Genomic DNA, 71,439 nt, shown 5'->3' with positions numbered 1-71,439 from the left:
AGTGGGCTGCAGAGGAGCCTGGCTCTCCACAGAGACACCAAATTAGGTGATTTCTCCCTCGCTCTGGCACCAGGAGAGGGGCCGCCTGTCCCAGGAGGAAGGAGCACAAACCAGATGAGCTCTCCTCTCTGCACCCATCCCCTGCTCTCAGACCCCCAGACCTGCTCCTTTGTTCTTGCCATTATAATTTATCCCAGCAAAACCCAGCGAGAAAGAGCAGCATCCCCCTGGGCCCCCTTGGCTCGCCCCCAGCATGGGAGATGGGGGCCGCTCGGTCTCCAAATCTGCCTTTTTGACCATAAAAGGGCAGGCACGCCGCAGCCCCGGCAGGAGGATGGGAAAGGGAAGGCAGAGCTATTTATAGCTGAGCATCAGGACCTCAGCCTGAACTCGGGGTTAATCAGCCTGCGACCAGATTAGGATCTCCCTTGGCCCCTCCATTTTCTCATAAACCTTTGATTTAATACCAGCACTGGTGAGGGAGGGGCGGGAGGAAGGGAGAGAGGAGGCACCTCTCCTCCACAGAGGCCACCGTGGTCTCCACTGGGGACAGGATGGAGATGCTGGGAGAGCTGGAAGGCCCTGGTGGGAAAGAGCATTGGATCTGTCCTGCCACCAGCTTGTGTGGCAAAGTGACAGCGAGCAGCATCCTTGTGCGATCACTGCCTGCGAGGGACACCCAACAGGCAGCAGAAGCTGCTCTGGGGTCAGTTCTTTAAATTTCGATGGAGTTGAATGAGTCCTTCCTGCAAAAGCACAGTTCCCCTCCATTGTCCCAGCCCTCACCACCCTGGAGGGTGCCTGGGGGGTCCCTGGGCAGGAATTACCTTGCCTGGTGTGACCCAGCAATGAGTCCCTCAGCCACTGGGAGGTGGCATCAGGGCTGCTTGGGTAGATGATGACCAGAATGGGACCAAAGCAATGGGAAGGAGTCCCCGTGGATGGTGGAGATCCGGCTTTTGAGGGCCAGGAGGAGGGGAAGGGATGCCCGCATGGGGCTGAGCATCACCCAGCAGCTTCTGTCCTTCTCCAGAAAGCAGAGCAGCCCAGAGCCGCTCATGGCAGAGCCCTCCTGGCTGGGGGGTTCGAGCTTCCCTCAAAAGCTCAGGTCCGGCCTCACGGCTGGCCTCGCGGGGCTGGGGAATTTCAAGCAGGAAACAAATCTCAACCGCTATTAAAAAAGGACATTTCCTGCAGCGGCGGCCGGGCTGGAGAGGGGAAAGGGCGCTGTGTTGTAACCACGGGGAGGGCCGAGCTCTGACTCAGCCCAGCGCCGCCGGGGAGGCAGCTCACGGCCACCGAGAGCTCGCCCGCGGGCTCCTGTCCCCCCGGCACCCACAGCGGCGGCGCAGGGCGGGCGAGCGGGGGAAGCGGCTCGGCAGAGGCGAAGGCTGGAGGTGAGCAGCGGGTGGGAGCAAGGGCAGTGCTGGGCAGTGCTGGTGTGAGTGAGGAAGGAGCCCGGGGACTGATCTGGGCATGCACACTGTGCCCTGGGCATCCTCCGGAGACCCTCAGCCAGGGGGTGGTGGTGGCTGGTGGTCCCTCCAGAATCAGCAGGACCTTAAGTCCAGCCTTTGACTATTCTGGTTTCTTCTTCTGAAGCTGCGTGGTGTGTTCACGCTCATGTGAGTGAGGGTGAGTGAGGGGACGAGCAACCTGGGGCTGGAGCTCACCTCCTGGCAGGCACTGTGCAGGGGACACTGGTGTCCCCCATGGCAGAGGTCCCCCAGAAGCAATGCGAGTGGTGGGGAGCAGAGGGTGGTGGCTGCATGGAATGCTGGTGACAGCCTCCCTTCCTTGTTTTGTGACAAAACCGAGTGGAGAGAAGGAGGAAAAGGCAGGCCCTGCAGCGCCAGCTTTTTTGCCCCGTCCTGGGGACATATGATGGGGACATTGGAGGGAGGATGGGGATGCCTCCCCCCCGAGACCTCCTCTCAGGCAGGGGTGGGCGAGCCCCAGCAGATGTTTTGCCTCCAGCCCAGCGGGATGCGCAGCCCAGCGCATTCCTCCAGCCTTTCTCGGCGTTTCTTCCCCCGCCACCACCTCCCCGGGGACGGCAGCTGAGGTCTCCCAGCCCTCCGCTGTGGGGGCAGAAAAGACTCCATCCCGACTTTTCCCACCAAGGCCGGGATGGAGGCAGGGAGAGGAGAGGGGCCATCCCCAGGCCCCACCGCAGGGCTCCCCACGCGACTGGGGACCTGCCAGTCACTACTGGGAGAGGGAAACCTGCCCCAAACCCTTGGGTTTTGGGCACACATGGCTTTGAGTAATCAATGGGAGGCTTTTGTGTGGCTATAGCAGCGTTTCTTGTACGCACAGTGCCGTTGGCATTGCTGTCCTCAGTCCCACAGGGGGCTGGGCACCCAAGGGTGCCCTATAGCAGCTGCCCGGGAAGGGACCCAAGAGCTTGTGGCTCCACAACAGTCCACACTCAGCTCTGCACCACCACACTGACTGCCATCCTCTGTGTCTTACAGGATCAGCCGCGGGAGTCCCCGGGGACATCGAAGCTGCTGAAGGCACATGGTGACTGTACAGCCCCAGGAACTTGGCCAGCGAGGAGAGATGGGCAGAGCTGGCATGTCCCCATGCTGCCAGCGTGGGCACCACCGCGGGCCCTTTCCCTGGGCACAGGCAGCCGCACGCTGTGGGCAAACCCACCCCTGTTCCCCACTGCCCAGCAAAGCAGGGGGCTGCCCCCAGGGGCTGGGTTCCAGGGCACTCTGCAGTGCCACATATCGCTCCTGGCTGCAAGCACGGCGTCCCCTTCCTGGGGGTATGCGTGGGGCCGGGGCACTGCCCAGCAGGGCCAGCAGTGGGGCAGAGGCTCTGCAAAGGCATAGAGGGTCCCTGCGGCACCTCCCCTGGCTCTGAGTCCCCATGGCTGTTCCCACACTTGGCCGGAGCTCAGGGCTGGTACGGAGACAACCCCGCGCTGGCCAAGGCTGCTCCCAAACCTCCTTCCCAACTAATGGATTCCGCAAGCCTGGGGCACCACGGGGCTCTTTTCCCCACTCTTTCTCACTGAGAACTGGGGGGCAGTGGAAGAGGGAGCCCGGCACATGGCACGGGGTGGGTTCTGCCCCAGTTCCCAGCTGGGCGCACCCGGCCGGGGGGGCCGGTGCCGGATGCAGGGGCTCATGCCGGAGACGCGCCATCTGCTTCTCGTCAGGCTGCTGGGAGCGCCGCGGCTGCCGGGGCCCGGCAGCGGGACACGCTTGTGATAGATCGTCTGTTTATCACGTTTCGGCTCTGCTCAGGATGTTAGTGTTCGCCTGCGAAAGACATTCTAGGGCTTGGCTGCTCCCTCCATCCTCCCTCTCCTCCTGTTTCTCCTCGGATCCTCGCCCTCCCATCTGGATGGGCTGAAGCCTGTCCAGACCCCAGGATGAAGGTCCAGGGGTCATCCCTCCTGCAGCCCCCGGTCCTCGCCCATGGGAAGGGGTGGGCTCAGTCCTGCCACCCTGGGAACAGATCAGGCCAAAGTCTGAGCTTCAGAAGCTGAGGCTGAAGCCTTTCCAAGGGTACTGGCTGACTGCAGGCTCTCCTCTGATGGAGACCGGGACAGGGACAAGCGTAGGGAGGGACAGCAGGACCTTTCACACGTTCCTCATCCCCCTGGGGCAGGGAAGGGGTAGAGGGCAGGGATGGATGATACCCACAGCCCCACACTGTCCTAGAGTGCCCTGGCCCCACTGAGTGACAACCCGGGGGGGGACTCTCCTCTTGGGACGCTGGGGCTACACAGATTTGGAGATAAAACTTCCCCCACCTGTCCCTACTGCTGTCTGTCCCTGCAGAGCTGGGGCCAGGTGGAGCTACCAAACACAGGTCTATCTGCCATTGGGTTGGGGCTGGGGACAAGGGACACGGGCACACGGCTCTGGAGGCGGGGAGACCTCTTTGCTGGCACCCAGGCGGGCAGGCAGACACACGGACACACATCAGCTGCAGTGAGGGTGGCTGCGAGCTCCTCCATGTCTCCCAGCCCAAGGTGCAGTGCTGCATCTCTGGTCAATTGGGAGTCTGAGATGAAGCACTGTAGCTCGGGAAGGGAGGAACTGCGCACCCTGGGGACCTCTGGGACCCCCATCCACCAGGACGAGTGACGCAAGGAGAGCTGAGCCCTGGCTATGGGAAAGGGCTCAGCCCAAAGCTCCAGCTCCCTGCAGAGAGCAAGGGTCAGAGGAGGGTGGGGAGGTTTCTCCTTGCAGCAGACGGACCCCTGAGTCTGCTGGGGACCCCTGGCCTGCTGCTGGGCACCAGAGGGAAGGGTCACACAGAAATGTGGGAGCCCAGTGCGGTAGGAGGGGACAGCAGGGACTCCCATCAGCCACATGCGGAGTCCATCCGGCAGCAAGGACACCCGGGGCTGGCGGAGAGCCTGGGTCGCCGTGCCCTCAGGGTCCAGTTTTCCCAGGAATCCCTTAGGCGCTACGTTGGGGATTCCTGGAAATACTGTTCTTGGGGCCACGGCTCGGCGGCTGGAGACGGCCCATCCCATGAGGAGCCACAGCTTGAGGAAGAGCCAGCGACCGAGGTATGGGGCCACCTGGGGGTGTGTGGGAGGCTGAGTGGGAGGGGGAGCCCTGTGGCTACTCTAAACATGGGGAGGTGGGTAACCCAGCCCAGGCAGCTACCCCATGCTGGGGGGTGAGGGATGTCCCTGTGGGTCACCGTTCACCGCAAGAGGATGCTGCTGGTGGGCAGATGGCCTCACACAGCGCTCCCGTCCTTGCATGTGCCACCTAACCACCCTGGGGTCAATAAAGGTCTCAATTCCTGAGTGACTCTCCTGGCTGGTCTTTTGGGGCTGGGAGCAGGGTGGGACCCTACAGTCTGGTGCCAGCACAGTTTGGGGCACAAAGGAAGGAGAAGAGCCGCCTGTGGAGCATGGCGCCAGGGGGCTGCTCTGTCCCTCATGTGCTGCGTCCCCCCTGCAGCTCTTCCAGCTCCAGGCCCTGCTGTTCTGCAAAGGGAACGGATGGACCGTCCCTGTCCCTGCTGCTGCTGAGCAGTGTGAGCATCCTGGGCAGAGGCTCCTCGGCTGGGAGCTGGGATCACTCCCTGCAGCCTCCCAGACACTCAGGTCCACTCCACATCCATCACATCCCCACCAGCACTGCAGTCCCCGGCTTCCTGACCCGACCCGACCCCCAGCCCGGCAGCAGCGAGTACCGTGGGGCTGCTCCGTGGGGCTGCTCCCAGCGCTGCGGGGTTGGGAATGGGAACCGCAGGCTCCGTACGCCTGCTCTGCCCCGCGGCCCATCGCCTGCCTGCACAGGGCAGGGGCAGGGTGGAGGCGGAGAAGGCAGACCGGTGGGGCAGGCAGGAGCAGGCAGGAGCAGGCAGTGAGGCCCGTGCAGACAGCAGGTGGCAGTGCTGCCTCGGCCGGAGCAGGCAGATGGGCTGCCCACCCTGCCCATTCCTGCCTGCTCTGCCAGCCCTGCCTCTACCCCTGCCCACCCTGCCCATTCCTGCCTGCTCTGCCAGCCCTGCCTCTACCCCTGCCCACCCTGCCAGCCCTGGAGGAGAGGAGCACCCAGCAGGCCCTGGAGGGGCTGCTTGGCTTCCCCCCAGGAACCCTTGCCCCATGCAACAGCAGAACCATCCCCACGTCTCCTTCCCCACACACCACTGTCCCCATGAGCTCTCCAGCTCATGCCCTGCCTGCCCTGATGCCAGCTCTGGTTGCAGGGGGTTCAAAGCCTGTCCCTGGTGGGTGCCATGGGGACAGGGACCACACTTCCGCCCCACCCCAGTTGCTGCTCATGGCTGACCAACGGATGAGCCCCCCCAACCCCAGGTGTAAGAACAGTGAGTGCAGAGGCAGCGCTGGGTGCCAGGGGACACCGTGGGGTGGCTGAGCTGGTCCCCATCTCCCAGCCAGGACAGGTGAGAGGCCCCCCACCATCCAGCCACCCCCAAACACAGCCAGACCCACCCACTCACAAGCCAGACAGGCACCCGGGGGTGGTGGTGAGGGGGGTGTCACCACATCAGGGCCCAGGTCCCCAGGGCCAGCCCTGTGATGCTGACACTGTGACGCTGACACCCTGCCGCTGGCATGGCGCACCCCGCAGCCCCGTTCCCACCCGGCCCATTCCCGGCCCCTCGGCCTGTGCCCAAACGCCACGGGGCTCGCCGCCCCCGCACCCATCCCGCTGACTCAGTGGGGCGCAGCCGGCGGCACCCGGCCCTCCCCAGTGGGGCTGGCTGCTGACGCAGGGCCGCCCATCGCCCACGCTCCCCGTGCCCACCACCTCCCCGCGGGCACCCTCCCACGCCTGCCCACGTCCCCCCGGCCATGGCAGGCAGGGAAGAGCCGGGCAAACCATGGCTGCTCTGGGCTGGTGCTGCCCGCTCTGCCAGGGGAGCTGGAAGGGGCACAGGGCTGTCGCCATTTGGTTTCCCAAGGCTCCCAGTGGGGTTTGGGGTGCTGGGGATGGGTAGGCAGACGGGACGGGGCTGGGAGGGCAAGATCCCACCCGGAGAGGTCACCCCAAAACCCAGGTGGCAGAGGGCAGGGATGGGAAAAGTCCTTCCTGTCCCACACGAGGAGGAAAAGTGGAAATCACGGAACCTCCCTGGGAATGACAAGCCAAAACTCAAACCCAGCCTCCCCCCTCCATTGGTTTGCCATGGCTCCAACTGCTCCGTTTCAACCCTTTCCAAGCAGTTTGTTTTGATTTGGGTTGTTGCGGGGGGTGACGTGACATGCTGGTGCAGGATGGAAAGCCATGTCTCTCTCACACACACCCAAATTAAAAAAATACGGCACTTAGTTCAGGAAATGCCAGCTCAGAGAGCTTTGATTGATTCCTTCTTTTCTTTTTCGCCCATATTTTAACAGCCACAAAATTTATCAAGGCTGACCCTGGCCCAGAGAGATTTAGGTTTGGACAACATTGGCAATTTCTGGCCAAAAAAAGCCCTTTAATTGAAGAATTCCTGACCTGCCTCCAGCCTGCCCATGAACCAGCTGCCCCAGACACTGCGGGGAAGCACCAGTCTCCTCCTGGGCACTGAGGCAGGACTGGGGTTCAGCTCCCCACCTCTCACCTCCAGCTTCCAGCCAGGCGGTTGCAGAGCCCCCCAGCAGCTGCGGGGGGAGAGCAGACACCCCACGCTGGGAAAATGTCCCTCTTGGGACCCTCTGGGTGCCTCCCTCAGCACCTTGCACACAGATTGCCAGTGGCTCCAGCAGCTCTGGGCATAAAGCCTGGACCACTGATCCATCTGCCTGCTGGGGAAACTGAGGCACGCATCTCCTGCCTGTCCCTTGCCTCAAGAAGGTGGCAGCCAGGGCTTTGCTACCCACCCCAGGATGGCCGGGGTGAGGATGGCCAGGCCACGTGGGGTGGGGGAACAAAGCCTCACCCCTCCACGGGGCTCATGGGCAGCCTGGGGTCTGCAGAGCAGCTGCATGGGGGGGCAGCCATCCCGCTCCGTGCCAAGGACAGCAAGGGCAGTCACACTGCCCCGGGCAAGATGCCACCTTGGCATCAGTCACAGGCGTTGCACGCTCCCTGCCTCGGTTTCCCCACTGGTGAGACGGCGCTGGCACAGAGTCACCGGGGAACACTCAGACACTCGTCATGGCTCAGCCACCACCAGCTCCGGGCTACCGGACCAGCCCGCCCCGTGCCGCTGGCTGCCACGGCCAGTCCTGCTGTGCCAGGGAGGGTGATGCCCTGAGTCAGCCGGCACCAGTGGGGAGCAGCACCCGCTGGCACAGCCTCGCGCCCCAGCATGGAGGAGGGAGCTGGGATGTGGCAGCAGGGACAGGGCAGGGCTGCTTGTCCCAGCCTCACAGGCAGACACGCTCATTCTTCCCTCATTCCTGGCAGGATGAGCCCCTCCATGTTCCCTGCTCTCTGGAAAGCACTCGGGAGGGGAGGTCGAGCTGCCACACTCCCTTTTTTGGGCAGCTTTTCCCCTTCCACGAGTCCTGCACAGTAATTATCTCTGCAGAAACTCAGCAGCCATAAATCCTCCTCCGCCCACAGGGGCTGCCCACTTGCTCTTCCCTGCCTCCCCCCATCTCCTCCCAGGGCCGTGCATGGTGTGCCACAACCCTCCACAGAAATATCGGGGGGCTCTTAGTGCCTAACAAGAGAGACAGAAGAGGCACCGTGCTGAAAGCCAAACCCCAGCCTTCCCCAGCACAGGGAGGCTCACCCCTGAGGATGCCCAAGGTGGAGGTGGGCACGGGGGGTCCCTCCATTGTCCCACCAAGCCGGGACAGCACAGGGGCCAGTCACCCTTTTTCCTAGAGGCCACCGGGGAGATGAGCCCTTGAAAGCTGTGCTGGCAAAACCAAATGGATTGGGAAAGGGGCAAAAGATCACCCTGCCCTGCTGGGGTGCGGTGCCAGCCCCAGGGTGGCTGCACTCCCCCCATGACCTACCAGCTGCCAGGGGACCCGCAGCCGCGTATCTCAATGCTTCCCAAACGGGCAGCAGCAATCGGCTTAAAACTAATCCCCATGTCCTGCTCTGGCCTTGGGCATAGGGCCCCCGTGGGGGCTGGGCAATGCCACCCGCTGCCAGGGCATGAAGGGAAAGAGGGGAATTTTAAGCAAGTGGTGGGTGCTGGAGCAGCATCCGCATGGCAGTGCCCCATCGGCTCTGGCCAGACCCCGCAGAGGGCATCCCACTGCCCTTCTCCATGCTCCTGTGGGTCAGCACGGCACAAACATGACCCAGTGCCAGCCCAGGGTGCCTGGCCCACTCAGCGCCCCACCGCCGTGCCTCAGTGCTCATCCCTAAGGTGGTTTAGGGCACCCCGGCTTATCTCCCGCCAAGGGCAAGACACCCCTGAGCCAGGGAAAGGCTCTGGGGATTAGGGCTTTTTGCATATGCAGATTTCCAAAGAGCTCAAGCAAGGGCTGGGCTGGAGGCGAGGGTGCGTGTTCACACTCACACGTGCACACACACACGTGCACACACACCCAGCGAGAGGCAGAGGCACAGATGAGCCCCTCTACATCCTCAGGGGCCTTCCCACACACCCCTCCTTGGAGCTGCACTGGGGACACCAGGATGGGGGCTGCTGGGGCCACTCCACCCAGGAAGGATTGTGTCCTTTGACACTCGGGAGGGGGGGAAACCCCCAAAAAAGGCACCCCAGCACCCCCGGACCAGGGGCTGTGCCTGCAAACCCAGCCCTGCCGGGGCTGAGCCGCTCTTGCTGCCGCAGCGGGATGGGATTAGCGTGTGCGTGGGAAGCTGGAGGGGGAGAGGGAGGGAAATGGCAGGGGGGAGAGAAGGAGAGGGCAGGCGAGGCCCCCCCGAGCAGTCCATGTGTGCAGGAGTGACGGAAGAGGGTGCAAGCGTGGGGGAGGGTGCAAGCGTGGGGGTGGCTGCCAGCCCGTGAGCAGGGCTGGGGGCTGCGGGCACCTCTACCCACCGAAGGGCACCCGCAGCCGCCAGCCCAGGCTCGCAGCCTCCCACCCTGCTGAGTCAGCTCCCAGGGAAGCCATGGCAGCAGCCGGCGCTCACCAGGCCTGCCCGGCGTGCCCGAACCTCTGCCGTGCCAAACCTGGCAGGGCAGGAGCTTGGCAGCCCTATCCTGGCTGAGCAAAGCGTTGGCAGCAGGTACTGCCAGAACCCACACTGACAGAACCCCCCAAACCCATAGCGGAGGAGGGGGCTCGGTGGGACCCCCATGGCACAGCCCCATGGCACAGGCCTACCGGAGCCCACAGCCGTGCCCAGCCCGTGCCCAGGGGCAGCAGGCAGGGCCCAGCACGCTCGCCCGCCAGACTGAGCGAGGCACCATCGCCCGAAAGCCCCTCCGTCAGCAGCTGGGGCCCTCCCCACCCCGGCGAGCTGGCCCAGCAGCTCCGCAGGCGCTCGGGGCGGCCCAGCACCCAGGTGGGGCCGGCTCGCCCTGCCCCGCTCCCACCCCACCGCCTGGGAAAGCAGAACGCACCCAGGGAGGGACGAGCCCGTCGCCGACAGGGCAGGTTCCCACCGCTCTTCCCTCCTCCCCGAGTCCCCCTCGGGGCCCTGGGACGAGGACTGGCTTTGATCCTCCTCCGGCTGGGCCCTGCCCCGAGTGCAGAGACCGCGCACAACTTGCCGCACAGGCTCGGCCCCAGAGGGCAGGCGGGCAGCAGCTGCCTGCCCTGCTCCCCTCGGTGCCATCGCTGCTGTGAACCAATATTGATTCAAGGCACAGCTCCACCTGGGTGCCACGGTGTGGCTCTGGCTTTATCTCACCTCCTCCTCAGGGGGAAGCAGCTCAAACCCTTGTTCCAGGTCCCCAGGGTTGTTAAACCCTACCCCGGGGCTGGGGATCAGCTCCCACACGGGATAACAGACCTTAGGGGGTCCTTCAGCCACCCTAGACCATCCAGGAACAGGGTAATGAACCCTGAGCCACCCAGACCCCTCCCTGGGCAGCAAAAGGTCCCACAGCCACAAGCCGGCTGTGGCTCCGCTCCCAGTTGGACTTTGGTCCATGGAGCTGGGAATGAAGAGCCACAGGTGGTTTCCCCCACCCCCATCCACCCTCGTTTGCATGGAGACGAGCGGGGAAAAACTAAACACATACACACAGAGGGGCTGGGAGAGAGAGACTGCGCTGGGCAGGGGCTGCGGGGGCTGCCCCGGGATCCCCTTACAGCTGGGGCACTGGGGGGTCCGCACAGCACAGTGATAACATGCCAGGAGGGAGGCGAAGGGCACAGCTCACACTGTCCCCTTGCTGGGGTTTGCACCCCCACTGTTGCGTCCCCCAGTACCCCCCTCCATGGGTAGGAACAGACCTAGCACTTGCTTTCCCCCTGCCATGGAGGTGACACGGCCCCATCCCACCAGAGCACAATTCCTCCCTCTTTCCCTCGTAACAGCCACAACCCAGACTCCTGCTTTTACTGCTTTCTTCCTGCTAACGAGCAAGGGTTGGGCTTTCACCGGGCTGTTAAGAAAGAGTGAGCCCAGCCCTGCCCTGCCCAGCTTCACACACCAGCAACCAAAGTCCTGAAAGCCGGAGAATCCAGCCAGAGCTGAGGCAGCCAACACGGATTTCATCATTCAGCCTTGCCCCAGGTCTCACAGCTCCTGAAGTGGGTCTGTCCAGCCGAGGAGGACTAGGAGAAACAGAGCAACTTTGTACTTGCCCTCAATTAACGAGTGACCTATTTAGAAGAAAATCTGGGCTAAGTGGGATGAAGGAACCAGAGCCAGGTGCTTAGGGGTGGCATGGCACAAAACAGGCTCAGCCCAGGAGCTCCAGATTTGTAGGGGACACAGAAGCCAGTTCAGGGTGTTTTAAGAAATGCCCTAAAATTTTTTTATAACTGGGGAAGAGAAACGCCATGCTGCACCCTCCTTCCCAAGACCACCAGCAAGGGGACATCCCCTGCCCCCAGCCAGGTCTCAGCCAGCCCCAGTGCCTTGAAGGCAGGTAGAGGGACCAGGGGAGAGGCACAGGGCGGACCATGGTGATGCTCTCAGCGGGGAAGTGGGAGCCAGGTTCCCAAGGCTCCTCGCTGTGCAGGAGCGGGCGTTCCTGGGCAGGAGGAGAAGCCAGAATATGTGTTTGCCTGATGAAATCCTGCCGCCAGCGAGAGCGGTGTTCCAACTCGATGGCAGTTTGAAAGGTAGGCGTTGATCCTACCCAGCAAGCGCGTTAGAAGGAGAAGTGCTTATCTAACAGGACGTGCGAGTCAGATGCGTATCTCTGCTCCTGGAGAAGGCACTGGCCCGAGCTGGCAGCCTCCCCTCCTGCTCCGGAGCCTGGGAAAACCAACTGCCCCCGACCAACCCCGGCAGGAGCAGACACGGCACCCGGGGGCCTCTCTGCAGCGAGGAGACGGGGTGGCAGCTCACACGTTTTAAGTCAAAGCACGTCCCACGCCACGCTCAGCTTTCCATCAGCAACACCTCCGTACTCAGCAATCAGGCAACGCCAGACTAGACACTAGGGATTTACCACCCTCCTCCTGATGCAAGCTGGAGCAACGAGCAGCTTATTCTCCCCCCGTCTAAAAGAAAAGCAGTGTTACGTCTCGAGCTGGACTGTGAGGAGCTGGGAACTGAGGGGACAGTTAACCAGTGAGGAGAAAAAGGTCCCATTTAATACTTCATTTTGAACCTACAGGCACCACACGGCAGACATTTGCCTACGCCCCAAAGGCAGCAGGTCAGCCAAGCTGGCAGAGACAGGGCTGAGAGGAGGCAAGCCCTGACCTGGCTCCACCATGCTCTGCCCCTTCCTCTGGACCTCCTCTCTTCTTCTCCTTCATGAGCTCAGGGGGGGAGAAAGATATGGCAGATTCCTCAGCAACTGTCCCACTTGGGGCACAGCTCCCTGGATGGTCACAGCCCTGTCAGCAGGGCACAAGGATGATCTTAAGGCTTCAACTGCTTTGCGTTCACCTCAGATCATCCACAGAGGGCTTAGCAGAATTGGGGCTTTCCCATCAAGGCTGCCGTGGCTCAGCTGTAAGCAGCAGGGCCAAGGACAGCAAGGCAAGTCACACAGAGCTGGCCCTGCCGAGGACATCCCTCAGCCTTCCCATGCCCCCGGACACGCTGACACACAAGCAGGGAGCAGACAGAGCTGCCAGGATGCTCACGCCTGTTCCCCAGCACTAGGGCAAGGACCTGGAGGGGGTGGAGGGCAGCAGGGTGCAGATGGGACCCTGCTCTGGGCCAGGCCAATGCTTTTGAACACACTCCAGAGCAGACATGCAGGTCTCTAAACCAGGGCAACACCCTGAAGACGCCATCAGTCAGCTCCAGGGCAGCTGGAGAGCTGTCAAGAGCGCTGACATGGGGCTGGTTCAGCCTTCAGCTCCCAAGATGTTGGCAGAGGCTGCAATCAGGACTTCAGCCCCTGCTCTCGATTATCACGGCAAGAACAACAGCAGCCATAGATCCACAGAGGCTGCCCTGCCCTTCTAGAAATGGGATTTGAGCACAAGCACTTCTTTCCTGGAAAGCATTCCCAGGGGTTTGGGATTCCTTCCCATCCCACAAAGCTCCCCTCCCAACCCCGCTGCCGAGTACCCCCCGTTCCCCCAGGACCAGGGCTCAGCCACGTTAACGAGCACCAGCAGCTGGCAAGCTATTTACAGGAGCAGGATTGCTCCCTCTCCCATTCCCAGCCGGAGGCACAGCCTGCCAGCACCCCGGGGGACAGCCCCCCTGCAGCCCACCACGTGCTAGGACCTCACAGGCTCCCACCGTGCTCCACACAAGCCCCCACATCACACTGAGGAAGAACCAAACTTGCAATGGGCTCCTCTGTGCCCTGCTCGCTCCAGTATCTTTGTATTTAAATTTCTTTTTAGAGGTTACAGAGAAGCTGCTGCAGATTTGGGGCTGATGGGCATCTGAAGGGATACTGCAGCCCCGGGACCCTCTGTGCTGGGCTGCCCAGCCCCAGGGAGGCTCAGCAGATGGCTGCTCCGGCCACGGAGCTCCTTTGGGCAGTAGTGCTGTGGGGTAAGAAAGGACCCACCTCCCACAGCCAACAGCCCCCCTGCTCCCCGGGCTGGGGCCAGCAGCCCCGCAGAGGGCCACCAGCCTGTGCCACACGCCTGGCCAGGACAAGGTGGGCTGCTCTCACCCCCCAGCTGGGGCTCAGCCTGTCCCAAGCACGGGGTTGTTTGCCCTTCAAGCCAGGACCCTGGCCACCCAGCTCCATCAGGGACAGCTGTGCCCCAGTTCCAGGAAGGGGGGGTGAAGGGCAGCCCCCCCCCGCTGCTGGCTTTGCTGTGTTTACCAGTCACCCAGCAACCCTGCCCAGGAACGGCACCGCTCCGCTGTCACCGACTGCCCGGCCACTGAACCCCCAGGAACGGCAGGGCAGCAGCCAGCAGGCAGGCGGTGCTGGGCTCTCCCATCGCCAGTGGACCAGGAAGCTACCCCGGGACTGCCCGAGGCAGGGGACACACCAGAGTCCTCTTGGGAAGGGGAGCAGGCAGCTGCTGCAGGATCCTGGCACCGGGACCTGGCTTGCATTAGAGCAACTGCTGCCTCCCCATTTCCTCTCACAAAGGGCCATAAATTCAGTTAAACACACCCCACGCCATGTGTCCTGTGGACGCCCAGGTGTCCCTTGTCACCCACATTCAACTCCTTCCTCAGAAAAGCCAACCCAGGAAGAGCTGCCCGGCCACACTGAGCCAGTCTGCCCAGCGCCACGATTCCACCTCTCCCTGGGCACCGCGGGGACCCTCTGCCCATGCAGCCCCCAACCCCTGCCTGCAGCTGGGGGTTTGGGGGGGACACAGGACCGGGGGGTGACAAACAGCCATGGCCTTTCACTAGGAAAGGCCGAGCGCAGCACGGATCAGACCCCACGAGCTGTTTGCATGCCGGGAAGCGAAAAAACAAGCCACTTCCAATCAGCATCAAGTTCCCAAGCCCGTGCCTCTCGGGAACACGCTGCCAGAGCCCGCTGGTTGCTGGCACACCAGCCAGCCCGGCTACGGGCACAGAGCGGCTCCGTGCCCAGCTCCCATCCCACCTGCGCTGCCGGGAGCCCCCCGCCAGCAGGGACTGGGAAGGTCAAGAGGCACAATGTAAAGAGCTGTCAGTGAGAAGGAGAAAGGCCACCGAGCAGTGACTTACGCCCATAATCAGTTTATGGGATTTATTACCAGCTGGGAAGGTGCTTCCACTGCCCCAGCTCAGGTTTAGCAGAGCAGCACCATCCCAGGCTGGGGCGCAGCACAAACAGGGTTTATGGGTGCTCCCTGGTTACCCAGGCACAAGCAGCACAGCCAGGCTACAAAACCCATCAATTAATGCTTCCTGGGCAGGCCGGGGGAAGAATGTCCACAGCCGGGTTCCTCGCCTTTCCTCCCCCCAGAAGAAAGGGGTCTGGGGAAGGCAGGCGAGCACGCACTTCCAGGATGTGAGTCAGCAGGAATTTCTGGCCGTACCTGCTGTTGGGTGCCATGGAGCAGGAGATGCCCGAGGTCCGACTCGCACAATGCAAGTGCCAGCCCCCAGGGAACGTGAACACAGGCTGCAAACGCTCCCCATGGGTGACCTGGACCCAGACACACCTGCCACAAACAGTCCCGGCCCCACACCAGCCGCTGCCACGCCAGCAGCCACCCGGGAGGAGGAAACACGCTCAGCACAAGTCAGAGCCCTGCCGGGGGAAGCCTTTGGCACACAAGAATGAACCCATTTGCTGCCTAAGTGGTTTTTCTCAGCTCAAAGGACTTGCACCAGTTTCCAGCCTCACCCCTCCGCTCTCCTCCCCCACTGCCTGACTGTACCTGCCCATATGAGGCAGGCAGGCGCGTCCCCGCTCCTCTCTGCTGACCTGGGCAAAGCCCTACCTACAAGGTGGCACCAGATGAAGATCTGGCAAATGCTGATCAGCAGAAGCCAGGCAGCTTGGTCCAGTTGCAGGCTGGCAATGACAAACTGCTTTTGAACACCAGAGCCAGCTGCGAGCCCCAAGCTGGCCCTTCAGCCCACAGCACCTACTTGGGGACAGCAGGATTTGTGAAACAAGGACTAACCTCCTTGTAATCGTATAGAGATGGGCTCAAGGATGTTTAAAATTATGCACGCTGCCAAGAAGCTGAGTTACCAGTTGGTGCACAAAAGCCACGAAAGAAGTCTGTCTGCCTCACCCTTGCTGCTGCATATACATCAGGGGAAGCTGTGCTGAGACCAGCCTGAGCCCTGTGGGTTCTCAGTCAAACATCCAATGGACTCATTTGGAAGCTGAGGAGACCAGCCTTAGCCCGGTGGGTTCCAGTCAAACACATCCAAAGGTCTCATGTGGAAGAGTCCCACTGTGCTTCCTTGGCATCGGCCACTGCAACACAGGGGGGACTCACCCAGGTATGAGGAAGGGAAAAGGCAAGATTTGCTCCTTGTGCCCCTGCTCTGGTGGACCACGAGGTGCCACAAAGCAGAGCTGAGTCACGCAAGGCCCAGCGCCCCACCTCTGGTTATCTGCAGGGTGCTGAGTCAAGCCCCTGCCCCAGGTACTCACAGAGCTGTTAAGCACAAGACCCAGATTTATCATCGCACACAGGGGCTTTGCCTGCAACAAGGAAAGCTCAAAAGCCAGTCTACCCTGTACGACAGCATCTACACTCCTTCAAAGCCTTCTCGTGATCTCTAATTGCTTTAATTCAAAAACAAACAAAAAAAAAGTTCAAAGTCCATCATCTGCAAATCAGCTCAAGGCTCACTATTATTTCAAGGGTGATGGAGAAGAGGGAGCAGCTCAGGAGGCTGCTCTTCGGGGCACATCAGTGCACAGAACAGCTCTTAAAGAGCTTTCTGCCAGCTACATGTATTGATGCTATCCTTCAAACTCCAAGAGCAAAAGAAATGAAATTAAGAGCAGCTGTGTTTACAAAAAAAACAACCCACATTACTAACAGGAACAAAAGGCTCCTGGGGAAGGGAGGGAAAACAGAGCAGTTTAGACTGAGGATGCTCAGGTAGTTCCAAGAAGCAGCCCCTGATACCAAAATGCCAAGCTGTTCTCTGAAAAGAAGGAGCTACATCACCTTTACAGTCATTTTATGGACAAAAATTGTTGAAAACCTCATCACTCGAGCCCAGTGTGAGAACACTCCCCAGCTCCTCCCGATTTCCAGCTGTCTGAACTCAGCACTACCAACAGTCAGATCTAAGAACATCTCACATGATGCAAAGTCAAGTTAGCATCTTAATTTAAAAGATTTAACACTTTTAGTACTGAGCTTTGCAAAACAGCTGAGCCATCTGGGGTTCCTTTAAGAACAAGGACATGGCCTTCCTTTAACACACCTTTCCTCCCCAGCCTCGGACAGCCCAGTCTCCTGGTTCTATTTTGAAAAAACTTCCTTAATGCAGCTGAGAACGATGAACGTCCCTGTGTCCCAGCACAACAGTCCATCTCAATTCTTCGCATGCAGCCCTGGTACCACCCTCCCCCCTTCCTGTTTAGCCCTGGATAACAAGGATTACATTAAAGAGCCATTTCCCCATTAGAACACGCCATGAACGCAGTCCTTCCACTCAGGGCCAATTAGGAGGGTGGGCACTTCCTATGCGCCCTCCCTCCCCTGGTGTTTCCAGAGGCATTAGTGCTCGGAGCAGATAGCTCTTCCTCCCAGCCCACCGGTCCTCTTTGTCTGGAGCCTGCCAGGCTCATAAACTTGCGTTATGACATCAAGCTGATATGAAATCACGATGATTTCACCGCAATTATGTAAGGAGCAGATGGGCTGACGGAGCCGGCTAAGCAACAAATCTTCCAAATTGGAGAACGCTGTCAAGAGAAATTAAAGCCTTATGCAAAAAAAAGCCAACTTGGGATCACAGAAAAATCCCGGCTGGAAGGGACGGCAGGGAGGCACGGAGCCCAAGCTGCTGCTGAAGGAGCACAGGCGGCTTCAGGGAAAGCACCAACACAAAGCACACACAGGCTCCCACAAGCTGGAAACAACACACCTGAAAACACCAACCGAAAAAACAGGCGGAACAATGCAACAGCAGAACAAGTCAGCACACAAGCTTGAAAAATAACCCCCATACAGACAGAATTCAATAGAAATCAGCAAAAAAAAAATTAAAATATTAGGATGGCACACACTGAACAGGCCTGACACACCTACCAGAAATATACCTAGTTTTGAGAGACTGACAGCGTTTTCAACACAACCAGGGCTTGAATTCATCACTTGTTACCAATACCAACACCAGGCAGAACAGCAGGCCAGCGAGAGCAGTGTTACTGATTTAACTAATAACCAAAACCTAGAGCCATCTGTCCTTTCAGAGCCTTTTCTAGGAGAAAAAGACTCTAAATTGCTTGTAACAAGAAATGGCTTAAATAGGTTAAAAATAATGAACCAGTATGCTGCACACGAGCACTCCATGCTCCAAATTAAGCAAGCCTTTAAATGGGGGCCTTCGAAGCCCTCTCAGTTGCTGTAAGGAGGTTAATAAATTGCTTTGAAATGCTGTAATGCAGCTTAGTAAGATGACTAAGAACCTGTTGTCACAGTCTAATGTCATTACCTGAATTCTAGCACTTTCCAGGGAACTTGAGGTTGTAGTTCTTGCACTTCATGGCCCCTGCTATAATGGGAACTACTTGTAAAGGGCTGGGATTGCTCGCAGAAGTTTTTGACTTCTCATCAGGACAGTAGATAAACCTCCCAACACAACACCTATGCAGAGCTGCAACCAGAAGTCAAGATCCACACAGTTTTTAATGCTTTCGGTTTTAAGTCTTTGTTACAAACCAATAGATGATACAGCAAATGAGTGTTCAGTATCACAGCATCTCTTTAAGGAAGGTTGCCGCCTCGTTCACTGTCGAGCGTGCCCAGTGCAGGCTGGTTTTCTGCAAAGCAGGACACAGCTGACAGTTCCAGCTCAGGCTTCTGTGCAGAAGCAAACTCAATATTAACAGACCGTGTCCGAAGGACCCCACGCTCCTCCACAGGACGAGGCTTGCGGTTTTAAGAACTGCAAACCAATGCATTTTGACACTCCAAGCTATGAGCTATTCTCGCTTACAGTGCTCAGCAAGGGCAGTTTTGTTTCTAAAATTTGACAACCCTCCTCAAAGTCATGAGTAAATTTAACGGACAGAGGAAATAATTTCTTCTCCCGAAACCAAATTACTTCCTCCGACTTTCAAACACCTCATGTCAAAGCAAGAAAAGTGGTACCAAAACAATTCCAAGCAGCCGCTCTGAGAACAGCTGCCAAGAAGGCATTTCACTGATGCTTCTTCCCCTTCTGCCAATACGTGTTGTCAGATGCATTACCTAGACAGTAGAAATCATATGTAAGGTCATAACATCGTATTTTAGATACCAGTTCTTAGAAACATACCAGTTTTCATAGGAGGCATTGCTTGTAAAGCATCCTTATTCAGATAGGGCCATCCTCGGGGCCCAGGAAAACATCCTAGCCAGAAGAATGAGCTATGTTTTTTCTTCCACCTTCCAGGTAACAGAGGGAGACCGCTCTGACTCAGAAGAGAAGTTTCCAAACGTGCACCGGTATCTCTGAAGCCCGGCAGACTTTTGCCTCCCTGTACTCCCAGATTATCTATAGAAATGTTTATTAGCACACAATGTTCTCCAGCTAAAGTCTAACATCTTCTCAGGACAGATCCTTCTGGCAAAGGGAGTATGCATAGTGACCGCAGAGCGCGGCCTTGATCCAGCTCACCGCTCCGTGGGGACAGAGAGCGCACAGTGCAAGTATTAAGATCTTGAAGAAACGGTTTTCAAAATGAAAGACCTTTTCAAACAGTAAAAATATGAATTGTGAGCAGAAACTCTGCTACATGCATAGAAACTGTCTAAAAAGCTAACATACAAACAACATTTACACAATAGGCATCTGGCAGCATTTTCAGACATTTTTTTTAATTTATTCTGACATGCTATAAAGGAATAAATTACACTGTTAAAGAATTACCAGCAATAAAAGTATTTCTTTCTTTCAGCTGGGCTAGAATAGGAGTGAGAAGGAAGACAGCCTGGGGCAGTAACCAATGTGAACTCTGCATGGTGCGAGGCTGTCCCCTAGAACAAGAGTAAATCTGGTCATATCCACTTCACAAGAACTTGAAAGAAAATGCCTTGGTTTAAAACCATCCAAATACTCCATTCAAATTTCTCTCAAAACTAGCAATCACAAGTCAGTCCAGCCGATGCATGACATGGCAACGCTCGGAGGCTGCCAGTACCGGGTCTGCAAAAGATGCCATTTCGCTTTAAAAAAAAAAATCCAATCTTAGTATAGAGGGCTGGTCTCAAACAACAAGTTATAAAAATGCAAGACTGCCCCTTCCCCCTCAAGGAAAAAATACAAAATTTATTTAAAAACAAAATGAGGAAGAGTTACAACACTAAATCTAAAATGATTTAGAAAGAAATATGACTTCTTTTGCTTAACAAATGGCCTTAAAACTTGGTTTAAAAACAGGGTGATGCAGATTTCTTAAACTGAATTAACAAGGCAAATTAAAAAAAAAAATCTCATTTCCTTACAGAAACAGTTTTTAGTTTTTAATGAACTTGTAAACAAAAAAGCTCCCGCTTCAAAATAAAAACAAAATCCCAGATCATATAGATGTTTACAGTGATTACATTTATCTAAGCAACTTACATACAGGTTCAGTTGTAAGATGTTAACTAAATTTTGTGACAAATATGCTGTTTTTCCTTTTATACCAAGAACATTATAGAGTTAATGCAGAGTCCTAAAGATTATCTAGTAGTCGCTAAGTTTCTCTTAAGTCTTCACTTTAGATGCTGTTATTTCTAGCACAGGTAAGCAGGCAGAGTCTTTCATACGCTTAAAAACTGGAATCTTTGGTTACTACCATGTCAGCTGGCTTGGTATGTTGCACATAGAAGCCAACAACTTTAAGAATGTTTTAAGTGTACAACTTTCAAAACCCAGGGAGGAATAACCAGAAAAGAGTGCACAATTGTGAGCATTTACAATTATCACAACTGTTGCCGAAGACTGTTCATGCCATTCTTCCAAAACAATGAGATCTCATAAGCAGTGTAGTTCAAAGTAAAAAGGTAACAAAAATTGGCATATGCACAATTTTCTCCACTTGTGTGTCAACCATTAGTTAACTTTTCCACTTGAAAAAAATGCAATAGAAAACTGGACACCATGTTTCACTATCTCAGTAATATTCACAATTACAGCTGCTACAACTCAAAGTGCAGCATCATTGACACTGCCCAGAGCCAGTTTATACTGATATTAAGTTCTTTACACCAAGTAAATGGTTGCCCACAGCCACTGGCAAGTGTACGTATGAACTAAAATTTCTAGGATTTGGGGAGTGACAAGTCCTGCTCCGATCTGCTCTGCTTTGTCCCATCCTCGCCATGCTCAGAAACCTGCAAGATAAACACAAGGGCAACTTACTGATACGGGATGACAATGAGAAACAGCCTTCACAGTAGGAGAATTAAATAGCAGTTATGGTCATTCAAAAGGGAAAATGCTGCTCCGTCTCAGAACTGCAGAGTTCCTGGTGTCCCTTTCCAAAGTTAACCAGCACTTGCCACCAGGCTTGAGCTCCAGCACACACCTCTCACTCACACCTACTGCTGCGCCGGAGAACAGGCTTATGCACCAGCTGGCTGTCACATTCCTTAAATAGGAATTCAGACCAACAGTTTGAAAACAAGATGTGTTATTGCCACTAGGAAGCAGGATGTAATTTCATAGGATTGTTTTCTACTTGTCTGCAATGTCTCGTGTTTATATCCTTGAATGTCAAACTGTCATCTGATTGCAGTGGTGCTCTTCAGAGACGCAGTACAGCAGTGTCACACAGAAAAGGAACAGGAATAACTTACCTTACAGTAACTGGTGCTCACTACGTGCTCACACGTACGATGCTCTGGGCAACCAGAACAGAAGCGAGAACCTTTGAGGGTAACTAGGAACCCAGCATACCTTCTGTCCTTGGAAGGACAAGAGAAACCACATTTGACAGAGGAGGTGGGGAGTCAAGAACAATTATTTCAAAGTTCCAGGCTCCAAATGACAAGTTCAAGACATTATGGAAAAGGGAGAGTAAAAGAATACATAGAGAGATCTCAAAGAACCAGTTACTGCAAGCTAAGCCAGTCTTCATGTGACTGCTTATACACTCATTTCTGGTGACTCAGGTAGTGGCACTGTGCTTTAAAGAGGTAACAAGAGTCTCAACCAAAGACTACTTTGCCAAGCAAGTTTCCGTTCTGGATGCCCTCCAAACAGCATGGTATTCTGTCGATGCATGAATTCATTTGAGCAACAGCTGAGCTTTTGCAACAGAAATCTCTTCAGAGTGAAATACAGAGAAAGCTGACCTCAGCTATAGCTTGTGCTGTCATCCAGAGAGAAGCAAGTGCAAACAAGTCTTCAACGTAGCCTGACATTCAAACAAAAACGTATCTGGATAGTACCCAGAACACAGCTTTAACCCTTCCAGATTAGGCCACAGGTAAGAAGATTCAATAGCTTTGTTTGAACCCAGTCTTAATGCACTGAAGGACAATTCTCTTTACCTAGCACTAGCAATTCTAAAAAAAACAAATCCTGCGCCAAAATTAAGACAGTCTTTCCCACTTGAGTGCAAGTTCCCAGAGAAACCCCAGTGACTCCTTAGTTCCACTGACATGAAGTCATTCATAATCCTTACTTGATGCATACAAACAAAAGATACACTTTTTCCATTTAGCATGTTCAGCAGCGAACATTGATTCATTATTTGAACCACTTTCTCCATCAAAGCTGCCCAAACTAAGTCAACAAAGGAGGAGTGTTCTCCCAGTGTGGAAAGAAACAGATCAAGTAATTTCTTTAGAAGCGTGGGTGTTTCAAATGAGAATGTAATCCTGAACCTGAGGAAGAAGAGTATGCTAACAAAACTTACACTGCCATTTGTTACAACACCTCAAATCCAAGGTATTATGAGCAAGAGAATGCCCAACTCTGCAGAGCAATAGGGAACTGGATTCAACCCACAACATCCCTTGCAAGTCCTACTAAGACTACCTAGAAGCGTTCCCAAAGCCAGCCCAACTACAGCTGTCAAATGAGATGCTCAGATGTTCACGTAGCACACAAGACTTTGCCAGTATGAAGAACACGCTGAAGACTTTTTGCCGGCATCTCTCTTAACATCTTCACCATAGACAGGGCCAGCTCAAGTCTGCACCTTCATCACTCCTTGTCCCTCCAGAGTGTAACCCAAAACTTTGATAATCTCTATGCTACGTGAGGGATACTCAAATTGCTTTGTTATTACTATAGCTGCATATCTTATCAATGGGGGAAAAGTAACTGTTCAGTCATACTCTAAGAAGCTATTCAACTTGAGAAGTGTTCAAACTTTTTCTCTACTAAGTAGCTGCAGAGACAAGCAGTGAAAAGTTTCTGGCTGCCAACTGGCTACTTCTGAAGTAGTGAACTAGTAGCCTGTTCTGAGAAATGCTGCCACAACCATAGGTGTTCAGCGAATGCTAATGGGATTGCTGACAGGCTCACAGACCATGACACTGAAGTGAGTTAAAAACGTCTCTCCCAAGTTGAACTGATAGATTTTATCCTGAAGACTGACCACGTGAGTCAGTTTTATGACTGAGGGAAGCTGACTGTAAGCATTGTTACAGATCACACCTGAACAACTGCTGCACTGTCAAGAGACTGAAGGCTAAAGTTCCCAGAGTCAGCAGAGAAGCTCTGTCTGTTGAAACAGTTCACCTCTCCCAAGTTCAAAAACAGCTGATCTTGTTGTTACAAAAGACACTGCACAGAGTTCCAGAGAGGGACAGGAAAAAGAAAAAAAAAAAAGAGAAAAAAGGCCATTGACAGAACAGGCTATCCTGGAATCACACAGAACATTCAGCCTGAACAACCTAGAGGACTCAGTGAGATGGTTTAATATGGAGCCAAGTTAAGGCAGCCAGGAATATCCACAAATGAGCACACTGTCCAAATAATCTGGATCATCTAAATCTCTGGACATTATTTGAAAGAATATTTCACACACCCCCGTCCCACTCCCAAGATGCACATCTTCAAAGTACTTCACTTTATACAGTATAATGCAAGATTTTAACCAATAAATCCATCTGTAAATTGCTATTTGCAGTACTCTCATTAAATTGGATACAGTTACGAGAGCAGTACAATTTGATGCCATGAAGCCTTTCAAGACACTTTAGCACAGGCTTTGCTACAGCAACTACATGAAAATTTAACTGAACTCCAGAAAAAATAAAACAGGCATTTCATTGATCTTCAGTGTGACAGCAACATAAGCCACGCAGCCTCCTGCTTGAGCTCAGCTGGTTCAGAAAATTTTCTTTAACAGGCAACATTTCTCACAAAAAGGCATGTAATATTTTAGAAATCTGGAATCTTTACTGTGATGAAGAGACTAAGCTATTTTAGAAAGCTGGGGAAGTCTTCAGACGTTTGAAAAGTGCTACTTTAACACTGTGCTGACATTACAGCTTGAGCGATCCAAAGGTCACAAGTCTTTTCTTCATGATGCAGGCAGGGAAGGAGGGAGTCACTCCCCCAGAAGGCTGTTACTCCATGCAAAAGCCAATGAAATTCTGCTAGAAAAAGAACAACCTCTCCATAGCTACAGGAATGGGCCTCGTTACTAGAGGACAGTGCGATGAGGATGGTCATCAAGAAGCAGAAATGGTCTGTAAGATTCAACTGCAAGACAGCCTCTCCGTTACTCACACTTGTCAGTCAGCTGCAGCTTCACACTCTGTCACTAAATCATCACTAGAAAGTGCAGACAGTTAATCATTACCATGACCTTTTCTTCTCTTATGGTATAGCGCTTGGTTAGAGACAACCTGAGCCAGGAGCGGCACATTAAATCTACTTCACCAGCAAAATAACATTTCTAGTGCATACAACTTGATTTTCAGGGCAGTGTCTGTTTACAGACCATCACCTGTTGTAAGAGCTTCACTTTAAACACACACTGTTGAGAAGAATCCACATTTTTGTTCAAATTATTTCCTCCTGCTCTAACAGCCAACCTCTCCACACCCTGACACCAGGCTGGGTTCAGTAATGAGTTCTGAACTCCACTCAGAGCTTCCGTATTTCAGGAAGCAATCTAAGCCCAGGCACTTAATCACCGACTCTGCTACGTACTGGTATTACAGCTGAAGGAACTGGTTTACAGCCTTCAGTGTTGTTACACCCATCGGCTCCAGCCAAACAAGTTGGACTCTTTGTGCCACAAATGATCTGACATTTAATGGTATCCTATGGAAATTTTTTTTTTCTTCAAGAAATCATTTCAGATTTAGTCTTGGAAGACCAGCAGGTATTTCACTTCTTCCAGAAAAATGAAGAATTGTTATATTTTTAGATAGCTATTTCTACGAAAGCCACCTGGTAATGTTTAAATGCTGCTATAATATGTGAAAAAAATATGTTTTGATAAGTTTACTGTAAACACTTCTGCATTTCTTTGACTCCCAAGTCTGCCATGTTAACTTTATATACAGTTTTATAGATATTAAAATGATAGTCAAGACAAAAAAATGTACTGAAGAGTAGCAAGCAGCAGTAATACCTCAATATGTTACCTCAGCAGCAGTAACTTAAATCAACTTCTCTACTCTCACCTCGTTAGCTCCAATTTTATCCACAGCTCAACTCGGGGCATCAGTTTTATTACAAGACTGGCTGCAATAGTCACTAGCTGTAGCAGCTTCATTCTAGCTACTTACCAGACTAACACTGGCAGATTTACACCACAAAATTTTTAAAAAAGCTTCATGAATGTGTAAAAAAAAATAATTGTATGTGCTTTTTCAGAACTCAGTTTTCAGTTTTTAAAGTTACATTTTGAACATTTCACAACATTTCCCTTTGAAACCATAACCTAAGAAACATTAAAAACAGTAAAGAAACCTGAAGCCCCACCCCAGAGCATCCACATACTCCAGAAAATTGTGACTTGGCAGTCCACAGCAGTTCAGGGTTACTCTGGGATTTAGGCAACACATTTTGAGCTCACTGGTCCTCTCCTTTAACTCTGGACCAGATGTCTCAATGGAAACCCACTGGAGGAAGCCAGATCATTCACAATTTTCCGTTACCAATGTTTGAGGCATACAGAACAGAAGCAAACCCACAGCACTGTACCAGCTGGAACAGAGTAGAACCCAAAGTCTCTAGATCCTTGCCTAGTTAATGAGAATTATCCCTTAAGAAGTGTTAGGTCTAGGATTTTGGATTGTATAATATATTTATACATATATAAATATATGTATCATATATGTATATATATAAAGAAAAATAAATAAAAATGTCACATTCCCAACACCAAGTCAGTTTCTTGTTTTTGGAAAGTGGTTAATGCGGGAGCAAAAGATGCAGTGGTTAAAATGACCCAACATCCCCAGAAGAAATGATATGAAGAACAAGGACATTTTGGTATAAAGTTAGTAGTCAAATTCTCCAAGGACGTCTCTTGTTTTTGCTTTTTAAATTAATAGCCAAATATATTTTTTAAACCACCTCCTTGATCTAACACTTAAATTGCCGACATTGTCCAAATTAGTGTAATTTTTTTTCCTGTAACGTCACTTGGTTCTTGGCTACTAACCTTTCATGTTACTCTTGGATTTGTCAGTTTGCTTGCCTGTGGGGGTTTGGGCCTGCTGCCCCTGCCCACTGGAAGAGGCTGCCTGCTGTGCTGCTTTCTGCTTTAACATTGTCCAGTCGAATGTGTAGTCATATTGGTGGTTCAAGGTCCTAGAAAAGAGTGAAATACTTTACTGTAACACATCATAGCTTCCATATTGCTAATACCAAGCCTTTGCTGAAAACCCAGAACTAGAGGTTAACTGTATTTGTGAGCTGCTTTAAGGATTGTGAATGGTATATAAATGCTAAGTATTACTAACTTAACAAGATTCTTGAAGAAAGCCCAGATACCATCAAGCAGCATTTTCTTCACTGTTTACTCAAAAGTCTGCATTTGTACAAGCAGCCCTCAGCATAACCCAGCTTACCCATTTGCCTGCACTGAGGCTCTCAGCCTTTTCTTTTTTTAATCTATACAGTTTTAAGGAAAGATTGCAGTTTTGTAGATCATTGAATAAAAATTGCTTTGGATTCCAGAAACCTGGAGGGAGACACTTGAGAGATCAGTCCCAGTTCTTCTTGAACAGATACTGTTCACTCCACGAGGCTGAGTTTATGTTCTGCTTTCTTCAACAAGCTCACTGAAACAGCACTATTCCCCTCCACTGAAATCCATCTCCTGGGCACCACTGCTAGTCCCATCACCAGTCTCCAAACAAAGAGCTTCAAATGTTTCTACCGAGGGGTCAATTTCTTAAGCTATGTGCAACGGAAATTGAAGCTAGAGGCTCGATCTTGTACTATTAGTGGTCAGATCACACAATTTAAAAAAGAAGAGAATCTTTCCCTTCATGTTCAATGTTGAACAGTATTTTTCAGGTCCTTTAAACAGTTTTTATACTTTGAAATGGAAAGACTGTCCCAGAATTCCCTACACCACACACACACAGAGCAGCCCTCTGCAGTGCAAGTCCCCCAGAGCAGTTACCAACTGGTAAAGCACCGACAAATTTCAGTACTTTTCCACTTTGAGACTGACCTGAAAAGAATACGGAATAATTGCCTCAGATACATGTAATCTGGTGCCTCTTCAAAGCGCAGGCCACGACAGTAGTTCAGATACATGGCAAATTCTGCAGGGAATCCCTGTAAATCAACAGTGTTAATCAAGCCACGGCTTGCAGCAAAAAGCTTCTAACAACCCTATTAGAAAGCTAAAAAGCTCTATTTCTGTCTATAACAGCAGAGAAAAAATGGCTGAAGACTTGTGTGAGTAGATTCCACTTTGCCTCTAGTTATTCATTTATTCTGTATTTCAGAAGATGGATTTGATTGGCAAGTTACCAAGTACACATTCCTTTCCCAGAATTGTTACCTGATGCATGTTTTGCAGTTGCAAGTACTCTGCTACCAAAACCTTCAATATACAACATAAAGCACTTCATTCATCCTAATTAAACCTAGTTCTTGTTAACTAGGTCTCTGAAATAAATAGTAATTCTTTCTTACAAGATTCCACTCAAGTTTCCTTGATAATCTACCTGAGCATACTAGAGGCAGTTATTAGGCGTGAAGACTTCTTTCAAAGATTCCTTCACGTATTTATGTTTAATGCTATACTAAATCTTAATTAAGTAAACAGCATATAGTGCTGTACGACAAGAAAGAAAGCATGGGGTGTAACAGTTCAACAGTTTGGAAGATGTTGTCAGACTGTAAGGGTATATAAATGTGCATGACTAGGAAGTGCAGTCCCTGGTGCTGCTGTTTCATGTGCAAAAGCTACCACGCGTTCAAGGACCTTTAACAAGCACATGGCTGCCACAGAGAAACCTTAAGACCCGAAGGACAGCATTGGAGAAATGTCATTCTGCAACACAGCTTTAACAATCACTTGACATCCAATTCCACTAAAGCCTCAATTTGAGATACAGACAATCTGAACAAATCTTGAAGAGGCAGAAACAAGTATATATGGGCAAGCTGTGCAGCTCTACCTTGGTTTTATTTACCCAAGAGGGCACATGTAGAACTTTCACTGTAGTAGTTGAAGAAAGGAACACGCCTCACCTAAGAGAGCTGGGGAGTTTGCACAGCCAACAGTTACCAAGAACTGGAATGATGGTGGCACGAACTACACCAGGAAACAGCAGCAAATGCCTGCCTTGTTACACACACTGAGAGTCGTGCTGGGTGGCCAAGCACAAGGCACCCATGACTGCCAGAGAAGTATTATTCAGCAGCAAATGCCATGTGAGCCTAATATATTGGCTCTAGTGTTTTTTTTAAAAAAAAAAAAAAGGGAAGAAAAGAACTTCCATTTCACAGTATGACATCATTTGGAAACTCTTACCTTACACAAAACCTCAACAGGAGTGGACATTTTCTTTTCACTAATCTTTTCATACTTTTGCTTCTTTGTTGCAGCCTGTGGAACATGTAGGTCACAATATAAGAGATATTGTGCAACACTGGATTAACAGCGACAGTAGCAAAAAAAATGACAGAAATCCTTTGGTCAACCATAAGTATTTTATGTGAAATCTCCAAGTCCCACACACTTATTGCAAACAGAATGAAGGTCAATCTGGTATTAAGATTTGGACACAGTTTAATACCATTTGTCGCAGTCTAATGCTTCCATCACATGGCACAGCTCGTGTAGTTCTAGCTGCTGCTTTTGTCCATTAAACAGACCAGACTTGCATTTCCATTTGCCAAAGTTCTATTAATTCCCACTCAGTACCCCATTCAAGGGCTGCCTTCGTGTTTCAGTCAGCAGCCATTACATTCATTTGCAGCTGAAGAGTTCTAGTGTTTCACAAGCTGCTTGTCTTTTTAGAAAACTTGCAGCTGCAACACCATTTGAGTTACACAACTCTCACATGGAGGAAGAAAAACAATTAAAACCAGGAGAACAAATCACCGAAGTCTACAGAACAGAAATAAGAAATATTTGCCATGCTTGTACTTGGCTACCATACATGGTAACACTTGAAATAAGTCTGTTGCAGCTATTGCTCAGTCATACCATAAACTGGACTGAGGATACCACTAAAGCTGAACTTGCTAGGCCAGAGATTATCTCCATGCTCTCTACAGTAATTCAAAAAGCCACTAAATGTTATTTTCTACTTCCCAAAGAGGACCTCAGCCTACAACAGGACAATAATAATTTGCAAAGATGACATAAGCTATTGTTTGGCATAAATTTTAAGACAGTCAAACAATATGCATTTTGCCTGCTGCAAGAGAAGCAGAAAGAACATTTCTTCTACATTCTATAAATATCATGGCTTAGGAAAAAACGCTTTGTGTAACTGAAGCTAAACATTCTACACAACCACCTATCCATACCTGCAGGCAGCAGCATGATTCCCAAAAAATAATAAAAAAAGGAAGGGTGAAAAAGAAAAAGCAACATAACCTACCTTTAATCCTTGCCAAGGCAGACTGGTTCTGTTAAAGTACATCAATACATAGCCTAGAGACTCCATGTCATCCCGACGACTGGATAGAGAGGAAGAACACAATGAATTACAATTTTTGACATTTCATACTTTATTCTAAATAGTGCAAGCATTCCAAAATTAAAAAAAAATAATTAAGGAATAAAACCTAAGCTTTGGTGCAAAGGAAGGTCTCTTTCTAATACAGCTAAGACATCTAGGCTTTCAGGATTCCACTGGCAGACATGTAACAAGTCTTCACAAGCAGGAAGATGATCCTATTCATTTTTGAAGCAAAGAATATTCAGTAGGCATTGTGCATGGCAAGTTTCCATCTGCAGTTACATTAGAATTATTTGGGAAACAAAAACTTTGGAAAATAAAATTTAAAACATTACATGTCTTTCCCATTTAATTAACTTGGATAAAAACTAAAGCTTTACCTGCAGGAACCACGGAATGCATTGTTAAGAGAGATACATGACATTAGCCTTAACTTCATTAAAGACGATTTTGCCCTGAACCTTCCCTTGGTCTGGGCCCAATGCTGAACACCTCGCCCCCAAAGGGTGCAACTCCTTTCTTTCCTCACTTCTGTCAAAAACCCCTGAATTGCCACCATGATTTTTAAGAGACAAGCAATATTTAGAAAGGTGCCTCTGCCTTCTTCCCACAAGAAGTCTGTTTCAAGACAGCTAGAGAACTCAAAAGTTACCTATCCATAGATAGGTAACTGTGAATTTGCACTCAGACTCTGATCTGAAAGGCTTCAAATGCTTCCTGTACTACATATGCTCTAGATCCACACTTTAGCCACACAAACACTATCATACTTTGCTGCACAGCTTTTGTGATTTCTAAGGCTAGCAGGTTACTGAAGTGGAAAAAGTGCTCCATGACTTTTTTCCTCTTGGCAAAGTTGCTTCTTCCCAGCTGTGGTAGAACCAGATTTTTCCTCTGACTGACCCTCTGCAGCTGATATCTATTTCACATGAGACAAGACAATGTATGTTCTTTTTCTCCTCCCAGCTCCCTCATGAAGAGAGCCCAACAGGTATTGCTGCTGCTTTGCCAACCATGCAGATCTGCAAAAGAGGTATTTAAGTGGTGGCAGGAAAGACTACACACATACACCACCTGCACACGGGAGTAAAAGGCTGAGAGCAGGACTGCAAACAGGACTGTACACATGGGTGAGGGTAAAACAGCTCCCTTGAAGTGAGAATAATCTGTAAGAACCTGGAGAGAGCTACCTCCAGATCTTGGTATCAGAGGAAAGAAGTTGTAGGTGATGCTTTATGTTACAGCCAATCCAAAATAACCACTAATTATCACCAGAATGACCTGTTTGTCACCCACTCAACTCATGTTCCAACCCCCTGACGCTTTGGGGAACCAGTTCAGGGATCTATCCCAGAGGAAAACCAGCTTGGCTCCCTAAGCCATTTCACCACAAGGACAGAAAAGCACTCGCTGTGTGAAGGGGTAAGGGAAGGGAAAACTGAGGTTCGCTCCTCTTGACAGCAGCTAGCTCTGAGGTCATCTCAGCTCTAACATGAAACCACAGCCAGAGACATAGGGATAAAAAAAAGAGACTAAGACCACAAGTTTCAACCTGAAAAACTTGCTAATTCTATTACAATCACAGATTTTAATCATCAACAGGATTCAGTGAATGGTATGGGGCCATGACATAAAGTGCCATTTTCTGAGAAGGCAGCGGTAAATTCAGAAGTAATGAAGGGATTAATGGTTTCCATCCCCATCCAGTTCACTGGTTTAACGTTTAATTTCAGGATTTTGTAGGAAACATTTGGTTCTGTAAGTCTGTAATGGATATATTATATTTGAGCATATACTGATGGAAGCCATTTTCAGGATTTGAAAAACAGGACAATCTCCATTATTAAAACAAGGAATGGGTAACATTGCAATCAGCTCCTTGAGAATAGCTGTCATTACACGTGGGAGAACGTTTTCTGTAACAGTTAAAATACAGCACTAACAGTTGAAATATTCTGCCAGAATCTTCAGGACTGGTTTCTCTTGATTACAGGAATATTTTACCTGTTTGCCTCACTGCTGGCTTGATCTAAACAGTTGAATAGCTTTTAGCATGCACCAAACTACATTTCTAATTATATTGGAATTCTCAGTACCAGCAGAGATAGTACAAGACCTACAACTAAATTCAAAAGCTGTAGTTCTTTGCAGTTCCCTCCTTGGACTGTAAGGTGCCCTCACAAGAATGGCTTGGGTTCTATGAGATGTACTTACTTCAGAAATGGCACCTGTCATTTACCCTGCTTGACCCACATGTCAAGTAGGCTTAAATAATGACAATGACAGACAACAAAATACACTTAAGGAACCTTAAGGAAATTAAAGCAAAGAGGAAACATGGAGCATTTGAAAGAAACAAATATTTCTAAGTTACATGTTCTGTTGAAGTTGACCACTAGAAATTCTATCATTCCCTTCTTGATTAAAAAGTCAGAGGCAGAGACATTCATGGAAGTTTTAACCATGTCTAAGAAACCTCAGCATCATGTGGTAAATCCATATTATTACACATATATTACAGTATCTAGGCATATAGACAAGGAAGGAAGTGATGCCTCTTTCTCATGAGTACCTAGTATACATTTTAGCAACACTGAACTGCTATCTCCACTGGACCACTGACTGCTAAGATACTGTAATAGCAACATGCTTTTGATCCAGATGATAAACATTTGTTGATTAAGCAAAGCTCAAATATATAAACATATATACACACAAGTGTACATACATACACAGCCTCAACTATGGTTGTGTATAACAAATTAAAATACAGAGTGAGTGAAGTAGATCTTTAAGTCTTGCTTGTAGGAAAGAAGGATAAACAATCGTTTACTAACTTGAAGGGAGGGTGAGAAAACAAGACACAGACACCAGCTTTGGAACACCCTTTCTGGCTACAGAATTGCCTAATTGCCTCTCAAGTCAGTCAGCAGTGGCATTAACAGGTACCAACACAATGAATAAAGTGCACCATTTTATTTGTGAAGGTCCTCTGACAGATCCACACAAAAGTATATCTTATCCTTAAAAAAAAAAAACGAACCCAAAACTGTATGCAGAACATCCACCTCATGCCTGCAAGACTTAATTTGCTTCTTGAAGAGAATCTAAGTGCTCAGATTTTTCCCCCACCCTTGCACAAGCATCCAAAAAGAAAAGCAATTGCAAAGAGATATATACAGTTTTTCATACAAAATTAGTTCCGATACTTCAGCAGCTTACAAATAAGATCATCTTGCAGCCTCCAAAAGCACAGCAGTAATCTCCTTGAACTCACCTCTGCTCAATGCCAAGATGTGCATTGATACTGGCATACCGAGCTGTGCCAGTGAGATTTTTGTCTTCTCTGTATGGTATGTGTTGCCTTGTCCTGTTGTCCCGGTACTTTTTGGCCAAACCAAAGTCAATAAGGAATAACTTAAAGAAAAATGAAAACAGATTACATTGCTATACAATGCAAGGAATCCCCAATCTCTTTTACTAGGCATTGGCTACATTTTAAGACAACCACACAATGTAACAGCCTACAGTTAAGAGGAAGCAAAATAACAGTGCAGTCACAACTAGTTTTAACTAGCCAGTTCAAAACTCAACAGTGAATTAGTTGAAGCCTTTTCTCAATCCAGTGGAGTAGATTAGATTGTGCTACTCAGCATCCGTAGCTTAGTTCTACAACTATTTTATGTTACTGTTGCAGTTTGTACCACACTAGCTCGATAACTACAGTGCACAATTTAGGAAGGACACTAGTATGTGCGAAAGCACACTCCACAGAACCCCACTCACACTAGAGAAGTTTACACATACAGATAGTTAATGGCAGCTCAGCAGCTTAATGCAAATGATGCACATCCTGTTATCTTCTCTATGTCTCATAAAGAACACTGGCCATTCTGCAGAGCATGAGGCCAAAACCTTCAACAGCAAACAAGACATCTGGCTTTCAATCATATGCTCATTTTAAGACTACCAGACACTATCACAGCAGCATGACACGCTCGCTGATGATATTAATACAGCCAGGAAGCTAGAGCCTAGTACATGGAATCCAATTTAAGTTTCTAATGACCAAGCTTGCCTAATGATTTGGTATTTAGCAACAACTGAGTGCGTGCTAATTAGTGAGCTACTAGCCAGCCTATCTACAAAGGTTAATACAGACTGTACCTTCTTGTGACAAGAGTTCAGGACTAGGCAAAAGAATCTGAGGCTGAAGTATGTAAGGAACATTTCAAATTCTAGCAATCAGTCTTCAAACTACAAATCAGGCTGACCTCCTGATTCAAACGCTGGATTAATACTATAGGATCAGTGACTACAACCACTACAGGTTAATGAGTACTGCAAAAGTAACTTGGGTGGGGAAGGAGATGATGGAAAGAACACAAAGTTCAAGAAATTCTCAGTAAAAATCTATTCAGTATCATCTTAAAGGTGATTCCAGAACAGAAGATGCAGCTTTAAATGCTAACAAGTACTGGAGATGGATACACAGGTAAACCTGCATCCAAGACTGAAACAAAGGGTTACTCCAGCACAATGGAAGTGCCATGAATTATAAAGTGACACTTGACATAGAAGTATCAAAGATACTGTGGAATTCAGGAGCTTTGTCTTTCAGTAGGTACGTTTCAGAATTCTGAGGAAGATTCTTCTAACTATAGAAGTCTAGACAGGAAAAAACAAAGCTAAAAACCCCTTAAGCCACTGAATTTGGAGCAGAAAACCTTGAGTTGAAGTCTTGCCACGATTTATATGCAACCACAAAGCACAGCAGTTCTACATTTGCTGTCCTAGTGAAAGGACACTTTCACTAGGAAATGAAAGTCACCCTGAAAGTCCAGAATGCTTTGAACAAGGGGAGGTAAACCCAAGTTTTTATGTCAACTACACTGGTCGCAGCTCAGGAAAGTGGGGGGCTTTGTTGCACCCACCACAGCTACCACTAGAGGTAGTTACTCACTTGGTGAGCATGGACACCAGTTCATGGTAGCTTCTCCAGCTACCAGGAAATAAGTGATTTTGATATTGAACTCCTAAAGAAGATAGTACAAAGCTTCTATGTGATCACTATACTTCAAATGCAACTTTCCTAGAAAGCAAAGCTTGAGCTCAAATGCAATCCCTTGTTTTCCGATTAAAGCTCTCTGGTCTGACGACAGCCTCTGAAGTACAATTGGCAACAGCTACTTTTGCAGGGCCTATGCCCATTATTTTAAGCAAAATACTATACCTTGAGAAGGATGGAAAACCAAACACTATACAACACATCAAGCAGAAATATTTTCACTGCATATTTAGTTACAAACGCTTTAAACAATCCAAAGTCTTCATATGCTTTTTGTAATCCTGGGGATCTTGCCGGTAATTAATGGTATGGAGGGACAAAGCCACAGTTCATGAATCAAAATTGTTAATACTGGAAGCGTGCCTGTAATACATAAATAGCTGGTGTCCAGCCTCATTTAGCACCAACTTGGTATGGCTACGTTCTTCAATAGAGTTATAAAAGTAAATGCTGGTCTGCCTCTTCCACCGCTTCTGCAAGCTCTTGATATTAGATCTGAACAAGGTAATTCTGCAATCTCTCAACAGCTATGGGTAGAACCTCTTCGGAAAAAAAAGAATCAATTCAGCAACACAGACCTGTTCCACACTAGTCAAATAACTGGATGTTATTTTACAACACTGATTTCTCCAGGGAAGTTTATTCTGTTCCCTAGCTTCAGCCCATTCTGTATTTCCTGTTCCAGGTGGAAGGCAAAGGAGCAAAACCATCTTGCAAAGAGTTAAGTTGGAAGACAGAGCCCGATTTGGATGAGCACGGAACGTACTAACGCCAGCCAGCAGGAACACAGACGTATTCCCACAGATAACCTCATACCACCTTAATTCTGTTTGTTGCACAATCAGCAGGAAACTGGAGAAGTAGGGCAAGATTTTTGCCAAGAGCAACTAGAGAAGTAGATCAAAGCCTCTGCCTCGACTGATAAGAAAGTTTCAGAAGGAGACAACAGAAGTCTGTCAGCTCGCATACAGCAGCAAGCTGCCTGGGATTTAATACATGAAGACTATCATTGTGGAAAGCTAGGGACTGATTCTATGGCCAAACTCCTGAGCTATGATTCATATTCAGCAATTTCCAGCTGTCCTGCTATGAACTGGCATATGTCTTCATTTCTCTCCAATTCATCTCCTCTTTAAGAGTCAGGAGTACTACATTTAACACTACAAGATAAACCCATGCTTTTCCAAGACACAGCTTGTTGGAGTAATTTCATTTTTTAAGTACAATGGATGAAAATACAAGAGTCCTTATTACACTTTTGGAAAGATTTTTGAACCAAAACTGCAAGGGAAGGTGCCTGGCTGAAGCGATAACAGAACATCTCGCTGTGTATTCAAAGACACTGCAGGAACCCTACAGGAAGGCAAGCAGAAGCCCTCACATTTCACTAGGGTGGCATGTCTATCCTTCAACACATTCAACAGATTGCCTTTGAGTTTTACAGGACAAAAGTAAAACCTGCTTCTGCATCTGAAATCAAGCACTTACATTTGGCCCTTTTTAATATCCAGTTTAGAAATAATTCCACAATTTAAACAAGCGCCACAGGGAAACATCTTAGTAATGTTACATGTTTGCCAAGTATGTCTGAATAATGCCAACATAAGAGGTGCTTTTGCAAGGTCTACATTCTCCAGAAGAAAAAAGAACAAAACAAAACAAAACCAAAACAAAAATAAAGCACATGAATTTGGGGTTGAGGTTGGAATAGGAGACAGTTCAGACCTGGTTTAATCCTGAGAAAGATGGGTCCTGAGAAGTACTAACAGTCATGCTTCTTTTCCTCTTCCCCACTGGAGATTCTAAACACTGAACAAACAATAGAGGGTGGCAGTGCATCAAACAGTATTGCTTACATTGCAACAATGGCCGGCGCAGACAGGCAACACCGAGGCGTTCGAGAAAGAACAGGGTAGCCAAATGCCATCCTTCTTCCACCAAGCACTGTAGTTTTCAAAAAACTATGTATGTTCTTTTTTTATTAATTTTTGTTTTTATTTTTTTTTTAAGGAGAAAATTTTGAAAGATGTGACAAGGTAAATTTCAACTGTGAGCCGCTCCAAAATGGCACTGCCTTGACCAGGGATAGCAATGGTGACATTTGGCTCTATTAAAAAAGGAAATTGAAGTTTTGCTTACAAAAGCATCCTTTGGTTCCACAAACTGCCCTTCCCCCAAAAGACATTTAGAAAAAATAAATCTTCAGTAAGGAAGAGGTAGAAGGCATTTAGTCACCTTAAAGTTTACTTTCATAAGCATGCAGGGCTTATTTCTAGCAGAGCTGAAAATTCATCTTTTAAGGCGGGAGCAAAATTTCTCCCAATCACCACATTAAAATTTGAAAAAAATATAATTTTTTAATATAACTGACAGGAAGCTACTGGAACAAGATTACCATGCTATTCTAGTCTTTGTGGCTAATTTTCTTTAAACTGTGTGTAGCCATCTTTAAAAAAAAAAACCCAAACTAGACTTAGTTACAGAAAGAAACAAAGTAAATGCTGTATGGTGGCAAGTGTTCTCTACACAAAGCGCTTTGTTCCAAGCTGAAGCAACCTGTTCCTTATTTTGCATATGTAAACCTATTATGTGTACTTTCGTCAAGAACTACTTCCCTAATCTCTAAAACCCTGCAACAGGAACGAAGCCCATGCCCGCAGAGTGTTTACCACCATAGCACTGTGTGGCTCCCTAACTAGTCCACTAATGGGAAAAAAAAAATATTGGTTTAAAGGGAATTTTTTCATTTCAGCTGATGCAAATCTAATGTGTTTCTCCACTGAAGTAAGTACAGCAGCATTTTCTAGGCCATTAATCCACATCAAGATGAAAGAGTGCAGCAATGCCAACCTAGCATGACTGTGCAAAAGTACAGAAAAATGGCCCAAAAAGAACAATTGGAAATCAGAAACTAAAAACTAGGAAAAAAATAAAGTTTTCAAGTTACACTCCAAGTCATGCCAGAAAATTAAGGAGCCTAACTGCTCAACACAGCAGAGAAAAACAGAGCTCTACAGAGTGAAAGTATGAAACTTGGGAACAAGCAAAGTTTAACAGCAACAGAATTACATGAAGACTGCCTTTCAGCTGGATTTACAAGCTTTTCCAACAATGGTTGGATCTAAACATTCAGTGCACTGCACCTCTTCAGACAAGAGCTGTTATCTCATGTTAATCAAGCTTTCCCCTTCTAATGTTCATGGCCCTGAAGTTGGCATTCATACAGGCAAACAAAGGTAAACATTTTAAACACTAGCAGTATCTAAAAAGATGAGACATTCTCTGATGGCATATAGAGAAGATAAGTGGGAATCTTGCTTCCAATAAACAGCTTGATCACATACATTTGTCCTGAAGTTAATTTCTATTAAGGTAGCATGCTTAATGCATTGCCAATGCTGCCTGTCTGCCCGAGCTCGACATACAAATTGCAGGATTAAGCATATTTCACTCAAGAGAACTAAAAATAAAACCCAGTTTTCTTCTATATAAGGTTTTCAATGGGAAACATGCACTTCTGACTACATTTACCCATCCAAACAAGTGTAACAACCTCAGCCCGCTTCCCTCCCCCGTGCTTTCCCCCCCCCAAAGTAAATTGAGAGCAGTTTTTTTGTTGTACAACTTATTCAGGTACTCTACAACTTAACAGTTTTCCATCAATATATTTGCATAATTTCATTTATTTATAAAGGCAATTTATCTACATATTGACTATTAGCTGTATCCGCAATTCTGATGGCTGAAGAGTTCTCTTTACCAGTCTTGTCACTGCAAGATTTAATGCCCTGATGACTGGTAGGTCAGGTGCTCCCACGTTGGCATGAATTCTTTTCATCCCAGGAAGTCAGCCCCAAAGCCAAAGATAAGATTTGACTTTATCATTGAAAAAAACATGCTATTACAACAGTTACCTCTACAATGCCATCATTGAGAAAAGTAGCTAGGTATTCTCTAGGCTTAGTTTATAATCTTGTTGCAAGCCTAGAAATCCTCTTGAAATCAAGTGCCTCTCCCAGAGTGGGTCAGAGATCCACATGTGCATGCCACTGCATTTAGAAGTGGACACTGAGAAACCCAAGACTGCACAAAGGATCATGGTTTAGCATCCAAAACATCAGCTTTAGCAATGAGTTTTATAAAGGTTGTGCAGCTTGAATCATGTAAAACATAACCACTCCCTATGGATCTTTTAAACAAAGAGCATAAGACTAACCTTATTACAGTGACGCCCAATACCCATTAGGAAGTTATCTGGTTTAATGTCTCTGTGTATAAAATTCTTTGTGTGCACATATTCAATTCTACTGATCATCTGTAAAAAAAAAAAAGTAACAACAAAACAGGTAAGATTTCATTGAGAACAATACAATTCACTTAAACCTTTAATGAAAGCATGAAGTTTTAGTGTTACCTTCCTCTACAACTTCACCTTCTATATTTGCTTAATGCTGTTCAAATACATTTATCTTTCTTGTATGTTAAAATCCTATTATCTTGGTCAGGAAGTGGAAGATTAAATACCCAAAACTGTTTCCTAGACATTCAATTTCATGTTCTAACTATAATGTCCCATTAAAGAGTAATTTCTTTTTCTTACTTCAAACAAAGGTCTTCTATACCTACCACAGGCCAATATTAAAAGCTCCTTCCCTCCCCCGTCCCAGTTATTCATTCATCCGGTTATTCATTCATCATCAAGCGTCACTTTTCCAGGTAAGAGTTTTTCACAGAGCAAGTAACAACTTGATCGCAGCCCATCCTGTCAGATCTAGGCTACTGTGAGCCAGGAGTAACAGGCAGCAGTGAAGATGCAGAGAAACTCCCTATGCGTGAGATCACAGCACATGCGTTGATGCGATACAGCTTCCCAGCCACTAAAACACTCTTCAGGCAGTCTTCAGTATCATACCTTTGACAGCTGTTCTACTGGACTATGCCCTAAAAGCTGGTTCCATGCACTGGCATCGTACATCCCATCTACACTTCCCAGGTGACAACTATGTAGTGTTATCCAAAGGAATACTGCAGAAAAACCACACAGATTCCCTGGAGATGCTGTAACACCCAGGCTCTAACTGAGCAGGCAAATGGCTCTCTAAAGCAAGCATACCACTCACTTAAGGCAGCTAAGAATAGGGACAGCTGACCTTGTCTCCATACAAACACTGTGAGCTTCCTTGGCCAAGAGCCTGGGATTCTACGAGCATCTGGCTAAGTGACAACTTGATACTAACATCAATTACGTAATATTAGATGAAGACTAAACTACCATTGAAAATGCAACTTGAGAAACCCTTACTGCCTTTCAAATAGCTGAAGACACCAGAATCAAACTATTTTATAATAGTAAGAAATAAATATGGCTGCCCATTTCAAATGCTGTCCTCTCATGATCAAATTGAAAAAAAATCTCAATTGCTAGAAAAAGACTAAACCTGATGCCTTAAGTAATAGACCTCAGTTTTAGAGGCCTTGATTAAGTCTGAGGTAGAATGGCATCTCCTCTAACAGCTTTAAGAACTGTCTTTAAGCACCACAACCAGCAAAATCATATTTACTAGCTCATGGTCTGGTACTAGAAGTTGCAGGAGGCTGTGAGCACACAGTGACATTCAATAAGAACAGACCCATAGACTTGCACGTTGCCCACCTGTCACTGCAGCTGGCCAACACGTAACAGGCTTCTAGTTAATCAGATCAGCCATAACTAGAGACTGCTTCAGACCTTCTGACACCACTGCCACGGCTGACAGCAGGAGTTAATCCACCCATGGCAGTCCCAACACTTCACAATAGTTGCATTTACTAGATCTGGAGCATGAAGGAATTGGTATCTGTGCTGCCCTCCCACTACAGGCCTACATCTACTTTGCATGCCCCAGCACACAGAAGTCACCTTTACTTCCTTTCCACATAGGTCAAGTGTTCACTTGGCTAAATATAACACTGCGTAACACATTATTTAACCTACTTAATCATGTTGCACAAAATACTTTAGGGCTTTTAGCTTCATCACAGTAAGATCTGTACGTACCTGGTCTGCTAACATAAGTACTGTTTTCATCGTAAACCTGCGAGAACAGAAGTTGAATAGGTCTTCGAGACTGGGACCGAGAAGATCCATAACTAGAACATTGTAGTCCTTTTCTTGACCATACCACCTGCAACAAAGGAAATCACTCAGCATTAGCAGGAATCCTAATGCAGCCCAAGATACCATTAGCCCTCTTGGCTGCAAGGGCACATTGCTGGCTGATATTCAGCTTGAAACCTAACTAAAAACTTGGGCTTGTTTTTCCTGGAAACAAAGTCTGAGAACAAAAGAGAATACACAAGTTGGCAAGTGGGTGTGCACGCAATTAGTTTTCCCGTAAGAGGAAACACCACTACACTTTAGCAGCAACTGAAATACCAAACATCAAAATGAAAATGCAATCATATCAGAAGCCATTACATGTCAGAATACTGAGGTGTATGTACAAAGTCTGAACTGAAATTCATCTGCAGGTCAACTTACACTCTTATCACTGTTTCCGTGTTATTTAACTTCATAGAAACATCTTTAAATGCTTTCGGCTTTTTTTCAGCTATGACTTCTGCACAACAGACCAAAGCAGCTCAGGCAGTTAACTCATACACTACCTTTTTGTTCATTCATTCAAATTTAACAAACAGCAATCACGTTCTACTGTCCTATTCAGTAGAAGATAAAGGCTCTCTATCAGGTTTTCAACATCTCAAAGGGAAAAGCATTTAAGTGTCACAAAAAGATACAGGTGTAGCAATATATCAGTTGCAGCCAGACTTGTGATAACCACCCTTAAGGGTCTGATACATCAACTTGGGGCGAAAAACTCAATGTTACCAATGCCATGAGGACAAGCAGAAGGCCTCACATGTGCATTTCTCCTTCCAATCCATGTCTAGTATTTCTGTCACAGTATTGCTTTATGTTACCTACAACTGTATTTCACCACCTAAGCTGTCTGAGAAGACCTGGAGTCACACCCTTCACTTCTGCACATCTCAGCTGGGAATTTCTGTACTTTAAACGGGCACAGAAAGACAGGACCTGAATATTTCTTCTCTACAGTCCTTCTGCACATTCCAGACACCTACAGTTAAGTGAGAGCTATGTGTGAAACACTGTTTATGAAGCTGTGCTGACTACTGGTACATCACTGTAAAGATTCAACACCTTATTGATCAGAAGGCTACATTTTGCCTCTGCAAGGCACCTAGTCCTTATGACAAGGACCGAGTCCCAGCAGTCGACAGACAAGGCACTGACCAGCTCTCTCTTGGAGGAGTCTTTCCAACAGTGGTGCAGGCAAGATACACCAAGAATATAACCCATGATAAAAGCATGCAGATTAAAAAAAATAATAAATAAATCAAGATACAGCTCAAACACAGTAGTAGCAGGGGCTTAAAGATCTGTATAGACATTTTATTTCCACTTTAGGCAATGACTCCAGGAGACTAACACACAGTTGTCTGGAAAATAGTTGCCACTGATAAAGCCAACAAATTCCTTGGTACTCACAGGATTCCAAGCTCAGCCAGGGTAGTAAAGCAAAATGTTTACAAAACCATAGAGAAAAGATTCTATATTTGGATTTGTTTCAGGAACAACTGGCCTGCACCTTCCAGCTTTCAGGATTCTAGTAGAAACCATGCACTTCATGATACACAAATCTATACTATAGATTTGATAAAAGCTAAATAGGAGCTGCAGATCATACTCATTGTTTTACAGGTCAGTCTAGCATCTTTACTCATTCCCTACATGAAAGGGGGATGCGGAAAATATCTATTTTGAAAGCAACCATTCAAATAAAATGCCAACAAAAGTTTTCCTCCAACATATTAATAATCATACCAATACTGTAAGTACTATTCATCAGTTTTTGCCTTCTAAAAATTCACTGAATGTACTATGTACAAAACCCCCCAAACTCAACTACAAAAGCATGCTAATGGTATTACTTGATAAAGTTTGTAATTTATGAAAAGGTTAATATTGACACCGCAACCTGACACTGAGCCATGAAACATGCATTTTAAAAAGACCTGCCTAGACAAGCCCTTTTAAGGAGTGATATAAACCAGTTTCAACCACAAGAGCAACTAAGAAGAGTATTTAAAAAATGCAATGCAGAGATGGAGGAAGAGTCAAAATGAGACACTGTTGAGAAAAGTTCTTAATCAACTACGAAACAGCTTCAGTTCAAGAATTACCAACTATGCCTGTAAATCTACTTCTTGGTTTCTATGAAGGTCACCTATGCGAACGGCTGAGCCATTGACAAGGCTCTATAAACAACTCCATAGGTCACGGTTGAAAATTAAACATTATGGTCATCTAGAGCAATGAAAACTGGACCAATTGACCTGCCTAGTCATTCTGTCATACAAAATTTAGGTTTGTTGTGAAAAAGTCTAAAGAATAATGAGTGGAATTGAAGCATTCAAGGGCATAAATCAAGATTTAGATAAATTATTATTTTCTTCAAGAAATGGAAGTCCAATTCAGATGCTGAATGTAATTGTTCAGTAATGATTCCGTACCCAAGAGACTGCAGCATAAGGGGAAAAGGATCAAAGATCAGTCTTCAACTGAGCTAAGAAAATTTAGTTACAGCATCACAGAAAAAGTGAAGCTGATAAAAAGGAAGCCTACCCTGGGAGCTACGTTTTTAAAAGCATTTGGTTCCTCTACAGGGATCTCTCTGCTTAGTAAGTGCAGTAATTCAGGTTGATTGCACAACATCCATTTGGCCTACTTCTGCATGTGCATGAGAAAATTTTAAATCTCCTGACCATTTTGCATTAGTGGAAAGCAGAATCAACTCTGCAAGACAAATAAATAAGACAGGACTTTTTAACATTTAATTTTCATGTTTACCTGCCTGCAATTCCTCACAGAAGACTGCCACATCTATTCATTTCACTACTGGCATCTAAAACTTCTGCTAGGTTATTGGAGTAACTTGTGCTTTATTTACTATGCTAACACTGCAAGTAAGTTTTCATTTCCCTTGGAACATTTCCAGGGAAAATGGGATTAAGAAGTAAGGCCACATCATGTCCATTCAAAGTCCAGTAGCTGCTACTACTGGCAGCTCTGAGTAAAAGTGTTAGAAGTCTTGGCTCTTCTTAGGAAACCTTGGATATTATGATACGTAAGAACTTGGCAAGTACTCCTTACTCCTGTATTTGCATAATCAATGTAATATGGCATATAAGCACTCATTTTGGAAGAGCACAAATTCAGAGCACTTTAGCATGCAGGTTTAAACACTACTGGGCTGAAATACAAAACAATATGGCAACAAACTGAGCACAATTCTTAAAAAAAAAGAAGCTAGTGTTTCAAAGAGAAATCTTCAGAAGTTCATCAGCAATGAAACTTGGCATGAACTACTAATAGGAATGAGATGACACCAGCATCTCAGAACACAAGTGTCCCTCATCTGTTAGAACACCATGGATTTTTTTTTTTAAAAGCACATCTTGAAGTATATGTTGACAACACAACAGCAGCAATGCATTTCAAGCAGGGAGAGTTTTGGAGGGGAGTGGAAAGTGGGAGCAAGAGATTTAATACTTGACAATTCACTTTGGGTGGGTAATGACTCTGCATATAGTTACACAAAATGCATTATTTCAAAAAGAAACACTAGATTACTAGATTAGAAAGACTCACTGTTTCTCAATTCAATCCCACAGTGCTGTATGCCCCATTAGGGCATACTTCCTAAATACAAAATTTTGATTCCATAACACAGGTCCATTTACACCTACTTATGTCAAAAAACCCCACAAAATATGGAATATTATCAGCTTTCCTGAAGAACAGCAGTAGATGGAATTTACTGAACACTACACAAAAAATTAATAGGACAATATTATTATGAAGGGCGAAGTTTCATCCTTGAACGGGCATAACACTAATATCTGAGAGGTGTTAAGAACCCCCGTCCATATCCAAGCTGCAAGGCGTGCCCCAGCTCCCGCACCCATGAAAATGCTTCGTCACTCTCCCTTGCCTCATCTGCTTAAAGCTACATATCAAATGGCTACAGATCAGTCAGAATACAGCAAATATCCTTTATTAAGCTTTACGTCAAAGCGTGGTTAAAGATTGAACAGTGACCTTAATTTAACTTCAGTTACTTGTCTAATTTGAAAGACCAAGACTCACAACGTCAGCAAGTTTCCAAATCATGGTCTAGCAGCCTGATATATTGCCCAAGTACACACAAACAGCTGAAATTTTGTAACATCTTAAATTTCAATATTTGTAGCCCTGTGCTGAACCACTAAGTCACACGACACAGAGGTTTGTAAGTATTCAGTTTCCAATGCCATACAGTAAAGTGGGTACGATGCCAGATCACATGACAAGGAATGTTTACTTGAACTCATGTGGGGTGTTTTTTTTTTTAAAATTCCCTTGACTAACCTTGAGACAAGTAGAGTGCTGATGCACAAACAGCGCTCAGTAACAGACACTGTAGTCAAGTCTACCCAAATTTAAAATCTTTTTCCTGTTTTCAGAGCTGCATCTTTCAAAAATGGTATGATGTCTATTTCAGCAACCGCATGTTTCATAAATAATGTCAATGACGAAATGTTTGAGAAAAATGTTTGTTAACAGCTTATTTTGTTTGTTTTTTTTAACTGAGACAATATTTAATTTAATATTCTCCTCACTTAGTGTATCCTCCTAAATGGTCAAATTGAGGTAGGTCAGCTAGCAAAGAGAGGTGGGCAAAGGGCTAAGAGAATTCAGACACAGGCCATGAAATTATAAGGCCAGTTTCAGACTACCGCACCTTTTACACAATTTTAGTAGATAACCACAAGTTACATCCATTACATTGCCACTTCTAATTACAACCAAGGTAACAAAACCAGCACAATTATCAAAGCTGTCTGAGCTGGTCACATGATGAATAAAAGAATTCATAAGATTCATACCAAAAAAATCTCAAAATCAGATCAAGATGAACCAAGTTACGAAGTTAAGTACAGCTGTTAACCACTCGTAAAGAAACTCCAAATCCTGTGCATTCTGAAACCCCGAAGGCAGAAAAGGCATTGTCACCATTAGCCTAATTTTTTCTGCAGCTTATTACATACAAAACCAGAACATGAGCTCAGCATCACAAAAAAGCGCTCATAATACCAGAGCAACTCTAACAAGACTACTTTGTTCCAGCTCAATAAGAACTCTCCTCAATCAACACCTGCTTTGCCAGGTAACCTCTCTTCCACTAAAGGCTTCTATCAATGTGATCACTGACTATTCCAGGGGAGGCTGTGGCAATCTGGAATTACAAACAGAACTGCAGGAGGTCATGATTTTGTGAGAAAAAAAAATAAATAACCTCCTGGTGCCTCACTGCCCAGGATATACACTGCTTCTGTGACAAGACTGGACTAGTTCAACTCAAACCTTTAGACTTCCAGAAACTTTTGTAGTCACATTTTAAAAAAAAAAAGCCAATTTAGACTTCTTTAACATTACATAAGCTTTTGCTGCTTTCAGAAGTCACAGGGTTTCAGTCTGTATGATTACTCTGTCTAGTCCCATGCAATTAAGTTTTCCAGCACTTGGGCTTTCAAAACACCAAGTGGAAGAGTTCACATACCAAAAATGGAGATTGTCAGAAGAACTAAGGTGGATTAAAAAAAGTTATTAAAACAAGAAATGTACGTTGAACAAACAAGCTGGAAAGATCTTGCTACTGGAGTTACCTGAGATCACCCCATTAGCAAGTTTGACAAGTCAGCAGGCACATGAGGGTGAATACGCAAGTTTGGAAGGCCTGATGAACACAAAAGATTCAGACATCCTACAGAAAACCAAATGACACTGAACTGATGAACACTCTGGAACTGTATTTCATTTCTGCAAGCACTAAGTCATTTATACAAAAGTCTCTCAACTAGGCATTAGTCAGATGATGTGACTAAAGAGCAAACAGAGACCTCCCTATAATCATACAGCTCTAATATCAGGCATCACTGAAAAATAGTAAGTAATCCTAACCAGTAAAAATAGAGTAAAAAAAAAAAGTAAGATACCAATACTGTAAAGCAATCGGTATCAGTGCTTAAGGTGCTGACGTGCAAGGCCTGTCACCAACACTCCTCAAAGGAAATCCAATTCGGAACAGAGACAGAAAAAGAGACTTCAATAAAGATGGGAAGATGATGACGCCTGTAATCATGTATTCAAACAGCTCAACAAGGCAGCCACAGAGTTACGCAACTACTCTTTATGGATACAGGAGGACTGTAATAGGGAGACGGTTAATAATAAAAAAATAATCAGGGAAGAATAAATGGGAGCTGACTAGCTGCCTGCTTACGGGTACAGGCATGTCTCTTTAGGCACAGAAGCTCGCCTGCTCTGACAGAATCATGAGCACTGCTACGCCAGCCTAGAAAGTTTTAACGTTGCACCTGACTGATTCACAGACAGAACAGCACATTGTCCAAAACAAGGGCTGGATTTGGACTAAAGTGGTCCCATCTGGTCCCATATTCCAGACCTCTCAGAACAGACATCTCTTGACAAATAATGACGTTTCAGACAGGTTGGGAACTATATTCTGCCTGTAAAAATGTAACAATTTGAGTCTTAACGAACACTGAAGCAACACACATAAGAAAAGCAATCTATGATCATAAGGTTCATGTCTGAAACGCCACATATTTTTTATTTTTATCTTTTCTCCTCTGAAGCTGGAAAAGCACCTCTTAACTGTTAGCCAGCTCGGAGCAATATAAATGAACTTAACATAATATGGCATGACTGAAATACTGAAGTAGAATATTTAGCAGATGTCATCTAACATTAGTTGCCATGGTGAGTATGAATTAGGCCACCCAAGTACTAAATAAAGAAACAGCAATGAACACCCTACGCTATGGAGTTAGATAGACTCTATAAATAAAATTCTGTATCATTTTTTGTACAGTTATGAGAGAAATATGAATACGTGAGGTATGCCAGTGCAACTCATCTCCGAAGCAATAGGGTCATTCCATCTGCCTGGTGTAAGGTTGCACACATACTTCCACGGAGCTGACTTGCTGTTTCTCTAGCTGTTTAATGAGGTACATTAACACCTGGCAGGAAGCGACAAGAACATAAGTCAAGTTTCTTCCATAAAAGTCAGAAGGCAAGTCATTAATCCGCAGTAGGTACAGGAAACATTGCTGAGGAAAAGAGTGTTTCGGTAGCACCTCTGCCGATCAGCTGTTCCAAACGAGAGTAACACTGAACAGAACTGGAGACTTTTGCAGCTGTTTCTGCAAAGGCTGAGCTAAGGCAAGGAGAAAAAAGGGAAAAAAAAAATAAAAAAGGTACAGCTTCCTTTGTTTTCAAACTGTGGTCTCTCAGATCCTTCTAAGGAGTCCTCAAAACCAATTAAGAGAGAAGTTTAGATTATTATAAAACATGAAATAGATTTTGTTTGAAGACTTTTATTCTCTCCTTAAAAAAAAAAAAGGGTATTAATTTAAAAGACTAGACTTCAATTTTACCTTGAGCAACCAGAAGAGGCTTCCTCTTATCTACTGAAGTGGTTCTGCCCTTCAGCATGCAGCCTTAAGTAATAACAGAAGATTAATTCATAGGAGACGCTATTGCTAGAACTTTCCTCCTCATTACTCACAGATCTAGATGAAAGTATCAGTCTCACCAATGAAAAGAAGATAGAAAACTTTTCAGACTTCAACTGACTGACTACTAGTTCTGGGTTTGGGTTTTTTTGTTGTTGGGGGAATCACTAGGGGGGTTGTTTTTGTTTGTGGATTTGGTGGGTATTTTTCCAGTGGTGTGTTCTGGGGTGAGGGTTTTTTTTGATGCGGGAAATTGTTGGGATTGAGAGGTGTATTTAGATATTTTTAAACACTGCTGAAAGATCAAAATTTGAAGTGCTCAAGGAAAAAATCGGTTTTGAGAACTACCCTAAAATTACCAAACTTGACCACCTTTTCCATTACATCTGTTATTTAGTGAACATGAGTACAGGCAGAATCTGTTATTACTGGATTAACCAACAACATGGTAGTAAGAGAAGAGAAGAACAAAAATTGTAGATGCTTTCATTTTTTTCCCAGAACCTTTAAAATATGCGTCACTATTTAGAAGATTGCACAGTGATACATGGGTGGCAATACTGAATTTCTCAACACCAAAATATTTTGCAAGAACCTACTACATTGAAAAGTTCAGAAGTGTAAAGATTTACTTGCTCAGTTTGCAAGTGTTGCAAAAAAACCCCAACAAACAAAAAACCATCGCTAAACCAATAGTTTTTTTGTTTTAAACTTACAAATGACTACCAAAATATCACATTGATCAGCCTCATGCTGTACAGTATCTCTTTGGCCTTGCCCACAGAATACACACAGTGTCTGTTTCACATTCACTAGGCTCCTCTTTCTGCTCTTAGTGCAACACTTCTGACACATTACCAATAAATAGCCCTGCTGGTTCCAGCACAGCTGTTTTACATTTGAAACTGATAACACAATCAAGGTTATCCCATGGTATTGTCAGGAGATGTCAGGAGAAACATCTAAAGCCCACTTTTCTTTCAAAAGCATACCTGAAAGTACCTAAAGATAGTCTGGAAGCAACTAAAAGTAATCTTCATAAAGGATACAAATAATATTTGATAAATAACATCAGATTTTCTGTCACAGATAATTCTTAGATAATTCACAGAAAAACTCTTTGTCAAGAATGCATTAACAGAATTACACTATGAACAAAACAACACAAAAATCAAACACATTTCCTCCAAACCAGACGCAAGAATTTGGGAATAAAGGTAGACAGTCCAAACTAATAAGATCAGAGCCCAGTTAACAAGATTACATCTAAAAATGCTTTGCCACTGAAAAAGAGAGGAAAAAAGAAAAAGACAGCTGATGGCCGAGAACAATGAGAATAAGCCCAGCAGAATACTGCAGACTTTGCATGGTGTCCTAAAGGCAGATCAGATTGTTAGAATGTTAAGCTTGGTTCAAGAGCCTTTTGTAAAAAATGAAGGTAATAATCAACAAAAATTCAGGCATCAAGAACATACCACAATTTAAAAATTTGTAAAGCATTTATATAAGACTTTGTGAAACTCCAGAGACAAGTTCAGAAACTTTGCTACTCTTTCAGGCAACAATAAGCAAAGATTTGCAAGTCTAAAAGGGCTTAGAATATCTAGAGAATAAAGACATTCCAATCTAAATTTTTTGCTAGTTTACTGCAAATAACACGTTCTGTCACAGCAGAGTAGCAAGGCCCCTTATTCACCCTCCAGGCCAAGCGAAGGCTCCCACCTGATCCCACAGAATAGAAGCAATATTAAAAGTCTTTTCACTCCAAAACAGAGGTTTCGCTTATTAGTTTCCTTGCAATCAGCCAGAAAGGCCATCAAAACAACCTTACAGTCTATGAAAAAAAATAAATTGCTTGGTTCCAGATAATTTAAGTGACACTCCAGATACACTACCTTATCATTACTAAGTTTGCAATCACATTTAAAGGGCCAAATTCAATTTTAAGAACAGGTGGCCAAAATGAATGAGCAATCCATACTTCACCTATTATTTCAGCTTTGTGAGTCAGAAGAACCACAGCAAGACCACTTGAGTAAGGCAAAGCCACATAACGCAACTTCTAGTAAGTTGATCTTGGCCACTGCATTACTCAAGTAGATGAAAAGTAGAGAACAAGTCCTCGTTCTTAAATGAGGAATGCAGGATTATGTGCCTCCGCTTCCCAGATGTGTAGCACTGGGATAAAAATGCTGCTGAACCCAGCTTACACAGCATGGCAATGGAAAAAGCTTAAAATGATTCTTCAATTTTCTATCAAGTGTTTTGTTTATGCTGTTATTGTTTAAAGGTGTCACATTACAGAATTTTTAACAAACGCATTGAAAGATTTTCCTTTAACTTGATTCATCCTTCTAAATATACTGAGGCAAGAACAGCTTATTCCAACTTGACAGCATGCCATTATAAAACAATGGCAGAGCACATATCATCAATTACACATGCAAAGTAACCTAAGTACAAAGTCATATATTCTCCCAGCTTAGCTGCCACCAAAAACAGGGCAGAAAAAGCTTGAATTGTCTGAAAACATGCACAGCAATTTCACTTTGGTCCTAGTCTTCATAATCACCTATTCAAAGTCATAACCTTGTTAAGTACCTCAGAGAGACATCTCATTTGGTAGGTCAAGTCCTCTCCCCTTAGTTCAGAGTACCATGGGTTCTTCTACTAAACACATCACGTTTTAACCTTTGTCACAAGAACTGTGCCAGAACCCTGCTCAGCTTCCTCAAAGATAAAAAAACACCATAAAAACACTATGTTAGATTTCTTCAAGCATCACCAGATGTCATACAGCAAGACGACAATTACTAACAGAAGCTTAGTCAAAGAACCTGTCAAGCAGCTCTGGTACATACAAATATATTTAAAATTAATGCTGCTTCTGAATACAAAAAAGGTATTTTCAAGAAGTCTTCTGAAATACACTTTTCTAGAAAAATACTGCAATGGTTAACACTGAGAAAACCTGAAAGTAAAAAACTTTAAGTGTGACTGACATTATCAAATAGATCATACACCTTTAGCACAAGTCTATAAATCAATTTCTTTTGAGTGTTTCCTCAGTTGTCCATTCTTATTCGGTTTCTAGCAATCTTGTCTTATTTTTCGGGGTGGAGAGAGGGGGCTGTGTTAAAGAAAGGCTGTAGTTCCCCTGTGCTGGTGAGACTTCTAAACCAGTCACTGGTTATACAGGAAAACAAAGTCTGATACAGGAACGTCAAATACCGAGGAAAAAAAGCCTAAAAGATGACTGCTGCCATTGAAGCTAGAAGCAAGTTTCTCAACATGCAAGATTACTTCCAGTATTTCAGCTTTAAATGAAATGCTCTTACAGGGTATTTTAACCAAATTCAAGAACTTAAACATTAGTTCATTAGTTCAATTCTGTTACATGGAAAAATTTTCAGCTTAGGCCTCCTTAGAGCACCAAACATTCATTCACTTTTAAAAAAAAATAAATAGCTTAACGCCTGCTTTTCCAGTTTGGTGTTGAAACACCTGACATCCACTTGTTTTGGCTGTTTTCCCAGTTATCCTTGTTTTAGCATGTAAGTACACTATCATAGCTTTCCAAAATGCAGTTTCTGTTCTTTCAGTTGTGAAATAAAGGCATCCATTTGAAGAAAAGAAGGAAACTGTAGTCTAAAATAAAGACTAAATCTTTGCTCACATAAGCAACTCTGTTTAAACTGCAATTATTATGCTTAATTCAGGTATTTTTCTTCTATTCCTGCAAAAGGCTGTAGTGAATGAGGACAGATGGCCGAGACAGCACTGTCTCCTCTGCTACACAGCTCCAGCTTACACTCGGGACTACAGCCAGTTGTGTCTGGAGGTGGAAAAAGGAACAAGGGAAGCTATTAAACTCGGAAAGGAAGACTTGGTTTAGGCTTTGTTAAAATTAATACATGATCTAGGATATGTCATCATTATGACCTTACAATAGACCCTTACAGGCCATTATTGACGTAAGCGCACACACAGCAAAGTATGGGAAGGGTTAACAGATTAAATGAAATCCCAAATTTGACTCAATATCTAAATTGAAATTGTTTCTGCAACTCAAAGGAAAAAAAATCCTTTATGCTATAGTGCAAACATAAGAAATACTAACTTTAAAAACAATTATTCAATATCTAAATTGAAATTGTTTCTGCAACTGAAAGAAAAAAAATCCTTTATGCTATAGTGCACACATAAGAAATACTAACTTTAAAAACGAAGTCTAAGCAAAAAACTAACTTCTGTACAAAGACTTTCTGAAGAAAACGGAAGTTTCATTTAATCATTCTAATGCACACATTCAGTAGTTGGGAACTAACCCAGTAGAACACGTCAATAGTCTCAAGAGAAATAACTCCTCCTAGTCTGCCACACCAGTGACTTTCTTCCAGATCAGGAAATTATCAAACACTACTGAAAGTTTCAGACAGAATATGAAACAAGGAAGCCACATAACAAGCAATTGGGAGGGATTAATCTTGGCACTTTAACTGTACGTAAATCCTAGTGACGCATCTGTTGCGGGCAACAGAAAGGGGCTGCCATTTCATTCCTGGTTGAGGTTCTCTGCAGTCTCAAGCCTCGCAGCACATAACTATGAAAGGAAAAGATACATGCCTGAGCACGTCCCTTGTCCCAACACGAGAAGGGGGAGGGTTAATCACGTCCATCCGCCATTTTCTGAGCGGAGGAGGAAGACATGTTGGAACAAAAAAAAAAAAGCAACAAAAGAAAGCAGCCATTTCCAGTACCGGCACCAAACTCTCAACCTCACCGAGAACATTGGCTATCACCGAAACAGTCTCACACTTTGTTCTAGTCACGACAAGAATTTTTCACAGCTCAGGAACTGCTGAAGATCTCACTTTCAAAGCACAGTATGTACGGATAAGAAAAGACAGTGGGTCCAGGAAGAGAATACCCCACTAGTTTTTGAGCTCAGAATGGAGCATTTTCCCCGAACAGCCCAATCCCTCCCAGATAAATCTCTTTTTAATGGCGGTGTCCTGCCTTACACTAATATTAAAGAAAAGTCACTTTACTGGCATATGTGAATCACTCCTACCGTATATGTGGGATGCCAACTCCTCCCTGCAGAATCTTGTATAGCTTGCTTTCATACAGCAGCTGGGGATGTCTGGCCTTCTGAGACTCCAACTTTACAGCAACTTCCTACAGTAAGAAGGAACAAGGAGTCAGAGCAGAGCGTCCACCAAGCATAGACTTGCCACTGAGGTTTAAGGGGCACAGCACTTCAATATCCCACACACAGCCCTGCTGAAAATGCTTTGAAGTATAATTTTTTTTTTAAGCTCTCGGTGCTCAAAGGCCTGCATTTTGTTGCGTCTTCCAATAAAATCCATATTGTGATGTTCTGTACACAAATATCCATTCCAGGACATGAAATTGAGCTGGAGATGTAAAGTCTTCAAATCCATGTAATTGAGGAAGAACATACGTGGGTGTTTCTTCTTTACAGCTCAGAGCCGTGAGGGGGAGGAAGGAAAAAAAAAAAAAAATCAAGCAAAAAAGAGCTGAAGAAACAGGGAATCTTCTTTGTTTCTATTATTGTTGATGAAAATGAGACACGGTGTTCCCCAGCTGAGAGAGAAGGGGGTTAGATGACTGGTGGGAGAGGGACGACTTTGGCCGCTCATAAAAGACAAAGTATGTTTCCCCACAATGGTTGCCTCCTCTCCCTAGCACTGCTGGGTGGGGGAGACCACGGCCACAAGGCTCTGCTGTCGGAAGGAGCCGTGCCACCCCCCCCGGTGATGAAGGCCCTCAGATGGGGGGAGCCCCTCAATCCCCGGGGCTTCACCCACCCCGCGGAGGGCGACTGAGCCACCCTGGCCAGATGGGACCTCAGAAGGGGCAAGTGGGGGGCAAAACAAGGCTTCAAGTCGGCCTCGGAAACGTTATCGCCTGGGTCTCCGGTTCCCCCCGTGAGGAGGGGGAAGGTGGGGGAGTGCGAGCCGCCCTTACCTCCCCGTTGGTGATGTTGATCGCCAAATAGATGTCCCCGAAGGAGCCCGACCCGATCTTCCGCACCAGCTTGTATTTGCCTCCGACAATGAACTCGGCCTTGGAGCCGCTGCTACTCGCCATGGCGAGGGGCGTCTGAGGGGCCCTCCCGGCGCTGAGGGGCTCGGGGGGATAAAGAGGGCACTACCGCCGCCCCAGAGAAGGGGAAAGGGGCAGGGGAGGGAGAAGAGGGGAGGGGAGGGAGGGGGCAGAACAAGGAAGGCTGGTCCCCGCCGCTCAGCTCCAGCCGGGCCCCTCCGGCAGGCGCCCCACTCCGCGGCTCTGTCCCGCTCGCCGACCGGGCGGCGCTCGGCTCTCGCCGCCCTCCAGAAAGACGAGAAGCGGCCACCAAAGCGCTACGAGGACAAGGGAAAGGGAAAAGGGGGGAGGGAAAGGGAAACGCGAAGCCCGCCGGGTCCCGGCCGCCGCCGGCCCCTCACTCGGCCGCCGCCGCCATCTTGTCTCTCAACCGCTGCTACCGCGGACACAAAATGCCCCCAGCCTGCAGCCGCCGCTTCTTCACCGCGCGGGGCACGCTGGGAGCGGGGCGGGGCGGGCGCTGCGCATGCGCTGGGGGAAGGCCGCCTCCGTCCCGCCGCGCGCCTGCGCGCAGGGCAGGGAGAGGGCGGTGAGCGGCCCCCTGCGCGTGCGCACGCACCGCCTGCCCCCGCAGCCAATGAGCGGCGACCTTCCTCACCCGCCCCCCCGCCCTGGCGACGCGGCCCCGGCTGGCTGCGCGCATGCGCACTCCTCGAAGCCGGGCCCGGGCGGAAGAGGAAGAAGAGGCGCATACGTGCCCTCACTCTCTTCTTAAAGGGGCAGGCGCCCCCACTCCGCCTCGGCTGGGCCTGCGGCGACTGGGGCTGGGAGTAGAGGGGGGCTACACAGCCGCCAGGCCCCCTCCTGAGGCTCCCCCTGCGTCCCTCAGGCGGTGGGGAGCTCCTCGCGGGCCGGGCGTGCAGGCTGGCTGGCTGTGGGGTGGCTGTGGGGCTCAGGTGTGTCACCGCCGTGACGCAGGCCTCGCCCCTCTGATGTGGGGTTGCGGCCGGGCTGCTGGCGCCCTGTCAAGGTTCTTATCAAAGCCCAAACCCCGATCTGCGTGTCTGTTAATGGTCTGGTTTCGTATATAAATGAACCGAAAACAACCTGTCTCCTGGCCTCCTGCCGCTGTGGCCCTGCAGGATCCACAGCCTGGTGGGTCATGGGGCTGAGTTGAGGAGCCGCCGGCATCTTCCCCACTCCTGTGTGCACGTAAACATCTGCTTCATTACCCTTCCCTGCTCGGCCTGTCATGTCTGGTTTATCCATCCAGCCTTCAGCCTCGGCCTGCTGGGGTGGCAGTGCCCAGCGCTGCAGACCCTGGACCAGCCTCATGCATTTCTGCCAGGCGTTTCTCAACCCAGGTGCAGGTTCAGAAAGACCCCGTAGAATCACGACAGAATCATAGAATGGTTCGGGTTGGAAGGGACCTTAAAGATTATTGAGTTCCAACCCCCCTGCCCTGGGCAGGGATACCTCCCACCAGACCAGGTTGCTCAAAGCCCCATCCAGCCTGGTCTTGAACCCCTCCAGGGACAGGGCATCCACAACTTCTCTGGGCGATCTGTTCCAGTGCCTCACCACCCTCACAGTAAAGAAGTTCTTCCCAATGTCTAGTCCAAATCTACCTTCTTTCAGTTTAAAACCGTTACCCCTCGTCCTATCGCTACACTCCCTCATAAAGAGTCCCTCCACCTCTCTTCTGTAGCCCCCTTTAGGTACTGGAAGGGGCTATAAGGTCTCTCTGGAGCCTTCTCTTCTCCAACCTGAACAACCCCAACTCTCTTAGGCTGTCCTCATATCCGAGGTGCTCCAGCCCTCTGAGCATCTTGGTAGCCTCCTCTGGACCCACTCCAACAGGTCCATGTCCTTCTTATGTTGGGGGCCCCAGAGCTGGGGGCAGTACTCCAGGTGGGGTCTCACCAGAGCAGAGTAGAGGGGGCAGAATCACCTCCCTTGACCTGCTGGGGATGCACCCCAGGATGCAGTTGGTTTTCTGGACTGTGAGCGTATGTTTCCAGGTCTCGTTGAGCTTCTCATCAACTAACACCTGCAAGCCCTTCTCCTCAGGGCTGCTCTCAATCCATTCTCTGACCACACTGTGTTTGTGCTTGGGATTGCCTTGACTATGCAGCCGCGTGGCCCCCCTGCAAGGACCATGATGCAGGTTGAGCCACCCAGCATGGCCACAGCTCTTGGCCCTGCAGCCCCCCCCTTCACATGGCTGTTACACCCAGCTCTTCTCTTTTCCTGGATTGCTTTGACCCAGCAGCTCGTGCTCCAGGAGCTGTTTCTTGCTGTCTGTCAAAACCGAGCTCTCCTCCATTGCCCCCTCGCTCGGTGCTGTGAGTTTTTCCTTTGCGGGAACACAAAACTGTGAATTCCCGGTGACTCATCATCACTCCCTGTCAGAGCGGCGTCTTCTGCTGTGCAAGCCTACATTTGGGAAATGATTCAGTCTGCAGGAGAAAGAAAGATCTACAGTAATGTAGCTCATGCATGTAGAAGGAAAGACTACTCAGGGTGTCTACTTTTAAGGTGGGCAGTCAGAGAAACTGCTTTCCCACTTGCCTGGTGCACCCAAAGCCGTAAGAATAATAAAAAAAGTTTGATTTTAAGACTAGTCTCTGCACAGATTTTTTTGTAATAGTTAAAAAAGAAAAGTGAGATTAAGAGATCCAGGTTAGGACGCTGCTGTTCCCACTGAGATTAAGAGATCCAGGTTAGGACGCTGCTGTTATCAGTGGGAAGTTGTTCATATAAAAGTAGAGGAGTCCTCTTAGCAGAACAGCATCCACACCGTGACAGAGGCACTCACCATGTTTATTGCACTCACCATGCTGCTTTCTAGCTTGGTAAAGGCACTGTGGCACAAACACTTTCTGCCTGCACAAGTACAAGAAAGTCCTGGCTCATGTCCATCTGGCTGTTAGGCAGCGAGGGGTGGGTGATTTGCCTGTGTTTCTTCCTGTGGTGGACTCGGTCAGCTCGATAGCGAGAGACCAGGAGGAATGGAGCAGTCAGCAACGCCCCGAACTGCAAATACCAGCTCCAAGTCCCCCTTGTATTTCAGGGAGCTTAGATCCAAGGTTTTTCTACAGTTCTCACCGCATTTCTAGTAAAAATAAAATGCAAAGGATTCAAAATCAGCCAAGACTGTGCCAGATGCACCAGAATGAAAACGATGCTCCGAGAGCAAGCTGGCCTCCAACTCGTTCCCACCTCTGTCGAGGTTCTGTCGAGGAGCATTTGTGCTAGCAAGAATATCTGCACTCTTGTCACTCAAAAGCAATGTGGATCTTGTGCGGAGGAGCTCAGATACATCACACACTAGTTAAGGGGGCTGGAGTTTCAAGGGCAAATGAGGTTTTTTCATCATCACACTCATTTCTAAATGCAGAGCCCCTCTGTCCTCAGTTGCCCTCTCATTGCTGTTGATGGTGATTTGCAGGCAGCTTAGGACTGATGTGCACTTACCAGTCTCTGGGGTTTGGTTGTTTGTAATGGTTGCTCTGGATGGGATCTGAGCAGTTAGGAATCGTTTGGCTTGAGTCACTTATCCTTGGAGGAGCTGGAAAAACAGGTCGGCAGCTCCTGGCCAGTAAATAGACCACGCATGGGTATGCAGGAGAGCAGGATCTCCTGGGCTATGCAATGCTGCCACCTCCTGCCTGCTGGGGGACATCTCTGTGTCCAGGGGACACTGCTGGTGCCTGGGGCCAGGCGACATCACACAGGACAGGGACTGATCCAACCACACCCGGAGCAAACACAGCTAGGCACACATCTTCCCCAAAATGCCTGCAGTCTGGTTGGGTGTTGTGCAAAGATGACCAACAGTCAGCATTTGGTATTTTTGTGTCTTGGTCATTTTCAAAACGCAGCAGGGATGGGAGTGGGGGAATTCAGAGGAGGATCATTCTAGGCAATGTGGGAAGGGCTGCAGGACAGGCTGGAGGAGAGCAGAAATCTGCCAGCATAAACCCGGCTAAAACCAGGACACAGAAGAGATGGAAGACTTACCAGCACAGCTGCAGCTCCATCACCCCTGGCCGGGAGCAGTGAGGATACCTGTGAACACGCTGCTGCACTGGGACCAGGAGTGTAGGGAACACTTCCACCCTGTCTCTAGCCCTGGCAGCTCCAGGCATCCTGATGTTTACTGGAGAGGTGAAGGAAGAGGAAGAGCTGGGGACCCCTGTGTGCCACCATCCCACCCTGTGCCACGCCAAGATGACCTCAACCTGTTTCCCGTTTCCTCACTCCTGTGGTTGCAGACCACGGGTCTGTTTGTGGGCTGGGGACATCATGTTGGATCCTATGTTTCAGATTTACATCTCAGCCACTCTAGGGCTCTGTTTATGTCTCCTCTTGTAGCAAGGGGAGGTTGATTTAATTTCAGAGAAGAGGAAAGGTGCATGTCTGGTTTTGGGTATGCAGTGAATTTACTGCAGTGAATGAACAGCACTATCCAGAGCATGACGTTGGAGGAGCCACATAGCCTGATGGATCCTACATGTCCAGAAGCTGTTCAGATCTGGAGGTGGGTTTCACCTGGCATGTTGTCCCCTCTTGCGTCAGGACAAAGTCCACCTGTGCAAGATCTTTTGCTCTTTTTTATTTTGGCCCATGAATCTGTTCTGTCTTCGTGCCACAGTGCAGTAAAATTCCCCTCCCAGCCCCTTGAGGAGAACCACATTTGGGGTTTGCCTTGCTGAGCAGTAGAGATGCTGACAGTGTGGAAGCAGTCCTGGCCTTGTAGAAACCCTGCCACAGCCTCTGCCTTGGGGGTTGTGTCCTCAGTCTTTAGGAAAGTACAAAAGTTGGTGAAGACATACACAAACAACACCAAGACCTGCACAAACATAAAACCCATGGAGATACTGATTTGATTTTAAATGGTATCAGTTAAAAGCACTGAAAATGTAAGTTAGGAGGGGAATTTTAGGCAGTGGTTTCACAGCAGCTGGCATGGTCTGACTCACTGGTGCTCAGACAGGGTGGTCTCACTTCTGTGTCCTTCTCCCCTCCTACTTGCCCTGTTCCCAGTGTCCAGCTCTGGCAGCTCCTTAGACCCTCTGTGGTCAGTTCAGCTCTCCGAGCTGAACAGAAAATTGTCCAAATGGTTTCTCTTGGTGTTTTCTCTGGGTTAATGTTCTGCCAGACTAGTGACTCGAATTGCCTAAGGAGCTCCAGGGATCAGTGCAAGGGTTGTCCCCTGTTGGCAATGACATATACTGTCAGCCAAAACACCAGATGGGAGCGGTCATATGAGAAAACTGAAGAAATATCCCCTGCTGCCTGGAGAGATGCTCTGCAGACACCCAGGAGAGAGCATGAGAATCGTCGAATTCACTGCTAACAGGGAGAACACCAGCCTCAGCACCACCACCAAAGAGGATGGGGTGAGCTGGACAGCTAGAGCACCTGCAAGCTATTCTTTAGCTCCTGTTCATTATTATTTTTTCACATCTTTCAGGGACACTGAAACAATAAAAACATGTTTATAGCTGCATAACTTGATAAAGTGAACGGAATAAATCCCCTCTCTTCTCTTTCCAGAAGATAGGGCAGAAGTCCTGCTGCATAATCCAGCCTCCAGTGGGATCAGCCCTCCTTGATCCCAGCATTGCTTACCCCTTATTTGTGCCTGCTTTGCAACTGAGCATCCCCAAACCTCTTAGCAAAGGAGAGGAGTGTTTTTGGTGTAATACACCAGCTGTTTGATGCAGCACTGATGGAGCAGCTTCCTCCTTGCATGCTTGTGACTGTGTCAGCAAATACATGCTGCTGTGAAGTTGGAGCAGGAGGGAGCTGCTCATCTTCCTGGACAGCGGGGATGTCTCAGGCTCCTGGGGAGGGAGGAGCAGTGAAATGACAAGCTAAGCAAAGTCATGATTGAAAAAGTCAAAGGGCATGCAGCACCTCTGCTCCAGAGCAGTCAGCTCACATTCAGGTCAAGTTATAATTTCAGAGCCTCTTCAGCGTGGAGCTGCCATCGCCCAGGACTTCCCTCCTGCTGCTGCAGGTAGGACCTGGGAGCACCAGGGATGCACAACCTGAGCTATTCCGCAGTACGGATGGTGAAGGGTGAAGGTACGTGCCACTGCTGAGCTGAGGTGACAAATGCCATCCCCTGCCCAGCAGCAGAGTCCTGCTCTCCTGGCCAGCCACTCCGGCAGTCCAGCCCCTCACCAAGCTGATGCACCTCCTAACCTGGCAGGAGACAATTCCTTTGTTTTGCCAAGCTAGTTTTATAATGGTTTAGGGAATAAAATTGTCTCACGGCAAGGTCCAATAAAGCTGGAGCTGATGCAAAGGAAAAAGAAGAGTGTGATCAGCAGAAGCCCAAGATCTTCAGAAATAAAACTGCTGTCTTCTGTCTTTTGACTTGTCCCTCCAGCCACCTAGCATCAGCCCCTCTCCAGAGGGGCACGTTCACCCTGTGAACTCAGTGTAGCCAAGAATAAGCAAGGCCCTTATCTTCAACCTGAGGACCGATCTACTCTCTGAAGTGTTTGTTGTCTCAGAGAGATGGAGAACCCAAGGCAGTTTGGTTTGCTCCCATTTTTTCCCTGTAATTGGGCAAAACCCGGGTGCGGATGAACAAACCGAGATACCACCAGTGGGTTTCATTGAGTCCTGGGCAGCCAAAGTCATCTCAGAATTTCTTTGCTCTTTGGCAGGAGGGGCAAGTGCGCTTCTGGCACAGCTGAGGAAACGTGTTTTAAATTAGGCCTGGGTTGCAGGTTTGTAGACGCAGCGGGTTGCTTGTCTGGGGACACCCATTCTGCTCTAGCATCTCCTCGTGCTCCCCCTGTCCAGGCTGTTACACCAGCCCATGCCCTTCACACAGGGGCGTTTGCCCTCCCTCCTGAGCCCCTGGGCTTGGGCTCTGCTCTGACCTCAGCTGACTCTCCATCCAGCTATTTTTAGCAGGGCTAACAGCGTTTGGGAAAGAGGCTGGAGAGGAGCAGCTTGTGCCAGTAGGAACCAAACCAGGCTTGTGCTGGGACCCCACGTGAGGTATCTCACCTTCAGATGGTCCTGTCCGTGTGTCTGAGGACACCTCACGGCGTGGCTTTGCCACCCATCTGGCCAAGCCTTGCTCCCCAGCAGGTGCCTCTGGCAAGCAGGGTGATGTGGGGCTCACCAGGTCATTCCAGTGGGGCAGGAGGGATCTGGTCTCTCCACATTCCTTGGGACATGTCCTGCCTGACACTCACCCACACCAAGGGCATCCACAGGCACCAAAGAGGTGCTGCTGGCCACCCCTGCTAGGGCCACTTGTCCCTGCCCTCCCACTGCTGCCTCCCCTGCGCCGGCAGGGCTGGGCAAGGGGCTGTGGGGAGCCAGCCCAGGGAACTGGTCCAGGTTGAAAATAACTCTGTTTTTCCGGAGCAGTCTGACACCGGCTGCATTTGCCAGGCTGGCTCTCAGTGCAAAGCCTCAATGCCAGTGCTGGCACACGGCGAGAGGCACCATTATTTTTGGCAAGGGTGCCTGCTTTAAGTGTTCGCACATAACCCTCAGAAAGTTGTCATCCCTCCTCGTCCAGGTTTACAGCCAGCACAGACGATGCCTTGTTGCATCAGGAGAGAGATGAGCGGCTGTGCCATGTCTGACCTGGAGCCTGGGATTCCATCTCCGGCGCTGCTGCAGGAGAAGGGCAGCAGAACCAGGCAAGGCTGGGGCAAGCCTTTATGTCAAACCCTTGCATTTGACCATGTTGCATCTCTGGGCAGACCCCACCATCCACAGCCAGGACAGCATGGATGTAGCATCGTGCCAGCAGAGAAAGGACACGAGGGGCCCTGGAGCAGGGCTGGGACAGTGGGACAAATCTTATTCTCACGGTGCTTGACTTGGACCAAAGGTATCTGAGTCTGGGGAGAAGGTGTCCATGGACTAATAGCACCATTTCCAAGTCTTGCAAGAAGTTAGATGGGGAATTCTGCAGTCTGGGATGTTCTTGGCTGTTTGGAGCGAGGGGGTTTTCGGAGCCAGGAAAAGGGGGATTTTCAAGTAATTCTGATGATTCACAGGAAATGCCGTTATTGCAAAGCTGAAGCTCTACCAACGAACGTTTTTCCTGGAAGGCTCTTTTCTGCAAAGTTTCTCTAGTGAGCATACTAGTGCCAAGCAGCAATGTCTGCAGGTGCTGGGATTGCCCTGGCTCTGCTGCAGAGCCTGGGGTATCCACACAGGCAAAATGGTTCGGACAGATGAGATCCCTAAAAGTTTCTTTCTTGGTGGAGCTCATCTGGTTTCTTTTGGGATACCTTGCCTTAGCTCCCTGAAAGGCCACGAGATTTCCAAAAGCAGGTTCCTTCTCTAATCCAGTGCCAAGAGGCCGTGCAGCTCCAGAAGTGTTTGTGGGCAGATGGAGGAACTGCAGCTCCTTTCCTTTGGCAGGATCGCTAGGGACAATTTGCTGATCAGGGGTGAAGCTGAGGTCCAGTCTTTCCAGTGATGTCAGACTTGAAATTGCTTCGGTACTTCAGTGGATGCACTGGGAAGTGAGGTAAGAGACTCTGAAGAAGTCACGGTCCAAAAAAGATGTACATGGCAGCACAGCTGATTCACTGCATGTCAAGTATTGTGGATAACTCTTCAGCAGCAGTTTCTCCGGTGCTTTTGAATTAATTACCCTGCTAGTGCAGAGTACTGGTATTTGGCATCCGAGGCACATTTCTCCTGTGAAACTGCTGAAATCAGTCAGGTTCAAATCACTGAGGTGAGTCTCGTCTAATGCTAAATAATTCAGCTTATGGATGACAGCTGACACACCTGGGAGTAAATCTTCCCCCCAGGTATAATTTCTTGAACCATTTTAGGGAACACGGATTTTTATACACACCATGTGCTGTGATTTAGGATGCCAGGGAGGATACGAGGAATGAATGCAGGCGGTGCAGAATATCTGCTGCAGCAGCAGAGCAAGAGCCTGGAGAGCGGGACGTGGCCGACTCAGTCCTATCTGCCCAGCACAGGCTTTGGGAGGACACTGCTTCTTTCTGGTGGCAGGAGCCAGCTGAGCACAGTCCGTCCCAGCAGGTTGGCCATCACCCTCTTCTAGGGGTGCTCTGCATCTCTTTACACATTGGGGGAGAAATGATGCAGAGCAGTGAGCAGAGCTGTGTCCTCCTGTCACCCAGCTTCCCCCGCAGCAGGGATGCTCCCTCTGCCTCCCACCTCCTGAATCTTACAACACTTAGAGGCTGCCTCTGGATGAGGATCAGCACTCGAGCAGATTGCAGCTGAGGGAACCAATCAAGGGCTGCTGAGTCTGGTGATTTTATTACTAACAGCACATCATGCAGTGGCTTTTATCAGCACCTCCTCAGGGGTCGTGGAGTTGGTCCTGTGGAGTCAGGGCATTTCAGTTCCTTCCATTTTTTTTTTTTTTTTTTAAAGCAATCTCGCTCCCAAGATTGGAAAGAAAAACATATTTGAGAGCACCCCAGAGAGCCTGGAGAGGATGGCATGGTGGAAAGGAGCCCCATCCCTCCAGGAGCTTGTTTGTAAATGTCGCTGTGATTTTTAAACACGATGTTTCGTAGATCACCCTCCTGATTTCTACATCCTGGAGATTTGCAGGACAGTAGTTCTGAGGGATGCTGAGTGCTGGCCCATCTCCTGGATGCTGTGCACAAGCGCATGGCACTGGGATGCTACTAAGCAAAGCATCCCAGGATTTGGACTCAGGGTGGAGCACCTGATTCCAGACATATTGTGGCTGGAAACCTGGGGCTCCAGCCCCTTCCTGAGCGTGTCCTCCCGGGGGTAGAATCCACCTGTGTCTTGTCCCTTCCAACAGTCACCTGCAGACTCAAACGTCTTCTCTACTCAATGGCAAAGCTTTTCATGTCATTCAAAAGCTTATTCTTGTTGAGATAAAAAAAACATAAAACATGGGCTGAGAGATGCTGTTTGACTATGCCTGAATTTTTTCTCTCCCCTTCTCCAAAGATCATCACGAGCTCTGGTTCATTAGCGTTTGTGAAAAGCACAGGGTGGAAAGTGCCAGATAAGGGGAAAGGCTCATCACATGTTATTGTCACCACAGTACTGGAAATATCACTAACAAATCAATCAGCCCCTCGATGCACAAGGCCCTGCTCCACATCTCCTCCGGAGCAGCAGTCACGCCGTGTGGGTCTCACTTTGTCATCTGAGCAGATGAAAAGGGTGCAGGCTGTCCTGCTTTGATGGTCTTCAGAGCGAGCTCATTCAAGGGCTCCTTTATTGATGGGCCTTCAGCTAATTTTAGCACCGATGAATGGTGGCTCAGCAGAGCTCAGCAGGGGCCATGGTTTGCAAAAGCAGGTGTCTCTGTTAGATGCTCCAGCCAACATGGGGACAGCCCGTGACAAGATTCAGCTGCAGAGCGGCTTCATGGTGGCAACACAGCTCTGCTTGTAGCTGCTCTGTGCCTGGTCTTGTTGGCACTGAGACCAAGAGGAAATGCAGGCATTTTTAATTATCACTGCACAAGGCTCTGGGTGCAGAGCTCTCATACCCAAAGTCCTTTCTGCAGCCATCTCCTTCAGGTCTGTGAGGCCACGTCTGTGTGGTAGCAACTGATGCCTGGCACAGGAATGTCACACAAGGATGGCTCACCCTGATGACAGGTGCTGCTGGCCTGGTCCAAAGCCCACTAGTACGTGGGGAACAGATCAAAATCCTGTGTGACTCAGCCACAGGACTTGTTATCTCATATCTCTCCTAAGTGAAGTAGTTCCCCTGCTGTCCCAAGGTCTCTCTGGTCATGCCTCCAGCGGGACACAGAGACCACCTGGGTTCCCAGCGGAGGGGAAGTTCCCCATGGCAAGCCCATGCTACCCGGGCTGATGGAGCCAGGCTCCTAGGACTGGCACCCAACCTGCTGTCTGAGACTGGCCATTTGCATCACTCTGAGGCTTTTCAGGAAAAATGCAGGTGTGTGGGACCTGCCTCCCCTCTGCAGGGAAGGAGACAAGGAAAACTCTGAGACCAGAGGGGAAGAAATGAATGTTTGACATTCACCAAAGGGTAGATGTGCTGCAGCCATGGGGTACAGCAGGTGACAGTGTTCCTCTCTCCTGTGTCACCGCTGGCTGCGAGGTGGTCAATGCATCCAGAGCATCCCTTGGACGCAGCATGAACTGCAGCAGCAATGCATTAAGTGAAAACAGGCACCAGGTCTTGTCTGGGAGCTCTCTGCCAGCCACAGCACTGGATATCCCCACCATCTCTGTGCTGCTGTACTGGGAGGCCTGTCGTGGCAGGCTGGGACAGGAGCTACAAAAAGGATCATTCCCCTCAAAGCATCCTGTTCACTTCCCAAGGGTCAGGTAGCTGCTAGTGACCCATGCTGTGACTGGTGTGTTCAGTGTCTGGAGCACATGGAGCCCTGTCAGCCACCTCTGTGAAAAATTATCCTGAAAACAAATGTTTCTAAAAATAGAAATTTCTCCTTGTTTCACCTCTGCTGGACCCTCTCCCAAACAACAGACGGACCGGAATTAGATCTTCCCGTTAAAGCCAGTGGAGTCACATCTCCGTCACTAGCAGCTGGTACCCAGCTGCTGAGAACTGGTGCATTGCAGGGAACTCCAAGCACATGACAGCGTCTCTCTGCGTGCCCTTGCTGTGGGGTTTGTTTTGTCACCTGGGGGAACTGGAGATGATGTTCAGAAATCTCCAAACGCAGACTGAATCCCGTAGGGCTGCCTGGGTATCACAGCGACCGGATCGTACCGTCAGACCACGTGGCAGCAGGCAAACAGAAGACACTGGACTCAGCTGTTGTGTCCAAATCACCAGCTCCTGCCACCTCTGAGCTGATTAAAACACAAGAGTTAAGCGGCAGAGGGGAGATGTGCACGCAGAGCTACGAGCTGGTGACAGAGGCAGGACTGAGTCCTAGCAAAAGAACTTTTTAAAAATTATTTTTTGTGACTGGAACATGTGTTGTGGTTTCCTTGAATTCTCAGAGCCTTTTTCCCTCCTCTGTCTCAAGGACATCTCCAGGCAGCTGTTGGCAGCACAGCATTTGCTTTCGTTAGGCTGTATGTAGCCGGAAAACCCAGAGGAGACCGGGCAGAGGGATGCTCCCTGTGGTGAGGCATTCCAAAAAGTGCTTTAAGAAAAGTAGTGAACTTCAGTTGACTGTTATCAACTATTCTCCTAAAACCAAAGGGAACGGGACCATCTCATGGTGCCACAGCTGGTCTGGCACACAGCAGAGGTCAGGATGAGCCCCACGTGTGGGGCAGTCTCCCAGCAGAGCCTGCAACTGCAGCAGCCCGGGCTCTCCTTGGGCGAGGAAGTGGTGTGCCATGTTCCCGATCCGTGGCTTCATCTCAGAGCAGTGGTGTGACAAACCATAAGAGCCATGTGATAGCTCATCTAAGCCAATATCCTGGCTCCAGCTGTGGCCTGCAGCAGATGTTTAGAGAGGCATGGAGTAAGGGCACAGCAAGACTTCCTGAGAATAGTCCCCGAGCTCCCACCGGTCCTTCAGCCTTAAGGAAGAGATGGTGGTTCTTTGTATTTAATAACCCAAAGGATTTTTCTTCCATGAATTCATCCAGTTCCTGTTTAAATGCTTTGCATCTGTCACATCCTGTGGTGAGGAGCTCCATGGTTTAACTATACGTTGTACCAAGAACCACCTGTCACATCCTGTGGTGAGGAGCTCCATGGTTTAACTATACATTGTACCAAGAACCACTTCCTTTTCCTTGTTTTAAACTTCCCTCCAGGTAGTTTCGTTTGGAGCTTGTACTCCAGTACTGGAAGAGATAGTGAGTAATCACCCCTCCATACCTTCATGTGCCTCCCAAGGCAGTGCAGATCCGTATCACACCCCTCTCTGTCATCCCTTTTCCTGGCCGTGGAGCCATTCCTCACACAGAGGCTGCTCCAGAGCTTGGGTCATTCCTACTCCCAAGCATCTTCCATATCCCCTGGAGATGGAGGCAAAGGGTGAAGCCAGACCCACATACAGCCTCCTGAGTGTGAGCACATCACCAGCTTACGCAGTGGCAATGCTTCCTTTCTTGTCCTCTCTTTCTTTCCTACTCACTTTCAACAGTCAATTTTCTGCTTTCTCTGCTCCAGACATTTTGGAAACATACTCCTAAGATCTCCTTCCTGGGAGGGGACACACCAGTTCAAGCCCATCACTGGGCTACCAATGTTTCGACTGGTTTTTGTATGTTTGCTCTGCCTTTGCCTGAGTTTCCGTGGCCACCTTACTGTCCCACCATCAGGGGAGAGGAACCCTGCAGCTCCTCAAGGCCAGCCTTTGTCTGCTTGGCTCTGAAGAGTGCTGATGGCAAACATGGTCACTTTGCTACCCCTGCCCTATTTCAGATAATTTCTGGACACACTCAGTGTTTCCCCATGGGTAACATTCCTTTGCTATGAAACCAGGCCCTTTACTTCAGTCCTGTAATGACTGATCTGCCTAGCAGGTCTGTCCTCTCTCCTTCCCATACAGCATGTGTCCCCGACAGCCTGTGGTGGGGTGCCTGGCAAGACACCTCTATAGACACCCCAGGAGACCACACGAACCAGGTTTGCTTCCCCACATCCTTACTGGATGGTCCCATGATCCCCCTTGGCCAAGAGGAGCACCTAAGGCTTGGCAGAGTGGTCCCTAACTGGCTGGTGGCTCTCCATCATCATGGCCTGGGGAGGAGACCTGCAGCTGGGGCGTAAGTTGGTGAGTCAAGACAGGTGGAAGAGCTGGAGCTGGCGTCTCATCTACACCCATTAGTAATGGAGATGTCCTTCTGATGCTGCAGTCATCTTGTGGCTGTGGGGGAGGAGATGAAGTAATGGCTGCTGACGCACAGGGGAGCTCTGCTTTCAGCCGAAGCGACTGATGGGCAGACCACCCCCGGCCAGGTGCTGCCACTTTGGCAGGAAGCCCCACATTGCAAGGGTCAGGTACCAGGGGGGGCTGAGATATACAGAGCCCTGGGGCCTGGGGAGTTGGTGCCCAGGTTGAGCAGGAGACTCTCCTCTCAGCAGCCAGACTTCAGTGCTACCGGCACCCGGGACTCCAGGCCATCATTTTATATTCCATGGTATTAGCTGCTGGGTTTTTTCCACAGCAAACTCCTCCCCAGTAAAACATCCTCCTTGATAAGATGTGAGGAGGTGAGTAGAGGAGGACATGTAGGCAACACCATGAGCTGGCTTCAGAGCCATAGAATTGTAGAATGGTTAGAGCTGGAAGAGACCTTGAGGATCATCTTGTTCCTGCCCTGAGCGGGGACACCTTCCACTAAACCAGGTTGCTCAAAACCCCATCCAACCTGACCTTGAACACCTCAAGGGATGGGGCAGCCACAGCTTCTCTGGGCAACCTGTTCCAGTGTCTCCAGAACCACCCTGCAGCCTCTCTGCTGCTGCTGGGACTCCGGGGACCCTTCTCCTTCCACCTCAGCCTCTTTTCACCTCTTCTGGGTTTGTTCTGCCACATCTCTCTGTCTTCTTGGTCTTGGCATGTGGCAGCCCCACCAGCAGTGTCCTGCCAGGATCTGCAGTCAGACCTTCATTGCTGCCAGGCAGCTGCCCACCCCCAGTTCTCCACAGCCCCCAGTGGAGATCACAGAATCTTCTAGGTTGGAAGGGACCTTAAAGATCATCTTGTCCAACCATCAACCTAACTGACAAAAATAGACACCCACACAACAAACAAAAAGCAACATCACTAAACCATATCTCCCAGCACTACGTCAACCCGTCTTTTGCACACCTCCACACATGGTGCCTCAACCACCTCCCTGGGCAGCCCATTCCAATGTCTGATAACCCTTTCAGTGAAAAAAATTTTCCTAATATCCATCCTGAACCTCCCCTGGTGTAACTTGAGGCCATTTCCTCTAGTCCTGTCGCCTGTGACTTGGGAAAAGAGACCGACCTCCACCTCTCTGCAACCTGGTTCTCCCTGCTGGGTTGTTTGTCTGCTCATAAAATGAAGGGGGAGCCCTGGCTTTAGGCTGCTCCCCTGAAAAGGCTCTTGGCCGTGGGCTTCCCCAGCCCATTGTGCAAACCTGGAGAGCTGCCCACCCCTGCCCTCCTCCCCGGCAGCGCATGGGGCTGGTGTCCTGCTGCAGGGTCTTTGCTTCAGGCGTCCTTACTGTGCTGTGAGACACACCACACCAGCTGAGATTCCTGGGCAGGGTTTTTTGCCTTCGGTAGTGAAACAAGCACACGATGATCCCTCTCAAGGGGGCAGCTGCTGCATTTGCCTGTGGCGGAGACACAAGCCCTGTCAAGGCAGAGGCACTCCCAGTTGCGTCAGTGGAACAAGGGATGGAGAGCTTGCACGCAGACTGGCTTGGCAGCTTCAAAGGGCTGCTCCTGCCTCCTTCCCACCCTTCATTTCTCTCTCGAGCCAGAGAAGTTCCTGCAACATCTCCTGTGCAGGCAGCAGCTACTTCAGTGACTCCAGAACAACCACTCACGCAGGAATTTGCCGGGAGGAGCGAGTGCTGGTGGGACTGATCCCAGAGGAGAAGGTGAATCTCGAGGGGACGTGCCTCTGCTTATCTTCTCACGCCCTCACCTTGTGCAGGAGAGCAACTGCACCCTGGGGTGGGGTACCAGCAGCGGGGTGCCTGGGTGCCCGGGTGCGTTGGTGGCCCAGGGCGACAGCATGGTGTGCCACTGGGAGGAGGCGGTGGTCACGTGGAGCTCCAGCTCTGCGGGTGGGTGGTTGTGATGACTTGGCAGGAGCAGAAACTGTACAAAGTCAGGCAGGGAGAAGATGTTGGTTTGATCAGTGGAAATGACTAATCAGCATAGACCACCAGAATTTTCTAAACTCTTCTTGCCTTTCTCATGTCTCATGGCCTCCTCGCTCCAGGCAGAAGGTGCTCGGTGGGATGGTGGGCCTGCACACTGTGGGATGCTTTGGGCAAGGAGTGTTGCTGCTGGCCCTACCTTGTGATGGGATGTTGGTCGTCCTTGCTGGGGCTGGAGTGGCCTGGAGACATTTGTCCTTCCTTTCAGAGCTTCAAGGTGCTGCAGACACCTCCATCCCTTCCCGGTGCCCCTGCCCAGGTGCCCATGGGCCATGCACACCTCTGTGTGTGGCTCAGCCATGGCTTTCTAAGCCAGGCCAGGGCAGAGGCGAGGACTAGGTGCCTGTCCTACTCATAGGTTGGGAGACACCAGCCCCTAGGAAGGGCACAGTGTGTGCATCCTTGATGGGCAGGGATGGGAGACCTTGCAGACCACAGCCCTTACGAAATAACCTGTTTGCTAACTGGGTAATTGTGCTCTCCAGCAGACTGTTACCAGCAGGATGCGAGCAGGAAAAACAGCGACCAGCATCCCTGCATTAATGGGAGGAAGAAAAGAATAAATATCAGTACTGCTTGGTTCATCAAGCAAGAGATGGCAGAGGGCTCCCAGCAGAGCACTGCTCTGCACTGGTCCCAAGAGAGCAGGAACCACTCTCCAGGAAGAAAGGCAGATACCTTGGCATTCAGTGCCCTCAAACCAGCGTCTGGCTTTCTCCTTGAGCTGTCCTCACCATCAGCTGGCTCAGCTGATGACAGGAACGTGGGCCAGATGGGTGAAAGGCCCAGAGTCACCAGCCCTAGCACAGAAATGGAGATCTCAAGCTAGGAAAAGCAACGCAAGGCAGCAGGGACTTGGTGAGGAGAGGAAAGGACCACAGAGGCTGGTGGACATGAAGCTTCAAGCACCAAAATGTGGATAGAGAAGTGAGGTGTTGTAGCCTCAGAGAGGCCAAGAGGGGCTGAAGCCTCCTGCATGAGAGAGGTCTGCCTGGGGCCCATAAATAACCCTCTTAGAAATAAAGAGCTGACTCTTAATTTATTCCGCTTGGATCAAATTCTATCTGCTTATTTTTAGGTTCTGCTCTGTCTCCTGGTGCAGGCAGTGCCCTCCCAGCCATGAGGCTGGAGCTGGCATCTCCTTCCAGACCACTGGAGCTAATACAGTCTCTGTCAGCTTAGGAGCAGGCCTGCTGGAGAACGTGGACGAGGTTGTCCCGAGCAGGTAAGCACAGCCC

At 48.3% G+C, this 71,439-nt stretch overlaps 1 protein-coding gene across 5 annotated transcripts; it reads right to left on the bottom strand.

Annotated features, from left to right (window-relative positions):
• Window positions 1–19,347: 19,347 nt before the first annotated feature.
• CSNK1A1 (casein kinase 1, alpha 1) lies at window positions 19,348–54,896 on the bottom strand. Of its 5 annotated transcripts, none has more exons than XM_014947932.1 (11): window positions 54,318–54,896; window positions 53,398–53,504; window positions 40,717–40,843; window positions 38,896–38,994; window positions 36,405–36,488; window positions 32,889–33,028; window positions 29,531–29,609; window positions 28,453–28,527; window positions 27,139–27,245; window positions 26,119–26,267; window positions 19,348–20,872 (listed from the first exon to the last, which is right to left on the bottom strand). In XM_014947932.1, the coding sequence occupies exons 1-11, from the start codon at window positions 54,438–54,440 to the stop codon at window positions 20,865–20,867; spliced, it is 1,098 nt and encodes a 365-aa protein (XP_014803418.1). In that variant the 5' UTR covers window positions 54,441–54,896; the 3' UTR covers window positions 19,348–20,864. The 5 variants fall into 5 exon arrangements, with proteins under 5 accessions (XP_014803418.1, XP_014803420.1, XP_014803421.1 ...); XM_014947934.1 differs by having other exon boundaries at window positions 26,155–26,267; XM_014947935.1 differs by lacking the exon at window positions 36,405–36,488 and having other exon boundaries at window positions 54,318–54,894.
• Window positions 54,897–71,439: the final 16,543 nt, after the last annotated feature.

The sequence above is a fragment of the Calidris pugnax genome, unplaced genomic scaffold (genome assembly GCF_001431845.1).
Source record: "Calidris pugnax isolate Ruff unplaced genomic scaffold, ASM143184v1 scaffold27, whole genome shotgun sequence".
Lineage (NCBI taxonomy): Eukaryota > Metazoa > Chordata > Aves > Charadriiformes > Scolopacidae > Calidris > Calidris pugnax.
This window is presented reverse-complemented; position numbering and strand designations above follow the sequence as displayed.

What these genes read in the sequence shown, in the direction of transcription:
- CSNK1A1 (XM_014947932.1), bottom strand. Translation starts at nt 54,440, where the DNA reads ATGGCGAGTAGCAGCGGCTCCAAGGCCGAGTTCATTGTCGGAGGCAAA. An exon ending in TTGGGCGTCACTGTAATAAG is followed by an intron (nt 36,489 to 38,895) that starts GTTAGTCTTATG and finishes TTGTTTGTTCAG; the next exon opens with TGTTTAGAATCTCCAGTGGG. An exon ending in TGCCTTGGCAAGGATTAAAG is followed by an intron (nt 28,528 to 29,530) that starts GTAGGTTATGTT and finishes CATGTTCCACAG; the next exon opens with GCTGCAACAAAGAAGCAAAA.